The sequence below is a fragment of the Quercus robur genome, chromosome 3 (genome assembly GCF_932294415.1).
Source record: "Quercus robur chromosome 3, dhQueRobu3.1, whole genome shotgun sequence".
Classification (NCBI taxonomy): Eukaryota; Viridiplantae; Streptophyta; class Magnoliopsida; order Fagales; family Fagaceae; genus Quercus; species Quercus robur.
The window spans coordinates 3,541,498-3,613,586 of NC_065536.1; the positions used below are offsets into that span (position 1 = coordinate 3,541,498).

Consider the following 72,089-nt stretch of genomic DNA (forward strand, 5'->3'; position numbering starts at 1 on the left):
AAGAAAGAAGGATCAGCAGTTGCTAAAGAATCAATCCAAAACTGAAATAGTTGTTAAAGAGATGTCAAAAAAGGAGCCTGAACAAGCTGAAATTTACATCTGCAACATTTACACTAATCCAGATGACACAGTAACTCATTTGTGTTGGGGGATTTCCAGGACCTAAAGACAAGAATTCTGGGAAAAAAAAAAACAACAAATACCAACAAATTTGGTAAATGAATAGTACAGTTCTTGTGAAATCATTGTTAATCAACGAAATGTTCGCAGTGGATTAACTTGGAACAAAGAACCTCAATGTATTCCCCCCAACCCAAATAGGACTAGATAACTTGGGCTGGCTAAAGGGGTTGTATTCCCCCTAGTTCAACAATTAGAAGTACTTCAGATGTTTTATCATCAGTTAGTGTCTATGTTTTTCACTCATGCTATGTTCCCAAAGAAAATGGGAGTGTAAGTTTGATTCAACAAAAAAATCAATGTCAGTAACTTATTTCTTTTTCAGCTGCCACAGATGTCACTTCAATATTATACTTCTTTCAAATGGGTGATTCCAATGTACACGAATGAAAAGAAGTAAATAAAGGTGCATCATGTGACACCCAAGCAATGAACAAATCTCAGCTCCATTGCATCCCTAGATCATCTGGATGAAAAATTGATATATTACAAATCTGGGTAGGCTCCTAGCTTGGGTCACAAAAAGAACTTGCCCAGAATCCTGAAAAAATGGAGTCGTACGCCGGTGGGCATGGAAAGCTTATTTTCCTGTCTTCTGGTCATCACCAAAAGCTATATCGAATATCTGCCTGTAGTCATCTACAAAGTGAACATCGAGGCCTTCTTTCACATTTGTTGCAAGTTCATCGAAATCCCTCTTGTTGGCCAAAGGGAATATGATGGTCTTTACTTCACTCCTTCTGGCTGCTATAGTTTTCTCCTTAACCTGATTTTGTCCACAAGGAATGAAAGTTTCGTGAGTTGAGATGAACCAAAATGTGCACACCATTGAAGCATGTCAATCAGTAATGGATCACAAAATGATCAGAAATCCAGAGGACCCACAAGTCTCCAATTAATGATTTAAAGTAATAATTATTTTCTTTGAATTTGATTTCAGAAAAGTCAGGAAAGAAGCAAAAATAAAAATCCATGCTTGCCATGAATATCGGATTATGCCAAATATATACATGAAATAAAACAATCAGACTAAAACTTAAGTATAAACATCCCTCCCACTTGGATAAAATGTTCAAGAGACCATTAAGGAAATGCACCATTATGTAAAACAACAAAAGTTTTGAGTAAAGAATTTATTAAGGATGGCAGAATGTAAATGACAGATGAAATGATATGTATGCAGTGGTTTCTTTATCTTACCCCACCAATTGGAAGAATCTTCCCTGTTAGAGTAACTTCCCCAGTCATTGCTAGATCCTTCTTGACAGGCTTCTTCATGGAAAGAGACAGCAAGGATGTGATCATGGTGCAACCAGCACTAGGCCCATCCTTAGGGGTGGCCCCTGCAGGAACATGAAGATGAAGCTTGGAATTTGCAAAATAAGGGTTATCAGGCTCCTTCTCAACTAATATTGATCTTGCAACTATGTGAGCGATTTGAGCACTTTCTTTCATAACATCTCCAAGTTGGCCGGTGAGATTGAGGGCCCCTTTCCCCTCTCCTTGCTCAATTTGAGAAGTCTCTATGTACAGGGTGGACCCCCCCATGGCAGTCCAAGCCAGACCCATAACTACTCCAACTGGAGTCCGATCATAAATGCGCTCAGCATGGAAAACAGGTTTTCCAACAAAATCAGCTAGGTTTGATGTGTCAACCACAACTTTTTCAACAGTCTTAGTTGGTTCACTTTCCTGGATTGTCTTGGGATCTGTCACATCCTGAGAAGAGATTGCCAAAGGTTTGCAATGATTGAACAAAGTGAATCAAAAATGAATCTAGCTTCAAAGATATTTAACCACATTAGAAAAAGTCACAAAGTGCAATTTAACAGGTAAACATGAAAAAATACATGGGACTTGCAAACCTCCCATGGTTACTATCAAAATTTTTGGTCCTTTTTATTGAACCTTTTCACTTTATTCACTATAAAAGTAAAGGTATCCTTAAAACTTTCCAGGTGTTCTAGGTAGGGGGTTTGCAAAGCTTTCTTGTAATGAATTCCAGATATTAAGCCAAAATAATAAAAATAAAAATTATTCCATATAGGATAAAAACAGATTCAGGTCGGATAACAACTTTCTACAAACATTTTTTTTTTTTTTTAAGTTCAACCCTACTAAATTCAAAATGCGATATATCTTTTATTGTTACTTGGTTCCAAAAGATCCCTAATTTCTTTGATACCTTTGAATCCGAAGGTTGATCAGCTGGGAGGTCTGTTGGCATTGCATCAACTTCTACAAAGGTTTCAGCAGTTTGTTCATGACTGCTATCCTCTACTGGTTCAGCTCTAGTCTCACTTTCAACCAATTTTTGACTAGATTCATCAGCACATCCCACTAGAGTTTCCTCAGGTTCAACAACCTGAGCTTCAACAATTGCAGGTTCATTTGATGCTCCTTGTCTAACAAGTTGGAGAGCTATCTGGCAGTCCATAGCAGAATGTTGTTAGCTTCAGACAATCTTTATACATTTAAGCAAAACCAGCAAAATTTTAAGCTATGTGTCCTACATCCCATCAAATTGACCCCCACACAGAAGCAACGCAAAGGGAAAGGGGTATGAATTACACAACTATAAACTATTATAATTCATTATGGCTATATTGCTCATCCCAATTTGATATTTAAAAACAAGCTAATTGAAACATGGTTTTTAAATCATGTATTCATAACATCTTGTTATGGGCCATCATCTCTTAATTGTAATCTCACTATTATAAAGTTCCCCCACTTCATAATCAAAATAAAAAAGTGGATGGTTGAACAAACCTTGCGATAAATCTTTTCTATGTGCTTTTGGAGATTCCGAACTCCTGCTTCTCGACAGTAACTTTCTATTAGACCAAGAAGAGCTGCATCGGTTACTTCAACCTGGAAATAGATTTAGATATTTTCTTTCAGTGAGGAAAAAAATCTAGGTGTGCTCCATTATTATGGTTATTATTTGTAAGTTACACAAACATCCAGTGTCTGCTGCTCCATTATTTTCAATGACAATACATGCATGCAGGTTAGAGTGTGAGAGAGAGATAAAACACCTCTTCAGGTTTGATTCCACATGCTTCACGTGTGCTCTTCTCCAAATAGTCTCTTGCAATGTGCATTTTCTCATCAGTAATATATCCAGCAATAGCAATGACCTCCATTCTGTCCAAGAGAGGACTGGGTATATTTTCCACAACATTTGCAGTGCACACAAACAGAACCTACAATGTGACACAAGGTAAGAAGATGTTTAGTAGTCCCAGCATCATCCAAATGATATGTAAACTCAAAATATACAGCTAAGTATTAAGACTATCCTCACAATTTATGTTGGGTATGAATTACATGGACACTCAAAAATGTATGAGGTGCCCTTCTAGGCACAAATGTAGTACAAGATATTTTTCAACATATGCCTATTGTTGGACACTTTTTTGTAGCTTAGTAAGATTTGGTCCCATTGGAGGAGGGAAGGGGAATTCGAAGTAGTGGCCTCCCCTTCATGAGGGCCTATTGTCAAACACATGGCACAGGTACAACAAAGAGAGGAACATGCCCTAAAATGTCATAAATTTACAAGTTCGCTCATCTACTCCTCACTCAGCTTCTTTGTTGCATGCACATTAAATTGTGTAGCATTGCAATGTTGTGCATGTTGTTTAAGACACTCTTCATTTCACAATAAGGTAGAGAATGACAAATTTGGACACTTTAATAATACTGCCACCACAAACTCTTGCATCCAAGTCCATTTAAGGACAGTACCAATCTAATATTATAACATAGAACACCTAATTATAAGAAAATTCTTGCAGAAATACAACCTCAAATATTTATGCATTGTCACAATAACTAACCTTTGATAGGTCAATTGGAACATCAAGATAGTGGTCTAGAAAATTAGCATTTTGTTCAGGATCAAGAAGCTCCAACATTGCACTTGCCGGATCACCAGCATGCCCCCTTCCCAACTGCCATAAAAAACAGTATATTTGAAGATTAAAACTATTTCATCATTTAGAGAGAGGGGGGAGTATATTGTTGCAAACAGATTTTTTTAAAGAAAAAAACAAAAGGAATTTGATTGTTATCATAATACACCATCCATGTGCTAACAAACAAGTAAAAAACTAGTCATGCTGTCCTATAAAAAGAAGCTAGAAAACAAAATTACTTAGAACTAAGATTAATTAAGAAAGCCAGCCATATATTTACCTTGTCAACCTCATCAATCAGAACAAGAGGGTTAGCTGTTCCCACATTTTTTAGGCACTGCACCATTTTTCCTGGCATAGCACCAATATAGGTTCGTCGATGCCCCTGAAAATCAGTTTAGGAGTTAATGGTAAAAGAAGCATAATTTCACAATACAGCGCATAAACTTTTGTTTTAGTATTAATAAATGTTTAGTTACCTTGATTTCAGCAACATCTGATAATCCTCCAACAGAAAACCGGAAGAACTTACGATTCAAGGCACGGGCAATTGAACGACCTATGCTTGTTTTGCCCACCCCAGGTGGGCCTGAGAGACATATTATTTTTCCTATGATGCAGTAAAAAACATATCAACTATGATGTACTAACTTCGATTAACAGAAATATGAAAAAAACAATCACAACCTTAAAAGGAATAAGTTCAAAATTAATGCAGAGAACAATGTCTGAAAATGAAGGAAAGCTTTTTTCAGAAATGAAAATATTATGCCCAAGATTGACGTTACAAATCAAAACAAATTTATTTCTACATTTTTTCTACTCACACTCAATAAATCACCCTTGAACCACAAACAGAAGAAGAGCAAGTAATCCTGCCACGTACATTTTGTATTTGTTTTGAACATGACAATTACATAATGAGAAATATTTTATATTTGCTCAGTGTGAAAAGGACAAAAAAAAAAACCATTATACTTAGGAATATGGCAATAGGTAGACACTCAGTCATCTTAAACCCACAAGCTCACCCTCCATCCTATTACTATGGGAGGAGGAAGTGCCATTTGAGCTATCTAACACATTAGCAGCAATAGGGAGACACTTAAAACATTTAAATTATGTTCTAGAAACAATCATAAGAGAAGATAGTTACCAACCTTGTGAAGTTCCTCTGAGTTTTCCAACAGCAATGAATTCTAATATTCTTTCCTTTACATCAGCTAAACCATAATGGTCTTCATCAAGAATTTGTTGTGCATGAAGGACATCAAAGTTCTCGTCACTGCATTTGGTAGTGGCAAATAGAATAAATGTTTATTATCTAATTAGATAAAATCCGTTTTAGAAGGCAGGACAAGAAACTTTAGGAATATCTTTCAATGGGAGTTTGTACACAATTCTCCATTTCATATTGTAGTTGAAACTAAATGCCAACAAATTATTAAATCCTTCATCAGCCTTGGCATAGATATGAGCATGGAAATTTTGAAATCTGAAAAGCATTTTAAGGATTATTATTCATTAAAAAGTTAAGAACAATGAAATTGAACAAGTCAACAAACCTATAAGTTCCCCAGGGAAGAGCAGTCAACCAATCTAGATAGTTACGAGTTACATTAAATTCACTTGAACTGGCTTCTAACAGCTGCAACTTTGTTAGCTCTTCTTCTATAACTTGCAAAACATGAGGTGGGATCTTATCCTTGTTTGGTTCAAGCCTCTCCCTAAATTTGGCTGCAGCACAGTAGCAGAGTGATACCAAGTCAAAATGATAAAATAAACAATTAAAAATTGGACCAACATATCATTTCTCTTTTTCCACGATGCTTAATTGGATCTGTGTAACTCTTGATTCAAATAAGAAAAGTTAAAATCATCCAATTAGAACAAAGTATGACCTTCAGTTTCTACAAATACTTCCTTGGGAACTAAACATGCCAGACCTTGAATATAAAGTTTTCAATTCCCAGTCGACCTTCTGTCTAAGTTATCAACTGTATCTTTTGGATTGGAAAGCAACCTACTTACTATTTCAAAGAAAAGAAAAACAGAACTAACCAGAAAGTGCTGTTTTGTCATCTGTCTCCAACCCCAATTCCTGAATCAAGATGAGCCATGAAAATTAGAAGACTGGCCAAGGTTCAAACAGAGCAAATTGATACTCTCTAAAGATGCAGCAATGTGACCACAAATAAAAAAATAAGATACATAAATGTGTGTAGTAGATATATAATACTGGGGAAAGCACCTTCTTTATGGCCTTAAGCTGTTCGTTCAACAAGTAGCGGCGCTGCTCACCACTAATCTTTTCTTCAATTGCTTTTGCAATTGATTCCTTAAGTATAACCCCATAGAGGAAAAGATTGAGTTAGAATATAATTATGATTAAAAAATTTAACACATATGAGCAACACATAAACAATGGAATGAAGTACCTGAATCTTGCTAATTTCCATTTCTTTCTTCACTAGTTCAAGCGTAAGTTTTAAACGTTTATACACCTGAATGATAAATAACAGATAGTTACAATAGCAGTTTGGATGAAGCAATCTCAAATTTAAGGATTCAAAAGTGCATGTTTCATGGATGCTAGATAGCAAGAGGTTTTGGATGTTTACATCTTTTACAATATACAAACACCTGTTTGGTAATGTTTCCAAATTATACTATGTTTAAGACCAAACTCTTCAAGATCAGTAACTAAGAGGGAGTTTGGATTTGGATTATAAGTGCTGCGTCTGCGTCTAATGCGTTTTCTCTTTTTTTTTTTTTTTTTTTTTTTTGCCTTTCCAGCCACAACTGTTGACTGGTCTTATGTGAACAGTGCAAAAGTGCACTGTTTATGGACCCATAAATTACACTTTTTAGCAATTTTTCATTAAAAATGGGTCCCACAGTACTATTCACACATTTAAAAATTATTTTGCTTCAGTGTTTTCAGTTTTCAATTTCAGCAAAATAAGTTCTATCCAAACAGACCCTAAAACTAAGATGTGTCAATTTCTACATACATCTAGCTCTTCAAGCACTTGCTGGCATTGTAATTTGTTTGCACCAGAGATTGCAGCTCCAAAATCTGCTAACCTTGGAAAATTAAAATCTCCTATATGCTGCAGATTTGAAGAGAAAGGAGAAAAGTTAACACATTCAAATTATAAAAGCAATGTGATAGAATTGAATACAAAATGCATTGACAAAGTATATCAATAAGAGAAGACATTTACAGAAAATAGTATCAAACTACATCAGTCATTGTTGCAAAAATATTATTAAGACATAGCACAATCTTGGTCAAAACAAAGGAAAAGGGGAGAAGGTGGGGGCTCTTTCCCCATCATACAAGTATTAGCTTTTATGGATCATAACAGATGGCCCACAAATGGAGCCAATAAAAATAAGAGTTTTATTTTACTTCAGTTACAGAGGCACTTACCAATTCAATTTGGAAATGATTGATTCATACAGGCTATATCAGAATCAATGCCAAGATGATGAGAAATAAGAAGCAGATATAAAGGTTGCCATATTTATCATTGATATGTATGATTATGGTGATAAAGATGCTTTATACAAACTAGGTAGGCGATAGGCCCCCATATCTTCTTTTCGTAAACATAAGCAAAGGAGGAAAAGACATTTCAGACCCAAAAATCATCTGCTGAGTTAGTCTTTAATTACCATGTTCTTTGATATAACATAAATGGTAGATTCTGCTGCAAACAGGACATTATTGGCAGTTTCATGCAACTCTTTATATATATGAGCCCTTCACCAGAAGGGATTGAAATTGTAACCTTATCCTTCACCTCCTTTTATGTTTAGGGTAGAAGACCATGAGAACATAATCAGCAGGTCTTAAGAAGGGTAGAAATTTCAACCAAAATATTTAATCGAGGAAGTGATTACTCAAAGGACAACTAGCACTGTAGGCAGAACTACACACTATTTGATATCTAGCTTCAAACCAATATCTTTTCAGGTTGACAATGAATAAACACACCGTTATTGTTGAAGACATAGTTCGTTGGTTTGTGTTATTAGCAACATTATTCTGCAAGCTGATTAAAGTAGATTGAGTTCGGTGGTTTTCAGTATTGTATACTTGAAATACAACATTGTCAGCCTGCATTGAGGAGGGAGGGTGATCCGTATTGTCACTAGGTTTTTTTTTTTATAAGTAAGAAAAATTGTATTGAGCAAAGACTACTTCATTAAAGAGATGAAGTAGCCAGAAGAAATATGTATTGTTGCTAGGTTAAAGTCACTTACAAACTCCACAAGTGCTTTTTCTAGATGCTAAAATAAGGAACACTTGTTGAAATAGTTTAAGCATTAAAGATTATGTTAGAAAGAAAAAAAAAATTTAATTGTCATATTTCATGGAGGATAAGGTTTTCAACTATTTTATCAGAGAGGGCAAAAAAGCTGATTTTGTCCCTTTTTTTTTCTTTTTTTTTTTTAAATCAAATCCAGGATTGCCAACACATTTTTGTCATTTTTAGTCAATAAAATCATTAACCAACCACAAAACTTACCCATACTTTACCTACATTTTCCCCTTCCTCTTCCATTTTCTTCTTCCTCTATATGTAAACTGTTGATAGAATTATTACAAAGGTTGGATGTGATCAAAATTTTGGAATTTACGAAGCCACAGAGGGACTAAAGCAAAAGGCACTATAACCTAGGTACCAAACAAGGAGCATTTGGATGGAAAGGATGAGGAGAGGCCATAGGAGCAAATGTAACAATACTACAAAGCCTATGGAACTATAATAAATAGTACAATTTATATAGATACAAGATTTCTTAGAGTCATTAAAAGGAAAATATCAATGATGAAGCTTATTAGCATACAACAGAACAAAGAACTCTTGGGGGCCAAACCAGAAAATAAGAAAAGGAACAAACCTGAGTATAAGTTTGAACATGATCTCTCCAAAGGGAACTAGTCTTGAGAACATCTCTTAGGGTTGATATAACCTCAAATGATGTCGCCTTAATGACATCATCATCCTTGTTATATGGTTTATCCTGCAATATAAAATATAACCCACTGAAATGAAAGATAAAAATGTATATATAATGTATGTGGAACCTTTAACCCTACAAATAAATTTATCGATGAATTGGCAAATATTTACAATATAGACAGCTTGCCTTGAGATGATCAACTTTTACAGTAAGTGGTTCCTCGCTAACCTGCATAAAAGCCAATATATTATTCAGTTCAGGAAATTCTTCACATAAAAGGTCATACTCAGTGCACAAAACTCCCACTTTTGTGGGCTCTAATAGAGGTGATCGGAGGTTGCCTTACCCATAATTTTTTTCGAAGTTCAGAAAATATTCGCATATTATGTTTTTTTTTTTTAAATGCAAAAGGAAAAGCTTAAGGATATAATTAAATTTTTTTTTTAAAGTTTAATCTTATGAGTGACAGGGTGACTTCATAAAGTCTTGAAATGTTTTCATCAGTTCATTAAAATCTCTGTTAAGGCATCTGAGCAATAAAATTTTTAGTGAATATGGTTCCTTCGTACTTACCATCTCTGTGATTTGAAGTCGTCTATGACCAATAAGGACCACTTGGTCTCCTTGGATACTTGAAATCTGGTACATCAAGATAAAATTAAAACAGAATTATCACTGATATAGGTTTTTCTAACAGATACATCTCAGGTAAATCTAAACTTTTTTAGGGAATTATACCAAAAAATCCAACCAACAAATTACCTGGGCAAGTGTACCAACTTCATGAAGACGATTCAATAACTCTTTTCCTTTAAAATCATATATGTTTTTCTCTGACTCAGAACCAGATATTGAACTAGGATCAGTCCCTGGCTCATCTTTAACAAGGAAAGCACCAGCATATGGGGCTTGCCGTTTGCGGCTTTCTTGTAAAGCTGCTAATAATTTAGGATCCTGCATACAAGGTATTAAATGTGTTAGGGAACCAACAGTTCCAACTTCTAAGTTCCTTTTCTAGCAAAAGTTTATACCATCATATAGAGGTGAGAGCAAAATATCTATGATATGCTTCAGCTTCAGAAAACAAGGATTCAAAGAGCACTTTATTCTTAATTCAGAAGCCTGGCATACCTTAACATAAATTGGCATATAGAATCCTGGAAAAAGTGGTCTGTGTGGCAGTGGTAAGGCCAAAACCTGCAACCAAAAAGTTTGCTTAATTCTAAAGGAGGGATTTAATTAATTTTCATAAACCTAAATTGCATAGAAACCAAAGAAGAAAAAAAAGAATATTACAGAAAAAAAAATTTCTAAGCAAAAAAACATTCGAAAATATAGCAGAACCCATTATTGAATTGGTAATATTTAAATAATCAGCATGCAGGACAGCAATACACCATCATGCTATTAACAACCAGATGACCTTTTGAATTATACCTTCCTAAACTAGTACGGAACCAATTTTATGCACCCCTTTTGTCCAATCATGCAATCATCTGATACAAGCATGCTAGTGTAGGTAATTGTAAACATTTTATCTGTCTTGAGACTTTTACCTAGATTAGCCAGATAACTATCAAATATGTAATCAAGCCTCCTATAAATTTCTTTGGCTCAAGATTTAAATGTGAAGCTATAATTAAACTTTCTGTAATTCACATAATAGCCTGGGAGTTTTACTCCCGCACTGCTAAAAGAAACGAATCCATAATTATATTCAAGTCTCAACCCACCTATTTCCTTGAGCACACCTTAATGAAACCATTTCTAAAAATAATCATTTGACTATCAAACTAAAAAGTACCCGACTTGAAGTACTATTTGAGATACTTGATTTAAAGTAAAGCACACAAAGTCACCAGCTTCAACACCAATACCGACAATTACTACCAAAACTCAATCTTGCTACATTCATGTACAGTGAAATTTTTAGCACTCCTCTCCTCACTAATAAAATTTACAAAGCATAAACCAACCAATTTTTGTTACATATGATAAATTCCCCAAATTTGAATTTGTTTAATTCCCCAACAAAACCAACTCTAATAAACAAACAAAAGCACCAACAAATTTTCTATTACTTCTAACCCTCTGCCCAAACAATACACCACAAATTCGAGTTCTTGAATCAACCTCCCCAAAATTAAGGGTATTGCCAGCCAATCACCTCTAATAAAACCCATAGAAACGGGAGTTTTGTGCACTATATACAACCTTTCATGCCACTACAACTATTTGAATTAGTTCAATTCAAACTTCCTCATGTATTGTGTGTGTATAACTATTAATTACACATGCTATATTTTTATTGGTAAATTTACACATGCGGCCAACGGGCTTTGAACTCTCAACTTTACCCTCAAACCTTTCTTACTAAGGGTTGTGGGAGGAGGTGCCGTTTGAGCTAGAGCCCGTTGCACAAATAATTATACTTGTTGTATAATAAAAGTGGTGTCAGTCATGGTTATGTGAAAGTGATTCGTGATTTGCCACCTCAACAAGCTGCAAAATTTATTTGTGTCTCTATATTTCTGGCAGTACTCTAATAACAAGAATTCAACATTTGGGTTCCTCAGCTCCAATTCCTAACCATCTATTAGGCTAACCAGCTTGTCTTCCTAACTATACATGAATGGTTGATACTATAACAATTGAAATGAATGGTCAAGATCATCATTGCATTGCATAAAATCTCCTCAAAATTCAAACACCATTTTCAAAAAAATAAAAACCAAAACTTTTTTTTTCAAAAAACTAAAAAAACACTAACAGTGAGATAGTCCTCAGGCCTAGGATTAGTGGGCACAATAGCCGATGAAGACTTGGGCTCAGCCTCTTCACCCTCTGAGTCCACAGCTTTACTGTCAACATGGACAACCCGATCCGACCCATCACCGGAAGAGTCCGAATCGGAGCAGAAAAACGCTCTGTGACCCACCAAATCAGAGCTCCTACTCCTCCGAGTCAAGCTCCTGAGCGAACTCAGCGCCGCCCTGAGTATTGGGCTCGCCGAGTCGGAGGTGGGTCCGAGTCGGAGACTCGAGGAGAGTGATGGGGTTAGCGCGTGGAGCCTGGTGTGGAGCTTCAACATTGGTGGGTTGTGGAGGCAAATAAGGTGGGGAGTGAAGGGTAAAGTTGTAATTTTGATGGATTGTGTGTGACCTATTGGAGAAGATGAAGATGAAGAAGAAGAAGAAGCACCATTAGGAGATTTTCTGGGTTTCTTAAAGCCCTACCTAAACCCCTTTGTGAGAATGTATATGTTACTGAGAAATTCACGAAAATCTTCTCTTGTTTTAACATAATTACGGTTTTGTCCTCTCTTTTTTTTCTTTTCATTTTAGGTAAATTATCTAAGATTATATTTACAACAATTAACGTCAAAAGTCTTGTAATTCAATTACACTTCCAAGTGATTTTAACAAAGAGAAACAAAAAGAAGTTTATCAATTTGACACTTCATCGAATTGTTTGTATAAAAGAGACTTTTTATTAAGAGAAACAAAGAGAAATTTATCAATTTGACATTGCCTCATTGTTTGTATAAAAGAAACTTCTTATTAAGATTTTCTCTACTGGTGTGGTGTATAATTATGTGTTTATATAATGTGTGTTGTGTGCAATGTATATAATTATGTGCTTCCTTCGGGTCATTACAACATGCTCTTTTACACTAAATATTCCATGTTTACAAAAAGATTTAAATCGTAGTATTATTTATTGAATGTTTAGAGGGAGAATTATTTTGATAAATCTCAAATAAGATTGGTGTAATTTATTATTAAAAAAAAATTAGTGCTCCATATTAGATAAAATTAACTAATGTGAAATAATTAGTTAGTAGTGTCATCTACATAGAATAGAAGAATAACATGGAGTGGATGCAATGATAAAAGTATAAATATTTTTTTAGAATTTAGCATAAAAGAAGAATGTTTGATGGTTTGAGGATGAAAACTGAACTTCATGCAAATTAAGTATAAAGGGCACAAAACATTTATTTATTTATTTTTGCCTCAACTATTAAGAATCTTCAATATTTAGAATTGCCCACTTGACCATCAAAGGGGAAAAAATAGTTTTGATTAACCACATATAGACAGATTAATATATTGGTCTATGAATTTCTACTATCTTCTCAATTGGCACGAGAACCAAATTTCAAAGGGTAATGATGGCATAAGGAGTTGTGGACCCTCCTTGTAGCTGCGTATTAAACAAATGAAGGTAACTCTGGAACTTCTATAAGCTTCTTTGTCAACTTTATGCATTCTAGAACGAAAATTAAGCAGATCTTTCTACTAGAACCTTGTGTTTTCTTGGTTAACAAGGCAACATCAAGAAAGCAAAAATATTAGAATTAATCCCAAAGTATAAAGTTGGCACATGGAATGTTTGTGCAAAATATAAGCTTAATGTGAGAGATAAAACAACCGTAACGAAGTAGAGTAGTGGGAAGTCACTTAAAGAAAGAAACTATGTTTTAAATTTTCTGGTGTAAATATGCAAATAAAAAACTTGACTGTTCCCATCATCATCATAAAAAAAAAAATGACTTTAGTATAAGGACTTGGGTTAGGTCAATGCATCTAATGAATTGGATTTGTTGAGATAATAATAGGTGTCCACTTTCAACCACATGTCATTATTTTAATGAGTCCAATACAATTGAACACTAGACCTAATCCTTACCCTTAACACAAAAGTTTATTAGAGATGTAACTAGAGATATAGGTAGCCTCAATAATCAATATTACTCAATACCACCAAAGCAATGAAATTAAATTATCATTATTCATCGGGGAAAATAAAAATGGATTGCTACACATTGAATGAGCTTTAGGGCACTTTGGGTAATAAGCTCACCTCTTGAGGTCATTTTTGTCATTTCATCATTTATATTTCGTTTTGTTTTAATTAATTTTTTTTAAAAGGATGGGAGTTCCATTGTTTCTTAACTTCTCAATACTTATAAAAATAAATAATAATAAAAACTCTCTTTTTTTTTTTGGGGTGAAAAGATGATTAAATTAATAACTAAGAAAGAACAATAGGTTCAAGACAAATCCTATTAAAATACATCCCATTGAGATCATCCTCATAAACATCAATCATATCCATAAGTAGATTAACAAAAGAAGAAAAATAAACATCTTGAATGAAACTCATTTTAGTAAGACTATCAGCACATCTATTCGCTTCTCTAAAGCAAAGCTTGATCCGAATCTGTTGGAAGCGGGAAACCATCAGCATGCAATCATCCAGAATAAGGGAGATGACATTATCAACATATAGAGGATTACCTAATAATTCCACGATAACTTTAGCATCTAGTTCAATCACAAGGTAGAATATATTGAGGGTTAGCAAAAAAGGTAGGATATATCGAGGTTGCATCATAACAACAGCCCCCCTAAGCCCCCACAATTCTGCCTCAAAACTATTAGTAAGCCCAATCCGTTTGCTAAAACCATTAACCCACCGGCCCCTATCATCTCTAACAACGCCTCCACACCCAGCCAGCCCAATATCACCATTAAAAGCCCCATCCTTGTTGAGTTTCTTCCAGCCCTGCGGTGGCCTCTCCCAACGTATTCTCTTGACCACAGTTTCAATTATCGGCTTCTATTCGTTTTTCTCAGTCATCTCTCTCTGCCACCGTTTCAGAATATCTCTATGAATTCAAGATCAAAGCTTTTCCAAGTCAATTTTCTACATGGGAAAGTTTCCATTTTCACGAGAAATAAACAGAGTTCCAGGCCTTTTTGCTCTCCAGACTCCACTGCAACAACCCCAACCTCACAATCTCTCAACATCCCATCTCTCTCAGAGCTCATATCAAAGCAACACTGGTCAGAGCTGAAGACCCATCTCAAACTCAACCCCACAAGCTCCACCACACTTCTCCACCACTTGCTCAGCTCAGAGGCTGACCCAGAGCTCACTCTCAGGTACTTCAACTGGTCCCAGAAAGAGTTCAGACTCTCACACCCTCTCGAGCTCTCTTTTAGACTCTTGCACTCACTTGCCAATACCAAAAAGCACTCAAAGATGAGAGCTTTATTAGATGGTTTTGTTAAAGTTGAGAACTTTCATTCCAATTCTTTGATTTTACATATGGTTTCAATGAGTGGCAATAGTTTTTGTGCTAATTCAATGATAGTTGATATGTTAGTGTTAGCATATGTGAGAAATAGGAAGACCCATTTGGGGTTGGAGGTGTTTAAGAGAGCTGGGGATTATGGGTTTAGGTTGTCTGTGTTTTCATGTAATCCATTGTTAAGTGGTTTGGTGAAGGAGAGTGCAATTGGGGATGTGGAATATGTGTATAAGGAGATTAGGAGGAGGAAGATTGAGCCTGATGTGATTACATTTAATGTTGTGGTTAATGGGTTGTGTAAGGTTGGGAAGTTGAATAAGGCTGGGGATGTTATTGAGGACATGAAGGCGTGGGGGTTTTTGCCGAATGTGGTTACGTATAATACTCTCATTGATGGGTATTGCAAGATGGGTAGGGTAGGAAAAATGTATAAGGCTGAATCCATTTTGAAGGATATGGTGGCGAATCAAGTTTGCCCGAATGAGGTGACTTATAATATTTTGATTGACGGGTTTTGTAAGGATGAGAATGTGTCAGCTGCAAAAAAGGTGTTTGAGGAAATGCAAAGGCAGGGTTTAAGAGCCAATATGATCACGTATAATTCATTGATTAATGGCCTGTGTTGTGATGGGCAGCTTGATGAGGCTATTAGTTTGCGGAATGAAATGTTGGGCTCGGGTGTGAAGCCGAATGTTGTTACTTTTAATGTGCTTATAAATGGGTTTTGTAAGAAGAAAATGATTAAGGAAGCTAGAGAGTTGTTTGATGATATAAGGAAACAAGGGTTAGCTCCTAATGCTATAACGTATAATACATTGATTGATGCTTGTTGTAAGAATGGGATAATGGAGGAAGCCATTGTGCTGCAAAGTTCAATGTTAGAGAAGGGGATTTTCCCTGATGTTTCGACCTATAATTGCTTAATTGCAGGTTTGTGTAGAAAGGGGGATATAGAAGCGGCCAGGAAACTTATAACTGATATGGAGGGTAAGGGATTGAGAGCTGATCTTGTAACATATAATATAATTATAGATGCACTGTGCAAGGAAGGGGAATCAAGAAAGGCAGCAAGGCTCTTGAATGAGATATTTAAGATGGGTTTGAGCCCAAGTCACGTGACATACAATACTTTGATGGATGGCTATTGTATGGAAGGTAACCTCAAGGCAGCAGTGAATGTAAAAACACGGATGGAGAAGGAAGGGAGGCAGGCAAATGTGGTAACCTACAATGTGTTGATTAAAGGTTTTTGTAAGAAGGGCAAGCTGGAGGATGCAAACAGGCTTCTTAATGAGATGCTAGAAAGAGGTTTGAACCCAAATCGGACTACTTATGAAGTAGTAAGAGAGGAAATGATGGAGAAAGGTTTTGTTCCAGATATAGAAGGGCATCTATATAATGTCTCTGTTGGCACCTGAACATTGAAATGACAAATGAATTGTTATTACTGTGACTGATGTATCATGGGGCACACTGGTACAACAAAATGGTAGAATGCAACCTCACTGTCGCAAGTTATACATGTCTAAATTATATGTTAAGATTGTTGCAGTTTTAGAAGACTAGACCACAGTACATGTGCTTCATTTTCCTCACAAGGAATATTTTCCCACACCATTCAAGTTTTTGATGCTTGTCATGCCTGTCCAATTCAGGTGCATTTCTAAACCTCTAGCTGAAAATCCTGTGTAATGTAGATCATAGGAAGAATTCTGAATCAATTTCTTGATGTTAATGGTCGCTAATTAATTCCTTTCATTTTTATGCAACTCAATGATGGCTATCAATATCAATTACTTTCAACTTATAAAAAAAAAAAAAAAAAAAAAAAAAATCATGATTACATTGATTGTCCTTAATTTATTAGTTGGATTGTAGAATTATATGATCCTTGTCCTTGATGTTCTACCATACAGTTGATTGTATACCAGCCCCTCTGATCCAACTTCCATTTAATAATCTCTGGATAATAGGTTTGTTGGACTTTACTCTAGATGAGCTAATGCAATTTTACACATTTTTTGCATCCAACTGGTTTTGTTTTCCTTATCTTTCTGAATGAAGTAGCACCAGTTGTTACCAAAATCCTATATGTTTTCTTGTATAACTTATTTTCCATTTAACTGTTTTGGGACAAGCATAACCCTTCCCATATTATCAACCTATATATATATATAGTTGAAGAAATTTTTTAATAAGTTCTTACATTTACTTTATGGTGACATATCTTTTGGTTAAGTAGGGGATTGTGAGGAAGATTTAAGTTTTTTGAATCCTTATTGGTGATTTTTGTTTCTAGAAAGAGAGCCAAGTTGTCAACCAAAAGGCGTTTTAATAATAATTTTTTATAGAATATATAGAAATGGTGTTTGATTGTATCTTTAAATTGGTTTTGAGGTTTTCTGTTGTGTATGTTTACAAATCTTCATTTGGTTGTTTCGTTATGCATTTTCTTCTAATAGAAGTATACAAACTTTACCTTGCTATTACTGTTTATAGCTGAAAAATGTCGGCAGCTGGTTGGGGAAGAGGCTTCATCCCAAAGTGGGAAGTTTACATTCTTGAACTGTTTAGACATGGGCTCTGGAACTGTAGCATGTGGTGTGAAAGAGGGTGTGAAGCTGTACTTCTAGAGCATTTGAGCTGCTCATGTTGAAAAAGCAAGGCATATTGCAATTGAGAATGCCTTAGTTTATGCATTGTCACAGGGGATGGCAGCTAAAGATGCAGCCATAGAAGCACAGAAAGAAGGGGCAAAGTCTGCAAAGTTGGCAACCTGGAAAGCCAAGCGCATTATAGGCCCTATTATCTCCTCTGGATGGGACTTTTTTGAAGCAATATACTATGGTGGTACCATGACAGAAGGGTTCCTCAGAGGCACTGGGACATCATTTGGCCTGCATGCTGGTGGTTTCTTTGGAGAGCAAAGGTTTGGGAGGTTTGGCTATCTTGTGGGAAGTCAATTGGGCAGTTGGGTTGGAGGTACGATTGGACTTATGGTATATGATGTGTCTAATGGAGTGCATTACTTGGTTCAGTTTGTACAAACTGCAGAAAGTGTTCTTCGTGAAACACCAGCCTATGAAAAATTTGAAGCTTCTGAGGACATAACTATTTATGAGGCTCCTCCTTCTGTCCGTCATATGTGAGTTCTGAGGCATCTGAAGATTCCAATGCTTTTGAAACTCTTGCTTATGAGAGCTATGAATCATATGAAGATTCTGAATTGAGGTGAATGCATTGGGTTACTTTTATGATTTTTTTTTCCTTGAAATTCTGTTGATTATAGATGCATTATAAACTATGTTATACTAGCTTTTTTAAAATTTGTGTATAAATCTGCGAATAGTCTTGTTGTACAACTGTTTGTAGTCATACTTGATTAATGTCACCATAATAAAATTATGTGTGGGAGTTGGTGGAAGGAGCATGAAGATAACTTATTTTAATTTTGAATTCAATTGTATTTATATTATTGGTCCACTGGATTTCATTTTAGGTCTTATTAGTTGCTTAGGTTATTAGTATTTTATTTTATGCTATATTTAATTTTCTACGATGAATTATTTTTCATAATTCAATAATTGGGCTTTGATCCAAGTCAATTAGGATTAGGTTCTAGTTCTAGTAGTTTATATATCATTTTTTTAATAAATTAGTATTTTAAATATCATATATGCATGCTCTTATAATCTTACAAAGACAAGTTTATGATGAATAAAATTTTAATTGGAAAATTTTCAATTAATTCCTTTCATTTTTATGCAACTCAATGGGGAGAAAATTACTTTCAACTTATAAAGAGAAAATTAGAACTGGATCAGAAAGAGAGGATTGTATCACTTTTAATTAAGGGAACTATAGAGTATGTTTTTGTATAGGATAGAATTTTGGAAAGGATTACATGTGGTCCAACCCCAATTAGCCTCTTGAGGATCCATAACCAACCTCCAAAGTTTTGGGATTAAGACTTTGTTGTCATCGTTTTTGTTGTTAGTATCTTGTTTCTTGAACTCTAGGGATTGATTTCTTTATTTGGATGGTAGCATGGGGAGATCCTTACTTGTGATAATCTCATTAAGAGAGGAGACACATTGAATGTGTTAATTTTCTTCTTCTTTTCATTTTGTTCTCTCTCTCTCTTTGATTAGTGAATTTATGTTTGTGTCTATTGGAAAGCTTATCATTTAGTTCGATGTAAGCCATGTTCTTTTTGGTTTTCCTTCTTATGAAATCAAATCATGTAGCTGTTACATGGGGCATATTGTGTGATTTTGCCTACATTTTGCAATGTTGTTCCTGGAATGGGTTGCTCATTTCATGCCATAGTTTCTGCTAGAATGGCATTGGAACTGAGCATCAATATTTCCAAAATTAATTGGAGAAAATGACTGCAGACTATGAAACAACCTAATGAACTAGTATTTCTGTTTGAATTATGAGACTGCAATGACTAAAGTCACAATTTCTATTTGGTAAGGCTTGAAAAAGAAAATACCGTTTTCTTTTGGGTTGTTTGGTTTATGTTTCATATTTATATAGACTCCATCTGTGAGGAGCCAATCCACAGTTCTCAATACTGTATGAGTATCTGATACTCATCCCTAAATTATAACCCTGAATCAAATTCTTGATGATGTTAAAGGTCCCTAATTCATTATTTTCATAGTCTCATTTTTATGTAACTCAAAGGCAGGCCCACCTGTACAAGCTTTCAACTGTTAAGAAGAAAGTTAGAACCAGATCAGAAAGAGATGACTGCATTACTGTTAATTTTGTTTATCCTATGACATATTTTGAGTTCACTTTCGTTTGCATTAATATATTTTTCATCTCTTAGCAGGTGCTGCTTTCCATTGGTGAATTTGCAAGCGATCAAGAATGAACAAGCAGAAGTTCATAAAGAATCTGAGAAATGATGTCAGCTGGTTGCAAACTTGATCAGTGAGATGAGCAGGGACCAAATGCCAATATATAGTGCTATGTCAATCATATGTAGAGCATCATTTGCTTGTGGCTCAGAAAAAGTTCGAGTTAACAAACAAGGATGCCATCTATAAAAGTATAAATTGCCCAATCTGAAGGATGATATTGGTTAACCATTTATAGTACCAAAGATTATGATCCGCTTCTGAATATTGGTCTGCTTCCTCTTACAACCTATCATGCTTTATAAACTTTGGCAGATATAGTTAATAGCTTTGGACATTCCCTACCCCATTTGATCCTTTGTCGAATGCTGGAAGGCTTTTGTGCCAATCACAATCAAAGCAGCAAATAATCAGTTTGCCACGGACATTCCCATTGTCTCTGATCCTTCATTGAGTGTTGGTTGACTGTTACACCAATCACAACCTATCATGTCAGCTTTGAATGTTGGGCCATCATGAATATAGTCTTTTTTTTTGTTCTTTAATAATTTTCAAATTCTAATACCAAGTTGATGCCAAACTTTGTGTTGAGAATTTGTTTACCATGTGGGCTAAACCATAAAAATTTAGTACGACTTGTTATTATATATATATATATATATATGATAAGTATTATTATTTGTATTAATGATGAATATAGCAGACTTGTTTAGCAACCAACAATTATGCTTTGTGAATTCTTACCAACTTTCTCATTTAAAGAGAGAATTGGGTTTTGAATCTAGGTGCCGTATAAGAAGTACCATGAGGAATTTAATAAGTTCATGACTAAAGTTAAACATAAATGAGTGACTCAAAAAATGATACTACTGTGATAATACGAGTATGCATTACTCAATCCCTAAATGAATGTGTGTGTCTGTTTTTATTTATTTTTAATTTCTATTCTTCAAGATTAGGTCGAATAGATTCTATAACCTTTTTCTTTTGAATAAAAAAATAACACAAGTAGGGGAAAAAGGGGAGGGGAGGGGGGGGGTGTTTAAAAGAAGAAACAGGCTTGCAGAAGAAGTTTTTTTTTTTAAATAAATTTATGATTTGAATAAAATATCCATTACTTATTAAATAAATAAATAAAGGCTCACATATAAAGGTGATGAAGAACAATATTTTGGGGAGGACCCAAAATGAAAAAAAAAAATTGGTTTGCTTAAAGTTAAAATTACCTTTAACATTTAGGCTATCATTCTAGTCCTATGCATCAACATTTGCAATTATCACTATCCTACTTTAGAATTAGTGAATTACTGTTAATTTGGTCATTCTTTCACAGTTATAGGAAGTTAAATAATTGTCCCTTTTCTGTTTTCCTTTTTTATTTATTTTTTAAAAAAATTTTAAGGACGGAAAAACTTAATTTTCATTATAAAAAATTATCCAAATCGGCTTGTAATACAAACTCAACATCTTGTAGAACCTCTTCCATAAAAACTAACAAATTTGAAGATAACTTGACGCATCTAACTAAATAGGACTATTTCCTTAACCATGTTGGTTGACTTGGGTGGCTAACCCTTTTTATTTATTTATTGTTTTTATAAGATAAGTGGCTAACTTTAAAAGATACAAATCCATCTTCTTTATTTATACTTATTTTTTATATTTTGTGAGATTTATTAAATACCTTAAATTAGAAAATTTTGAACTTTTTAAAGTAAAAAATAATAACAATTAAAGGAATAAATATTATTTTCATTCTTAAAATATAGTATACGTCCTATTTTCCTCACTAAAATGTAACATAATACATATTTTCTAGATGGAAAAGTAGAACTTAAATTATAGTTTTGGATAAAATAAATGATATTATTTAGGTCATATTTTTGTGCCTTAAACTTAACAAGAGTGGACTAAAGAATAAAATGTATAATATTTTAAATTTGGGAAAAAAACAACAACAATAGGCTCTGCCCGTTGACTAGTAAGAGGAATAATCTCGTATTTATTTAGAAACAAATAAGTATAAGGCTCAATACAGGTGCTCCCGAGGAGGCTGGGTTTGTATAAAAATGGTATTGTTCATTTTCTTTTTCCAATGCTCTTTCTTGTGTTTTCTTTCTCTCTTTTCCGATGCCCCCTTTTCCAATGCTCTCTCCTTCCCTTATATACTTCTACCTTCATCATATCTTCACCATTTATTCCTACCTAACCTCCCTCATTTTTTAACACTTGTTACCTTTCACATTTGAAGCAGGTGGTGGAAGGAACCTGCTTAACTGTGACCTGCACTGTTCACGTCACTTTCTCATTAATGCAGCTGATAAAACTGTTATCAACCATTTAATGCGGATGCAACAGGCTAGATCAGGCCAAAAACTTCCCTACTACCTATTGACTTTCAATCTCTTCAGATCCTAGCTTCCACTCAGAATACCACAGAGTATCATGATTGGTTTCTTCTCCTCCTCTAGCAACTTCCTTCCTTGAACCCATGGCTTGCAATAGTTCCACGTCAATGTTGCGATCTTTCAACTTCCTCCTCGGTTCTCGAGTCAATGCTACAACCCTCCAACTTCCTCCTCGGTCCTCGGGTACCCATAATGGATATAGAAAATTTTATATTTTAAGGACAAAGAATTGAATTTTCTTTTAAGAAGATAAATTTAAAAAAAAAAAATAGTTTCAATCTTAGATATTTTATTTAGGACAGAAAAATACGTTATTCGTTATGTTTTTTTTTATTTTTGAGGGGAAAGAAAGCAAAGCTTCTTTTTTAGCTTCTATATCAGCCAGAAAGGCTGAAACCCACAGAAGATAAAATCTAATTAAGTACAATATTATCAAAATATAATATAACATTTTTTAGAATATTAGGGTGGGAAAAAAAAATTGAACCGTTACATAACATCCCAATTGGTTAATAAACGACGACGTTTGAGCTCAATTCAAAACGCAGCGTTTCGTCACTGGACTCGTGTGAATCCAATTCTCTCTTTTGAGTCAAGCTTTTGAGCGTTGAGATTCTTACTTCTCTCTTTGGTCAAGCTTTGGGTCTCTCTCTGTGTGAGAATTTCTATTTATATACACATTCACATACAAAATTAGCTAAAATTTTGATTTGGTGAAATTAGGGTTAGGGTTGGGGATTTTTGCTTTTGAGTGCTTTTCTGGAAGTAATGGATTTCGATTTCCAGAGTAACCGTGTTCAGGTTCTGCTAACCATCGTCGGTATCATCACTCTCAGCATCACAGGTATTTTATGTCTGTATTTGTGTGTGTGTGTGTGTTGTGTTATGCTTATGCACCTGTTTGGGTGCTGAGAAAATGGGAGAAAATTAAGGGGAATTGACTAAAGTTATGAACTTGGGATGTCATTTTGTTACATGGGTACTTCTCCAAAAGTTGTGTATATGCTTGTATGTATGGGTACTTCTGCAAAAGTTGCTTGCTTTCTTTGTTGTATTTTGTTAGGCGCCTATTTGGTTGCTGAGAAAATGGGAGAAAGTTAAGGGGAATTAACTAAAGTTAGGAACTTGGGATGTCATTGTGTTGCATGGGCACTTCTCCAAAAGTTGTGTATATGCATGTATGTAAGTATGTATGGGTGCTAAAGCAAAATTTATTTGCTTTCTTTGTTGTATTTTTTTATGCATCTATTTGGTTGCTGAGAAAATGGGAGAAAGTTAAGGGGAGTTGACTAAAGTAAGGAACTTGGGATATCATTGTGTTACATGGGTACTTCTCCAAAAGTTGTGTATATGCTTGTATGTATGCATGCATGTATGGGTACTTCTGCAAATTGCTTTCTTTGTTGTATTTTGTTATGAACCTATTTGGTTGCTGAGAAAATGGGAGAAAGTTAATGGGAGTTAACTAAAGTAAGGAACTTGGGATGACATTGTGTTACATGGGTACTTCTCCAAAATTGTGTATGTGCGTGCATGCATGTATGTATGTATGTATGTATGGGTGCTTCTGTAAAAAATTTCTGCTTTCTTTGTTGTATTTTGTTTTGCACCTATTTGGTTGCTGAGAAAATGGGAGAAAGTTAAGGGGCGTTAACTAAAGTAAGGAGCTTTTTTTGAGAGGTAATAAAAGTTTTATTGATAAGAAAAGTACAATGTGTTTACGATAGTAAACTCACTACACTTGAAGTGAATGCATGGGTACTTCTCCAAAAGCTGTGTATATGCATGTACGTATGGGTGCTTCTGCAAAAGTTGCTTGCTTCCTTTGTTGTATTTTGTCATGCACCTATATGGTTGCTGAGAAAATGGGAGAAAGTGAAGCAAAATGACTAAAGTAAGGAACTTGAGAAATCGTTATGTTACATGGGTACTTCTGCAAAAGTTGTTTGTTTTCTTTGTTGTATTTTTTTACGCGCCTGTTTGGTTGCTGAGAAAATGGGTACTTCTACAAAAGTTTTGGGATCATATATATAATGCTCTTATGATTCATTAATGGTAAGTTCTTAAAGTTGATAATTTTGGGTTTTGATTTCTTTGTTGTATTGTTGTCTTGAGTTGTGCACCTGTTTGGTTGCTGAGAAAATATGAGAAAGTGAAGGGCAATAACTAAAGTAAGGAACTTGGGAAGTCATTGTGTTACATAGTTACTTCTATAGAGGTGTGTGATCAGAAATATATATATATATATATATATATATATAAAGGCTCTTATGGTTCAGAAGTTTTGTAAGTTTTAAAATTTCATAAATTTAGGTAATTTTGGCTCGTAGACTTTTATTTATTTATTAAACCTTTTCCCACTATAGCTAGGCTGCTAGAGTTATTATTTATTAATGCTGTTTGTGGTCCATGTTGGAGCAGTTTTTCATAACTTTGGGGCTTGAACATTGAAACTCTATAACTAGGCATTTGGCAGAGGGTTTTTGGTTGGTAAGTTTTGTATGTACCCAATGGATTTTGAACCTACGACCTCCCCATCTACTCTATTCTTAGGGACCCCTTCATAGTTTGTAGAAATGCTTTTTGGACCACGTGTGTAACTAGAAAGTTTATACTCTATTCCACCTAGGCATTGAGCAAAAGTCAGTGTGGCCAAGGAAGATAATGGCAACAAATATGACATTGTGTAAGAGTTTGCAAAACTCATGGCTAATGGTTTTAAAGTTAGCCCCGCTGTTCTGAAATGGTCTCAGTGAGTGATGTAGGCAGGAATCACCAGCTAGGCACCTAGGCCTGCAAATGGATTGGATTTTAACCGGATTGAGGCTGAACCTAGTCTGGTTTGTTAAGTGGAAAGTTAATTACAATTTGAATTCCACTCAATGTCTTCATCTCCAAAAGCCTATTTGATTTGAATAAGATTGGCTTATATATGCATATTTTATGTGACTATATATTACTTGTCATATCAATTTCTGGGACAAATTTGAACTCTAATTAAATACATAGATCAAAACCTTCCTACCCTGACCACTAGGATTATGATTGGATTGGATTATAATCAAAATTTCATGCATTAACAGGCTTATAACCCACTGGAATGAAAGGCTTGATTATGAGCTTTGAAGGATATTAAACTTTATTATTGTTGGAGGTGTATATGTATAAACTAGAGAGAAATGGTGAAAGATGGATCACAAACCGTGCCAATAATTTGAGCTATGGTTGACGGTTATTACTTGATTTCAATTTTTAAGATGCTACTCTTTTTTGGCAAGCATGGAAGATGCTACATACTTTATACAGGCATGTATGTTGAGGAAAATGATTTAAAGAAAGTAAAGAATGAAGAAAAAAGTCTGAATCTTTATTTGTTATGTTGGTTTGGCTTTCTGGCCTCAATTGGAGTGCATTGAGTAGGTATTCTTGGAGCGATGTTTATGTTTACGAATAGAAAGAGTTGTAGAGAGCTCAAGTTTGTGGGATAGAAATTTTGATTTGTCCATGAGGTCTTAAGCATCACAAGTCTCTTTTATCTTTTGGAGTTTACTACTAATCTCCCATTCTTGGACATGTGCTTATTGTGTGTGAGATTTTTCCATAGAATGATAGAATCACTCATGGCATTTTCCCAACATTGTTGGATGGCTACATTGTGGCACTTTATGTGGAACCAATATATGTTTTCATCGTTTTGGGATAACGTGGTGAGTGGTTATAAATTGTCATTTACTAAAAAAAAAAAAAACATGATTACATTGATTGTCCTTAACTCTATTAGTTGGATTGTAGAATTATATGATCCTTTGTCCTTGATGTTCTACCATACAGTTGATTGTATACCAGCCCCTCTGATCCAACTTCCATTTCATAATCTCTGGACAATAGGTTTGTTGGACTTTACTCTAGATGAGCTATTGCAATTTTAATATTTTTTTGGATCCGACTGGTTTTGTTTTCCTTATCTTTCTGAATGAAGTAGCTCCAGTTGTTACCAAAATCCTATACATTTTCTTGTATAACTTATTTTCCATTTAACTGTTTTGGGACAACCATGACCTTTCCCATATTATCATCCCTTTAGGAATACTTCATGATGGCATTTAGTTTATATATATATATAATGGAAGAAATTTTTAGTATGTTCTTACATTTACTTTATGGTGACATATCTTTTGGCAAAGTAGGGGATTGTGAGGAAGATTTAAAGTTTTTTGAATCCTTACTGGCAATTTTTGTTTCTGGAAAGAGAGCCAAGCTGTCAACCAAAAGGTGTTTAACTAATAATTTTGAATAGAATATGTAGAAATGGTGTTTGATTGTATCTTTAAATTGGTTTTGTGATTTTATATTGTATATGTTTACGAATCTTCACTTGGTTGTTTTGTTATGCATTTCGTTCTAATAGAAGTATACAAACTTTACCTTGCTTTTACTTTTTATAGCTGAAAAATGTCGGCAGCTGGTTGGGGAAGAGGCTTCATCTCAAAGTGGGAAGTTTACTTTCTTGAACTGTTTCGACATGGGCTCTGGAACTGTAGCGTGTGGTGTGAAAGAGGGCGTGAAGCTGTACTTCTACAACATTAGAGCTGCTCATGTTGAAAAAGCAAGGAATATTGCAGTTGAGAATGCCTTAGTTGACGCATTGTCACAGGGGATGGCTCCTAAAGATGCAGCCAAACAAGCACAGAAAGAAGGGGCAAAGGCTGCAAAGTTGGCAACCCGGAAAGCCAAGCGCATTATAGGCCCCATTATCTCCTCTGGATGGGACTTTTTTGAAGCAATATACTATGGTGGTACCATGACAGAAGGGTTCCTCAGAGGCACTGGAACATTGTTTGGCACGTATGCTGGTGGTTTTTTTGGAGAGCAAAGGTTTGGGAGGTTTGGCTATCTTGTGGGAAGTCAATTGGGCAGTTGGGTTGGAGGTAGGTTTGGACTTATGGTATATGATGTGGCTAATGGAGTGCATTACTGGCTTCAGCTTGTTCAAACTGCAGAAAGTGTTCTTCGTGAAACACCGGCTTATGAAAAATTTGAATCTTCTGAGGATACAACTACTTATGAGGCTCCTCCTTCATATATGAGTTCTGAGGCATCTGAAGATTCCAATGCTTATGAAACTCCTGCTTATGAGAGCTCTGAATCATATGAAGATTCTGAATTTAGGTGAATGCATTAGATTACTTTTATGATTTTCTTTTTCTTGAAATTCTATTGATTATAGATACATAATAAGCTATGTTATACTAAGTTATTCAAAATTTGTGTATAAATCTACGAATAGTCACGTTCTACAACTGCAAGTAGTCATACTTGATAAATGTCACCATAAAATTATGTGTGGGAGTTGATGGAAGGAGCATGAAGACAATTTATTTTTATTTTGAATTTAATTGTATTTTTATCTTTGGTCCATTGGATTTCATTTTAGGTCTTGTTAGTTGCTTAGGTTATTAGTATTTTATTTTATGCTGGTATATTTAATTTTCTACGATCAATTCTTTTCATAATTCAATAATTGGGCTTATATATATATATATATATATATATATAAATGAGTAGTTTAGATATCATATGTGCATGCTGTTGTACTCTTACAAAGACAAGTTTATGATGAATAAAATTTTAATTGGAAAATTTTCAATGATCTGATGTTGAATTGATCTAAGCAACTACGCCTAGATGCTGAATTCCTAATATATTTTTTTCCCCTTTTTTTTGACGGTGATTTAAAGCAAGTCTAGTTGATGATTCATAGGTAAATTCTCAGCCTAGGTGCTGAGAATTTGTGCTACATCAGTTTTGGTATTAGAGCTTATTGTTCTACGCCGAGTAATCATTTAGTGGAAGATGCTTCATTAAGATCATACAGAGTAACAAAGGGAACTTCATTTAAATTAGCAATGGAGAGTTGTGACATAAAAAAAGAAAAAAGAAAAAAAAGAGTTGGGTTTCAAGCTTAATTGGATAAATCATTTTATATTTTGTAACAAAAATGGTGGCGAGGGATGTGTCGAACCCTACCTGTTTGTGGAGATGGTAGTTCTACTCATTGAAAAACCAATGCTTGAGAGGCTTATATGGTAAGGGAGTCCATACACTCCCTCAAGTAGGCTGAGTCATAACCTGATTTTAGTTCAGTCCTAATCAAAGCACTGGTGGTTAAGACAGTAAAATTTATTGTATAAATCTATTTGTTTATCATAGGTGAGTTTGGTGTTTAGTCTTTGTACGTCAAATTGCTTATTTGTTGGTCCTTCGATATATTGGGTTGGTTTTAGGGGGGAAGTATTCCCTCCCAAAACTTTCTCTCACCTCTGTTAAGGGTTGTACTCAAGGAGGAAGAAAGACACCATACAGCTTCACTGGTCTGAGCAATGATGGCTGAAGAGCTCGTCTTGGATCATATAGAGATGGAGTTGTCCTAATGCTCCTCAAGAGAATTTCATTATCAGATGGTAAAGTCTTTCTGAGCTGTTTCATGAAAAGAGCTGATGGCTTCTAATATCATTGGTGGGCCGAGGGGCTTCAACAATTGAGGAATTAAACATCAGTTTCAAATTTGAAGATGCTCACTGCTCAGGCTGTCATTGAATGTGAAATTCGGTTTCAAATTCATAATTTTTTTTTTTTTTTTTTGATTGACAGTGTTCAAGTAAAGACTGAAGACTGGTAATGAAATTTTTATTTTTATTTTTAACATACATTAAAGAGCAAAGTTTTGTGCACTAATGGAACACTAGAGTGATATGTGGTGTATTGAACTGGACATGTGAGTGGCACATAATCATTTTTAAACACGTATTATATCTATGTCACATACCCTAGCATATTAGATGAATTAAGATGGCTTGTGTGTTACATACCGGCAACGGGTTCTATTTTTAGTCAATAAAGAAGAATTACACATTACACTAGCATGCTAGTCCTTTAATTTTGTCTACAACTCCAAAAAATGACAAGAAAATAGAGTTTTTCTATTTGTCCATCAGGAAATTATGTTACCTGAAGACTTAATAGGGGGCCTGTAGGTTCTGGCCTGGGATTTTGAGACTGCAAAGTGTAAGTGACCAATGCCCATTTCTCTCAAAAAGATACCCAAATGACTTTGTTGAATCAACTAGAAAGAGATTTTAAGAAAACAGACAGTAATGTAATTGCCAAAGTGTTGGGCCAATATGTAATAGTAAAATTATAGAGATATACTGCCTAATGATGCCCATTGGAATGGTTTTTTATGTTAGGGTTCTGTTAACGAGTTAATGACTTATTTTAGGAAAATTTCTAAAAAGTTATTTTAAGAAAGTTTAGATACTAATTTCATGAAAAATATTAAAAAAATAGTAAAAAATATTTCTAAAAATATTTTCTAGGTCATTACTCTTAAGGTATTTATTAACTTTTTCCTTTATGTCATGGGTAATAACTTGTGAGCACTAATACCTATAGGGTTTAATTCATATATCGTGGTTTTGAATCTCCAACAAGAATGGGAAGGATATTATATCTAAAAAATCAAAAGAATTTCCAAATTATAATGATCCTTTAATATGAGGTGGATCGATCCGCTCATTTTTGAAATCATACATGTTCTTAAAATAATTAGTGATAGCTATATTCCAATAAATATACTTTTTTAAAAACTTGTTTTATTTTTGTTTAATAACAGTTCTTCACCCGCCCCAGTGAATTAGATGGCTAGATACAATTGATTCGAATTTGGGTTGAAAACTACATTTTTGAAATCCAACTTTTCAAGAAGTTTCATGTCAAATAATTTCAAGTTGATGGGTTGATGGGAAACTGACCTTAAATAAAATATTCTTTTGTATATAAGTTTGAAACATCTCTTGATCAAAAACAGAAACATTTCATGATCAAATAGTTTTCCAAATTGCATTATTGAGGAAAAAAAGGGGGTGTCAATGGACATTTTGTTTTTATTAGAATGGGACCGCAAATTGATCGCACGCACAAAATAGAAGATAAAGGAGGAGCAAGGGGCCCACCTCTCGGGTCCCAAGGTTGATGACTCCCGGAGGTGTTGTCAAAGACTCGTGTACAGAACGCCCATCACTCTCAGGGGTAAGTGTGTGGCACATGGTATCGTGTGGTTACCACACTCTCATTTTCCAAATGGCACAATGAATTTGACTTTAATTGATAGCCAACGAATGTGGTTAAATCAATATGGTCCCAATTTTGATTTTGATGTCTGTCCCAACGCTCCATCTATTTCTTGTAAAGGAAGAAAGCCTTTCATTTACTTCATTTTCTTTGGTACCATGGCATGAGCTTCAAACTTTAGAATAGAAATTGCATTGGTGAAAGACATTATGATAGGTTGAAAAAATAGATAAATGAAGAGTGCTAGACAAGTTGAAAGTAACTTAAGGTTGACAATGAACCTAAAAAAGTTAGGTGATACAATAGATCTCTATGACTTTTATTTTTTTTATTTTTTATTTTTATTATTTTTTTATATATAAAAACGATAGGATATAAATTTATAATGTCCGTTGCATGGTAATTATTCTTTATTATTAAATTAAGACATCAATAACTTTCATTTTTATGTAGTAGAAATTCATTCGTACGGCACTTATTCCCGATAAAAAATTTAACAAGTTAAGAGGAAGAACATTTCTTTAGGAAAGTGAAAAAGTGTCTTTTACAATGGCCTATAATGTAAACTTATGGTGGGAATGATGGTGAACAAATAATGATTTTCTTTACGCAATTTCAACCATATATGTCATTTTCCTTTGTTTCTAAACCCCACACTTTTGAAATTCGGCATCAATCTAAAAGATAACCCAACTTCAGCGGCGAGTAGTCGCATTTGTCTTCTTTGTTGGTAGTGGAGTGGCCAAATTGGCCAAAAAGGTCGCTTTTTAATTTATTCAAATTGGATGTATCATGCTTCTCTTTAACTACCATAAAAATATATTATCATGACTTACTAAAATGTACTCTTAATGTCAAAATCTATGGTTTACATTCATTTCCCTCATGGACTCTATTTGAATTATGGAAATTAGGTTATAAATTTTGATGAATTTGTTAAAAATATCAAGTCTATTGTCTAGATTCAGCGTATTTAATTTTATTTGGAATGCAGGCAGAATAATCATGTAAGCATAAAGCATAATAATCTTGGGGAATGTTAACAAGTTGCAAAAAAGACAAAAAGTTTTGCCAGAAAAAGTCAAAAAGACACTAAATAGTACCTACAAAATTGAAAAAATAACATAAATTGCAAAAAAAAGACAAAAATCTTGTTAGAAAAAAGTAAAAAAAAAAAAAAAATTGTGGTTAACGGGCATTGCAAGGTGCCCATTAACACAACCTAATAATCTTAATCTTACTTGAAATGTAAGTAAAGTAATCTTAATCATACGTATAGTGCAAGTATAGTAATCCTATATTAGTTACTTAGTTTAGGATTTGACCTATTATAAATACCTTTCAATGGGTTCATGGTAATAAAAGACTTGAATAATAAAGATTTAGCTATCAAACGCTTTCTAATGTAAAAGTAACTCTTTAAGGCTAAATCACGTTAATTTCTCCTACCTTCTTTTATTTTCTTCTTCATATTGTCTTATATACTTTTATTATGTTGTCATAGTTATATCTCGCCTTTTTAACATAGTATCATATTTTATCTTTTCTAACATGGTATCAAAATTCAACGGTAGTCTTCAATGGTCTCCTTTAATCCATACTACTTTAACCACTAGAGACAAATGTAATACTTTCTAACAAGATGAATTTGGTGATTTCATTTATATTTAATGGACACGTGTATTTTTCTTTTGCACCCGTCTAATATCTTTGGTCTAGTACATGTTTGATGTGTAGTTAAATTTTTTTTTTTCTTTAAGTACAACTATATTTTTATCAATTTTCTATTGATAAACTTTCAGTAAAAGCTTAATCCAAACGCACCTCAACCCCCCTTCTCAATTTTCCATTTTATGTCGTTCTCTCTCTCTTATAGTTGCATTTTATTTCTAGTTGATAATAATGATCAAAGGTTCATTAACTTAATCTATCTTTTTTTTTTTTTGGTAAGATTAACTTAATCTATTCAAAGGTTTAGAATAATCTCCGAAGGTAGAAAGTATGCAATTAATTGTTATTCGCACTATCGAAAGAGAATGATGATTTCTCATTTGAACCGTTGAAGTTGAAGGAAAAGGCTCAAAAAGGAATAAAACTAATATGATACATACTACTCTCTAAAAATCTTAGGAAGTTGAAGTTTGAATTAAAAAAGAATCCTTAAGATATTGCAGTGTCGTAGGTTCCAATTAGCTCAATTGGTAAAGTCTTTGATGGTTGTATAAGAGATCTGGGGTTCAATCCCTGCCTACACCAAAAACCGATTGGTGTCTTAGTCTAATGATAATGAGCTATCATTAGTAGCAGACACCATAGATTGAAACTCTCTTTAAAAAATAAAAAATAAAAAGATATTGCAGTGTCAACACTATGGAAGTCATGGACCATCCAGCTTTCGAAAAGACAACTTCTCAGTGGCACTGATTTATATGATCGACCTCTTACATTAATATGGTCCACAATGTATTCATATGTTTAAATTATCACAGATTGATCATCATTTTATATATTTTTGTTTCAAGACTGAATCATTGGTTTTAGAATAATATCTAAAGTTCTTATTTAAATATTCTATTTGGAAAAAGGTGAGCCTTTAATTATTCAATAAATAAAAAAAGGGAGCATTTTGTGGCTTTAAACCTACAAGAATTCATGGCTACTAATATTAAATGAACATATCAAGAATAATAAAAGATAGTATGAAAGGAATCAAGGGATGGCATGACATTAAGTGAGCAATTCATCCAAAAAAAAAAGACATTAAGTGAGCAGTACGTAGGGTACGTCAGCTGGTTAGATTTATGTGTTAGTTTGACTTTGAACAAGTGTTCTTGACGGTCATCATGTAGCTATATATATTTGGTCTTAGACTTGTTGTATCCCTAAAACTTTCAACCAAGGAACTAATTACCGTCGTAATGGGTGAGCAGACGTGAATCGCTGGTCAAGGAATTTTTCCAAAGTGCTAGAGCTCAAACTCAAGCTATATAGCTATATATTTCTCTTCTTAGAAGTAGAAGTTTTGGCATCAGTTGGATATACCCAAGTGAGCATAATTTTAATACAAATATATATATACACACACACATATTTGAGAATTTTTTTGAGAGAGTTTCAACCTATGATGTTTGCTCCTGAGATAGCTTTTTATCATTAAATTAAGACACCAATCAATTTTTGGTGTAGACAAAGATTGAATCTCAGATTCTTATTCAACCATCAGAAACTTTACCAGTTGAGTTAATTGGAATCCACACACATTTGAGAAATTGTTGGAGCATTTTAATATTAAATAATTAAAATGAATAAATATTACAACATAAATGTAAAGATGTAGGAGTGAATATGGAAGATGAGGAGTTAGTGAAATTGTTTAATCCCACATTGAAAAAAAGAGAGACTATTTTATTCTTTTTAATTGTGGTGATTAATGGACTAATATAAATTAACTCAGATATTTGGCTAGATATGTGCGTAAGGGGAGGTGAGGAAATACTACTCACCACCATTAGCTTTAATACTATATATTGAGGAAATAAAACATTAGGGAGAGGTCATTTGAGGCCATAATATAACATTTGAACCATTATACTATATTAAGCTCTCAATTGGCCCCTCTCTAAGGTGTTATCTCTCCAATAATATTTAGTTAGGATTTTTCTTATAAGGACACAAATTAAAGAATATCAAATGTTCAATGAATATATAGACAACAACAATAATTAAGTTTTAATCTCAACAAACTAATCAAGGTGTGGGTTCTAGCTAGTTAGCTCAACTGGTAAAGTTTCTAATGGTTGAATAAGAGATTTGGGGTTCAATTCCCGTCTACACCAAAAACCAATTGGTGTTTTGATCTAGTAATAAAAAACTATTATTAAGAGCGGACGTCATAAGTTGAAACTCTCTTAAAAAAACTAATTAAGGTTAGTTTATATATATTTCAGTCATTGTATTTCAACATATGAATAATTATTAAATATAATAGATTTCTTCTTCCAAAAAGAAAAAAAAAAAGAAAAAAGAAAAAAAAAAGACAATTTACTGAAATCAAGGAAATTAGTCTTTTTCATCCTTTTGCTAACCTTCACCAATATATATATATATATATATATATATATATTATCCAAAAGTATAATCCAATAACAAATCAGTCTAGTTGAAATTATTATTACTTGGGGTGGCAATGGACCCAACTTCATGTCTTGGATAATAGGATAAGACAAGCTGGGTTTATGTTTTTATTTGGCCAGCTAGTGTGAACTGAGTGATACCGATGATTAAAAATGCTCAAGATAGAAAATCAATAAATGGTTGATTTCCTTGTCAAAGGAGACTTAATTATTGTATGATTCTTGAATGTTACAAGCAATGATGTAACTTGCAGCATTAATCTATTGGTGGGTTTGTAAAACATCAGAGATGAAAATTATAAAAGCGTGTGAAAAGAATGAGGAGTGCGGGAATCTTTTCTTAACAAGCTTTTATGTAAGGCTCAAATCTTCCCCCCAAATATTTCTCCTTTATTTTTTATTTTTTGACTTTTATTTTTATTTTGAATTTTTAATTCTTTTACTACAGTAGGAGGAGGGAGCAATATAAATTATCTGTCGTATTTTTTTTATGTTCTATTAATTTTGATTTTTGAATGGATATGTATCTCTGAGACATTTTTTAATTTTTAATTTTTTGGATTCATCCAATATTAACCCAAAGACAAGGAGGCATGCAAGTCACATTACTAAGCTCGGCTAGACCTCTAAGAATTTAATTCATATTTTAAACTAAATTTTACAATCTAAAGATCTAATGACAATAATGTAGCTAGTGTAATATTATTTAAAATTTTAAATGACATGATACTTTATAAACAATTAGATTTGAAAAAAAATAAAATTTTAATTGTGAAATATATGGGTAAAAAGTAAAACAACAAAATTATAATATATTTTATATATAAAAAAACAAAATTATAATATATATTGAAACTACTAACCATATTAAATAGGTTTAAGTTAGTACTTATATTGAAAAAAATTATAGTTTAACAATATTTTTCATCTTTTCGAGGATGTAAATTTAGTTTTCAACCTTTTTATTATCCTTTTTGGAGAGGAATAATTTTCAGCGTGTTATTAGTATATAAAAAAATTATAAATATAAGCTTCTATTATATATATAGTTTGCATTAAAAAAAAAGTAAAATGATAAAATAATTAAATTATTAAAAAGTATAACTACATTAAGGTACCATTAATTATTGGATCATACTAACGAGTGCTCTTAGAGCAATGGTTAATAATTTATTTTAGAAAAGTTTTGACACAACTTTTATGAAAAATGAAAAAAATTGTTAAAACATTAATTTTTTTTTTTTCATTTTTCTATAAAAATTTTCTTTAAATGAATTGTTAACCATTACCCTAAGAGTTTTCATTAGTATTTCCTTAATTATTATATAAAAATATGAGCTTGATAAATGCCGTGGTTGGGATCAAAACCCTAGAGTCGTATAGACACGTATATACTTCCAAAGATTTTTATGGCATGAAACCATGCTGGGTCTGTTGCTGCTATTGCACGAGCAAAATTTATTAAAATTTAAATATCTTGTATTTTTTTTTTTTTGGGATGACAAACAGATGAATGAGTTGATTACTTTATCTAATATGTGAAAATTTCTATTTATCCTATCTTGTCTGATACAAGACGCTAAAACGATTATATAGGCTTCTAGGTTTATAAGGTTTTTCATATTTGTCATGAAAGTAACTCTATAACTCTATAACTCACAATTTTGTTAAACATACTTTACACATTATAGGTTCTTTTGTATGGATAGAAAATGTTCTAACCTTTTGACTTTTTTTTTTTTTTTTTTTGAGAAACACATCTTTTGACTGTTGTACTAGCCGCTTTGGCTTATTTTTCTTAATGAAATTTTCAGTTCTCTTCTAGAAAGAAAAAAAAAAAAGAAAAGAAAAAAAGATTATGTTATAAATGTTAATGTAACAGTCTCATATCATAGAGGACGGTTCAAGTGCTTTTTAAAAAAAAAAAAAAAAAAATAGTTACAATATGCTGTTAACTTTTGTAATTTAAACTATTTTTTTCTTTAAACTCTCATGTACTTTGCGTATTGGAGGGTGCCAATTCATTTACAAAGCTCTTGGCATGATAGTTCACGTTGAAAAGAAAGAGGCATTTAAATAATTGCATAATTTATTTTAATTTTGCTTTAGGTATTGTATGTCAATCACTTGCTACATGCATAGTAAACTTACTTTTTTTTTTTTGGAGGAACCTAATAAACTTACTTTTAGCATATCACATTTGACTTTTGTTGAAATTAATATTATAATTGCCGGATTTGAAACTTGGGCAAGATAAGAATGTAGATGAAAGGTTTTTTTTTTTTTGGGTTTTCTGGATAGAGTAGGTGAAGGTTTTATATGACTCAGACAGAGATATTTACATCATTATTATTGGTCTATGTATAACTAACGTACATATTTACTTTTTTTTTTTTTTATATATATTTTATACAAGATAGAATTTCTATTCTAGCTTAATCTAAGTGTAAATGTGTGTGAAACTCATTTCTGGAGATTTGAACCTCGGCCTTGAACCCCCACACCCCACACCCCACACCCCACAAGCACTTATACTTGTGGAGTGACCACCGCACTAAGGGTGTGCGGTGGTACGTACATATTTACTAACTTCGCAGGTCAAATGCACTCAGTTGTAGCTGTATTTATTTATTTTTGGTGAATCAGTTGTAGCTTTATTGATTCTCCCAAAAAAAAAAGGTTGTAGCTTTATTATTAGTCTATCACTACAAAAAAAAGGTTCTATGGCCACGTTTTTAAAACGTGGCTATAGGTCCAAAAAACGTGGCCAAAGCCTATAGCCGTGTTTTTTTGACTATAGGATTGATGGGCCTATGACCGCACTTTTTTAAACGCGGCCCAAGATAGGACCTATAGCCCCGTTTAAATGTGGCCTAAGGTGAAAGCTGTAGCCACGTTTAAAACGCGGCCTAAGGTCTTGCTCAAATGTAGCTGCTTTAACAATAATTGAAACAAAGTCCAAGATGAAAGAAAATTTAATAACATGCATTCAAGAATATAAAAAATAATTGGGCACTTAAGTTAATAAAAATATCTTATATAAAAAAAAGAATTAAAAGAATTAAATAGTTTTTTTTTTTGAATCAAGAATTAAATAGAATATAAAAAATAATTGGGCACTTAAGTTAATAAAAATATCTTATATAAAAAAAAAAAGAATAAAAAGAATTAAATAGTTTTTTTTTTGAATCAAGAATTAAATAGTTTTCAATTCACTCAATTAAGTAACAGATTACCAATTTGACATAGTGCATGCTAAAGGCTTGGGCCAACATGCCCCAAGGCATCGGTTCGAGTTAACTCACTAACTATGTATTTGGTTCCTTATATTCCACCTGCAATCACACTTAGCTCATTAGCCACTGTACGGGGTCTTAGAACCATTTTTCCTTCACTAAGAAATAAAAAAATTAAGTAACAATTTTTTATTCTTAATTATATTGAATTTGACAATTTGCATTTCCTCACTTTCTAATAAAATATAAATCTTTAAAAGAAAATATAATAAAATTTAGGGAAAAGTTAACTGATGTTATTGGTTTATGAAATATTTTTTAGAAACTTTTTATGGAAAAAAAAAAAACCCAGTTAAATTTTTTGACAGATTTTCATATTTTCTCTAAAATGGTTTACTAATAGAGCAATACTAGAGATATAAATTTTTTTACAAAAAAATTTACAAATTGCTAATGTGGTGAGTGGTTATGTTAATAGTAAGCCTATATGAAAACCAATAAGAAGTTGGACACATCAATGATTTGTAAAAATGTCGTAAAATAGTTTATGATTGTAATATTACTTTTACTAATAATTGCCTTAAAAGTACCCATTAACATGACTATAAAATGTAATATAAAGAAAGTTGATTCCTTACTATATCATCATAACACATAATAAGTAATATACATAGGTCATAAGATAATTTTGTAAAAACATTTCAAAATGCCATTGCGTATCGTGCGGGGACACCCGCTAGCAGATTAAAAGCAAGAATGTAAGTCACAGTGGTCTAAGGTATGTTGATCCAACTTCCAAGAGGCATCCTTTCAGTAGAGAAGAGAGTATAATATTTCATGTATTAATTGCCATGTATTTATTGGAAAATGAATTTATTTCTATGTATTAATTATCCGTAAATGATGCATTAATTACTCGTATAAAAGAATTTATATGTTTGTTTTTAGAATAATGTTACAACCACAAACTATTTTATAACTTTTTTTACATACTATTGATGTATCAAATTCGTACTGGTTTTTATCTGGGTTCACTACTAACATTACTTTTTGATTTACCAATAACTATTCACCACATCAACAGTTTGTAAAAAAGTTTATAAAATATTTTGTAGCTTTATAATTTTCCTTGTTTTTATAGAATTTGAATAAAAAACAATTTAGTTGGAATAATATGACATTTAACCTTATGTTTAGTTGCTTCAATAAGGAAAATTATAAAATACTCTAATAGTACAATAAAATGTGTACTTACCACTTACACATGAATAGTGGGTTTTATAATAAATTTAATTATTGAAACTCACAATTATGTGAGAGTGAGTACGTTTTTATTACACATTTAAAATATTCTATAATTTCACCTTTGATAACAATTGAAACAAAAACCATCAAAAGTCAAAAGCAAATTTAATAACATATGCAATAAAAGTGTAAAATAATTTTATGTTTAAATAAATTGAAATATTTTTTAATTTACTAATGTAATATATTCATATTTTAAATTTTACAAACATGGGCACCATAAAGAAAACCATTAGCACTAGGTTATCAAATGAACATTTTGTACAATGTCATTAAACAAATTTTTTTTTTTTTTAGGATTCAACAAAGTATTTTTTTAGAAGAATTAAACAGAGTATAAATAGAGTAAATTGATTTATTTTCATATATTTATTATTTCTAAGGTTTTTTCATGTGCCAATCCCTTGAGAAGGAATGAAAATTCTATGAAAAATGTTAAAGTATTACAAATATTACAAGTTTTACTGTATTAAATTTATAAAGTGATGTGATAATGAATGTGATTGGTGGACTTCAACTATTTCATAAATAAATGTTTGAATTCTCTTTTGTGAAACTTTTATTCATTTAACCTTCCACCTCATCAAATATTTTGCATTTATGTCAATGTATTAATTAATTTTCATGAATTAATTGAAGTAAATATATTTTTTTCTCATGTATTAATTATTCATAATTGGGCATTAATTGCTTATATAAAAATAATTTATATGGTTATTTTTATAAAATTTATATAGCAAATTTTTTTTTTTGGAATACTTAATTATAATTGAGAATAAAAATATAATTATAATTTTTTTTGAGAATGAAAATATAATTATAATTAAGCTTAAATTAGTGAAAATAATTAAATATTTGTCAATTTACTTAAGCAATTGGTTTATAGTTTTACTATCATTTTTTTCTAATAACATGTATATATAATTGAAGTTGATTCCCAAAATATTATAGCACATAATAAGTACTATCCATGAGATATGATATTATTTCTTACAAAATATTTTAAAATACTCGCACATCACGAGTACATCAACTAGTAGGTTAACTTGGCATGTCAAATGAAGGAAATGAGTTTCTATCTTTATACATGCACATAACTACTCCATAAAATTTTATTTAGAAAAAAAAAAAAAAAAAAAAAAAAAAGAAAAGAAGGAAAGAAAGAAAATATTCTAATAGAGATATGTAAGAACAAGGCAACCTTCTGTGCCATGTGGGGCCCAACAAGTGTCCATAAATAATGACCCCTTCGGAGGATTGGAAGTTGTAACTAGCTCTTGAATTTTCTATCATCCAATTCAAAATACCCTTCCTTGGAGAGTCTGCCAATTACCTCATAGTGTCGACATGGGTTGCCAGGATGAGCCTTTGGTACAAAAAGTCTGGGAGTTGTATGAGCAAATCTCAAGCCTTGAGAGCCTCAAACCTTCCAAAGATGTCAACATGATCTTCACAAAACTTGTGCTCACATGCACGCCACCAAATCCAATTGATGTAACCAAGCTGTGCAAAAAGGTGCAAGAAATGAGGTCAAAGCTCATTAGGCTTTGTGGTGAGGCTGAGGGACATTTGGAGAGTCATTACTCTACCATTTTAGGCTCATATGAAAACCCACTTGACCATCTCAATATTTTTCCTTACTATTCTAATTACCTCAAGCTTAGCCTCCTTGAATTCAATATCCTTAGCCAACACTACACCCATGTCCCTAGCAAAATTGCCTTTGTGGGCTCAGGTCCCCTTCCTCTTACCTCAATTGTCTTGGCCTCCAAACACCTTACCAATACCACCTTTCACAACTATGATATTGACCCTTTGGCCAATTCACAGGCTATTGGCTTATTTTCATCTGATTCTGACTTATCCAAAAGAATGTTCTTCCATACCAATGATATAATGAATGTAACTAATGACTTAAAAGATTATGAAGTTGTTTTCTTGGCAGCTCTAGTTGGCATGGACAAAGAGGACAAGGTTAAAGTCGTTGATCATTTGGCTAAGTACATGGCTCCAGGAGCTCTTTTGATGCTGAGAAGCGCACATGGGGCTCGCGCTTTTCTCTATCCAGTGATTGATCCTCGCGATCTTCGTGGATTCGAGTTTCTCTCAGTGTTTCATCCCACTGATGAGATTATTAACTCAGTTGTCATTGCACGTAAGTATGCAATGCCTACACACTCACTTGAGAAAGGTCTCGGCCTCATTATACTGCCTAACAAGTGTGCTGAGATCCAAGCCTTCAATCACTTCAACCAAGGCAATATGATTGAGGAATTGGCCATTGAGGACAAACTCTCATAAACTCATTATACATCTTTCTTTCTTCAAGATATCTATCTATATGTGTTGCTGCACATGGTAATTTAGTCATGAAATTGCTCTTTTTTTTGTTTTCTTTTTTTCTTTTTTCATTATGTTGGTGCATGTCTAACTTGTTTACCTCCTACAAAGATGTTTCTATTTTGTGTTCTGGCATCTTCTATTGTTGAAACGGAAGCTCTGATCGATACCAGTTTGTTGTGAGAAAGGGCTTCTAGAAGACTTCTCCAAATAAGAAGGGTTCAACTCCAATCTGTGTTTCCTTTATTAGTTTTCCATGTATAATCTAGAAAAAAGTTCACAAGCTGTGGCAGCTAAAAAATGCATATGTATGAAGAAAGAGTTTTATTTATTTGATTGTTGTATTTTCTTGTTTTCTCTAATTTCATAGTTCCTTGCTTTCGATTTGAAGACTTCTAAATAAGCTTACAAGTGCCTTGCACAATGCTTACTTTGACCTTAATTCTTTGGCCCCAATTAGTTAAGAAGAAAAGGTCTAATTCACCACTGTGGTCTATGCTGATAATTGGCCTGAAAAGACATATTTAGCTGATATTATGCCTTCTATCTACATCTTCTCATTCTAGGTAATTCAATTTTACGTTTCTTTTTTGATGTCCAAATGAGGATTACATTTTTTGTGGTGATATAAGTGAGTGGAGGTTATCAGCGAAAGGAAAGTAGACAAAAAGGCCAATTGAGAGAGACCCTTTTTTTGGTTGGGCTAGGCAAATCATATCTTTTGAGTTATTACTAGTGCAATAACATGTATTATTGTGCCTATCTTCTTCTGTCAATCCGATAGTAAGTTGTTTGTGAAAGCAACAGTGCTTTTTATTTATTTTTGAGTTTCAGTTTCAGTAGCTCCAAGAGGTGAATGGTTGATACTATTTGGTTAGTGTCCATACCCTTACACCCTAAAACTAAAACTACAGGGACACATTCTATTTAACAAACTTTTTTTATACCACCTTTCACAACTATGATATCAAGGTTCTGCCTGTTTTTGTTTACAATATGACCGAAGAATAAATTGTACCAATTATTTTGGACTTGGCATGTCAGATTGTAACAGTGAAATTGAAGTAATACATGATAAATGAAAACTATGGAAACTTTAGTTTACTCTCAAGAAAACACTTACGATAAAATTAGAAACATTTAGATTTGAACTCAAGTCCAACCACTCTTGATGTCTAGATAAGTTGTTGTGTTTCAAAAGCTTAAGCTTTATCACTCAACATTTTCTAACACACATAAAATGATAATGCCGGTTAAGTATCTTATGTATGGTAATTTTTTTTGAGAAGATTAAGTATGGTAATTTAAGTTCTCTAATTAAATGCAACTACATATGTGACTATAATGATCAACACAGTACAAAATATGTTATCTTAATTCATTCATTAATGTAGACACATAATTGAATTTAATTAAATAACCTATTGTATAACACTAAATAATCACACCTAAATTTTATTTTTTATTTTTTGGATTTTTGGTGATAAGTAGACAGGTAATAATTCGCAGAAGTACAATTGATGCACCATTGGGCTTTGAATTTCTGATCTTCATGTTTGCAAACTTTCGCCTAATGATTGACTACCAGTTTAATGGTCAAAAGACTCGTTTTTATAGACTCAAACTCATACCATGAGGTCCAAATTATAAGTAAAATTTGTAATAGCTGAAAGGATCCTAAATACTTTTCTACAAGGAGGGCAAAAGAATAGTAACCTCACGTAGAAATTTTTTAAACATTACACATCCTCAAGATTTATCTGTGCTGCCCAATGACCTAGTCAAAATGCTTTTTTTTTTTTTTTTTTTTGGGTGCGTCCATAGCTCACTACGCGACATGTGGTGAGTCTAAACTTAAAACTAGTACAGGGAATGGTTGTAATTGCATCAACTAATCTGTATCAAGCTCTAATTTATAAACCCAAAAAAAAAAAAAAAGGTTCTATTAACTTGGATTTGTATTCGAGAAAGGAGGCAAAAGTGTTAATATAGATACCTTAAAGAATCCCTACAAAAATAAACTTCCATTTTTGAAAAAAATATAATATATATTTATTTTTGTGGGAAAAGAAAAAAAAAAAGCAATTAATGTTTTAACAGCTTTTTTTCATTTCCCATTAAAGTAATGTTAAAACTTTATTTAACTAGATTCTTAATGAATGCCCTAAGCCCTAAGGGCACTCGTTAGCATTTTCCTTTATTTTTTATATCATGGTTAACTATTTGGCTATAAGCCACATCTAGTTTGCCAAGTCCCTCAACGAATTTAAGTGAATTAGAACTTTGAGAAATATTGGCTGTAGAAAGTTTAAAATTAATTTGACCAAGATATTAGAAAACTATAAGAAGAGTTTAGAGTGTCTATATTCATTATAGTGTTTATATTCTTTATAATTAGCATCTTAATGAATATTTTATATATTAAAAAGAGCTCTTCTTTTTTATTTTCCCTTTTTTTTTTAAATAGTCAGTCGACATTAATATAAACATTATATCACATGGATATATATTGGGTTTTTTTTTTAATGAATATATTTATGGTTCAAATTCTTCCTTACCCAACTATTATATTAAAAAAAAAAAATAAATAAAACTGTTCTGATTTTGGCAAGTTGAACAAGGTTACAAAACTTTAATTCCAAAACTTTGTGATGGACACCAAATTAAAAAAAAAAAAAAAATCATATTAAAAAAATTTGAGATCGTCTTCATAACCTAAAAAAAAGTGTAAATTCTGAAAACAAATGTATCTCTGTTTAGGACAAGAAATTGTCTTTAACTTTACTGTATCATTTAATGATTACCCTAAAGATTCACCTTGAAATTGTCTAAAATAAGAGAATTATTTGTGCTTGTATATTATAGTAAAGTGCTCTAAGAGATCAAGACATCGATCTTAATGACAGAATAATAATAATAATCATAATAATAAAGAATGGTAAGCCTCACTAGTGTGTATGTTTGCAATAACATTCCATAGAAGTTCTTGTTGCAAAGGGTGCAAAGATGTCGACATACTTCTTAGTCAGTCTCCCCCATAACCTCATAGTGTCGACATAGGGTGCAAAGATGTCGACATACTCTTTGTACAACCTGTGCAGATTGCTTTTAAATATATATGGAGAGGCATCTCTTAACTTGAAATGAAAACCCACTTGACCAATATCTCAATATTTTCCCTCGCTATTTCAGTTCTTTCAAGTTTAGCATCCTTGAACTTAAACTCACCATTCCCTTATCAAATTCATTATGTTCTTCCATAATAGTTATATAACGAATGTTATTCATTTGGCTAATTACATGGCTCCTGGATCTTTTTTTGATGCTCATGGGGGGTTTTGGTTTTATTGATTCTTTTGTGATCTTCTTTGGTTGAGGTTCTTTTGGTGTTTCATTTTCATCCCGCTGATGATGAGGTTATTACTTAACTCAGTTGTTACTTTGCCAAAATATTCAATGCCTTGGTCCCATGTTACTGCCTAGTGACAAGAGCTCTTAGATCAGAGGCTTCAGTGATCTCAACCATGGGAATATGTTTGAGGATCAACTGGCCATTGAGGTGCAACTCTCATCAATTATGTCTTTTTGTGATGCTCTCTACATGAGAATAGGGTCATGAAAATTACTTCTTTGATTTGTTCGTGCATGTCTAACTTGTTCACCGACTGCAAAACATTGCATTTTTTTTTTTTTTTTTGTCTTCTTGCAGCTATAATTTCATGACATAAAAAGGGTTCAATCTGTTTTTTCCACAAATTTTCTCCATCTAGTTAACTTAGTAACCTATGCATCTAGAAAAAAAGTTCACATGTACCATGACATTATGCACATATATGCGTGCAAGCTTGTTCTTTAGCTTGTTTCATCCTCTTGCTAAGGTCGTATTGTCAAATTTCATAGATTCCTTAAGAGTAAGGTTTTGTATAATTTTTCCAACGCTTACATAGACTTGACAGCTAAATTGGAATGCCTAGCAAGAAATTTATATTTTGACTTCCAATTTAAAAACTTTAATTAAGTTAAGAAGAAAGGGTCTATAATCCTCAATATGTCATCAGTGCTGACGCTTGGCTGGCCCAATTGTTTAGTTGATAGCATGCCCTCTATCTTTTATATTTTTCATTTGAATTCAATGTTTCTTTTATGTCATTTTGGATAACATGTCTTGTTGTCATGGTACTGCAAGAGAGAAGAGAGGGGTGGTGGTGGTGGTCCATTTTTGTTGGCTTTTGCAGTCATGATTTCCCAGTTATTACTAGGGCAATCATAATTTGTATCATTGGCTTTCTTTCTTCATTTGTTAATATCTAAGTTATATGGGAAAGCAACAATTCTTGGTTGTCATGTTGTCCATCTGTGACTATATCCAAGAGTTGGATGGCACTAAGTGTATAGTCCAAACTCTACTCCTATTGTTTTTTCCTATCACATCCAATCTGTAGCATTGCTGTCAAAAATCTTGAAGCTCCCATATTGAATGCATAAAAAAAAAATTTGGGTTATAAGAAAATGTCCATTAATAGCGGTTTAATTTTCTAGGATGAATTGGAGGTAAAAAAGGGTTACTGGTGGGGAAACATTAGAAAGTGCCATTTCATGAGCTACAAGGTTCTTGGCAGGTTTTATCTATTTCTAACATTTCACAAACTTGACTAACATCAACATCAAGGTCCTATCTATTTCTATATAATTTATGAACAAAGACTAAGTTGCATATTCAATTAAACACAGACTCTATTTATAATAGGCTAGCTAATTGTAATAGATTTAAGTTTCAAAACATGTCCAAGTGTAACATTAATCTTATGTGGAAAATTCTTACTAATACAGTAACTTTGCACCCTTAAGATCTGTATGTGCCTGTGCCTTTACAAAAAGCTTTAATTTGGTGTGTTATGGCAGAAATCCTAATTAGCCACTTTTATTCATTGATTAAAAACAATTTTCTTTCTCCTTTTTATTGGTATACACTAGAAACAACATTGCATAATATTTGCATTACATGATTAATTAAGTCAGCTGAATATTAGTTCAAACATAAATCAAAGCATGTAGAATTAGAGATTCCATCATCTGAGGTGCATAATATCATCTTTTTAGTAACACAAGGAAGCTCTTTTTTTTTTTTTTTCTTTTTTTTTTCTTTTTTTAAGCACAATCTTCACATACACTTATCCTATATATACACAATTAACATTCTTCTTTAAATCCATTATACACATTCTTGAATTTAGAGATCCATCATTTGAGACATGCTAAGATTTTAGCGTCCACAATACAAGTTGGAGAGACCCCAATTCTCAGTTAAGTAAGCCCTGCTGCCAGCTTCCTCCCAAACAAAAAGGGAAACAAAACGATGATAAGATAACAAAATAAAAACCTTGGGATGATTAATATTTAACCGACATTATTAAGTGCACGTATACACTTTCACTATTTCAAAGGCTTTAACAATATCATATTCAATTAAAAAACAACCACATCATCTAAAGTTTGATGATTCATTCAAAGTTAGATCCACAATTTCTATATATATAATTACGTATGGAAGAAGTTAATCTTCTATGCTTGTATTCAATTAAAAAACAACCACATCATCCAAAGTTTGTCAAGTCAGACAAAGTCAGATTCACAATTGATACATATATAATTACGTATGAAAGAAGTTAATCTTCTGTGCATATGATTAGGCCCACATATGCCTTTAAATAATGGACCTTTTTTTTTCATAAACGTCAATGTTATATAATCAAGAAGAAAGAACATGGCAATCTACCTTACAAGCATCCATGAGGACAACTGGTAGGCTGTGTTTATTGAACAAAAGGACTGAACAATATTAATGGAGAGCTTTGCAGTGACGTGAGCAACTGTATTGAGCGACTGTATTACAATCTCTCTTGACCCAATTAAAAAGACAAGACCCAAGAGTACTAAATAATGGACCTTTTGAGGGCAATAGATTGTCTCTAAGTTAAACTTGAATGTTATGTTTTCAATAATTATGAATGAATGAAGTTAATCTTCTCTTCGTATGATTGGGCCACAAATGCAGTTAAATAATGAACATGAACGAAGTTAATCTTTTGTGCGTATGATTGGGCCCACAAATGCTGTCAAATAATGAACCTTTCGAGGGCAATATATTGTCTCTAAGTTAGTCCTGAATGGAGTGTTTTAACAAGACCATTCCTTGGAAAGGCTTGGTGTTGTTGTCTTTGTTTGGAAGCCCTATTACCTCATAGTGTCAAAATGGGCTGGGCTTTTGGTGCAAAAAGTCTGTGAGTCGCATGACTAAATCTCGAGCCTTGAGAGTCTAAAGCCCTGCAAAGTTGTCAACTTGCTCTTAACCCAATTTGAGCTCGTATGTATGCCCCCAAGTCCCATTGATGTAACCAAGTTGTGTAAAAGGATTGCAAGAAAAGAGGTTTAATCCTTTTGGAGAACCATTAAGTACTCTACCATCTTGGGCTCATATGAAAGTCCACTTGACCATCTCAATATTTTACCTTAATATTTCAATTACCTCAAGCTTAGCCTCGAGTTCACCGTCCTTAGCCAACACTAATCCCATGTCCCCAAAAAAATTGCCTTTGTTGGCTCAGGTCCCCTTCCACTTCAAAGGCTATTCACTTAGTTTCATCTAATCCTGACTTATCAAAACGAATGCTTTTCCGTGCCAATGACATAATGGATGTTACAACTTACAAATGCTTTGGAAGATTACGAAAGTTGTTTTCTTGGCAGCTTTTGTGGGCATAGACAAGGAGAGGAGAAGGTTCAAAATGTTCATAATTTCGCTAAGTACGTGGCTCCAGGAGCTCTTTTAATGCTAAGGAGTGCACATGGTGCTCACGCTTTTCTCTATACTGTTATTGGTCCTTGTGATTTTCGAGGTTTTGAGCTTCTTGCTGTGTGTGAGGTTATTAACTCAGTAATCATTGCGCGCAAATATCCAGAACCTATGCAGTTCTAGGCCCTATGACAATGTGTTTGAGATTTAACCCTTCAATCCCTTCAGCCAAGGTTCAGTGGACTATTGGACTGGATCATCCTGTTGCTTTTCCTTCATGTATTATTAATTTCTTTACTACTTTCATGTATGCTGGCATCTTAAATTTCACTGCATAAAGTAGAAATTGGATCCCTCATTGCTTTTTATTTGTACTACTTGAAAGAACTTTGTGTTTGCATCCTCAACTTCAAGCAATAAGAAGTACCTCCTCAATAAGTTTCCGAAATTAAGAGGTAACGTTGTTCTAACGTTGTTTGTATTTTTTAGAAATACGTATGGATGAAAAAATGTGTAAAAATATGTGTAATATTTAAAAAATGAAAACATATGTTTAAACACATGTATCAAACGGGCCCTATTTTCCTTCCACTATTTTTTTTTTTTTTTTTCATCTAGTGATATTGTATGTAATGACAGCACTCTTCCATTATAGGTTCCTTCATGCATCCTCATATATATGGACATATTGCCTTTCACGGTTAACTCCATCGATAAAAACTATCACTTATTTCAAATGTTATAAAAATTTAATCATTTAACCATCATTTCAACACTCTCCCTCACTAAGCAGAGGTAGAGTGGAGAAAGTAATGCTCTTTATTTGAAAAAGAATTGTTGGCTGGGTCTTGATGTTGGGAAAAAATATTATAGAAGCTAAATTTCAGCAAGCAGATCAGAAATACAACCACACAAGAACACAAAGATTTACGTGGAAACTATTTCTCCTCAAAAGAAAAAACTACGGGATAAACTCAGAATGATTTCACTGTATTAAATAGAGATTACAACACTTAAAAATACAACGTGAGCAAAAAAAACTCTTTCTTTTCTCTCTTCCTCACGTGTATCTCTCAAAATTTTCTGTTACTCTTTATTAACTCGTTTGGTAAGAGATTTTTAGTAACGTTGTTGTTTTGTGAAAATATGTGTGCGTGAAAAAGTGTATAAAAATACGTGTAATATTATTTAAACACTAAAAACAGTGTTTAAACTACAATACCAATCACCCTCTATATTTTTATCTTCTCTTTTACTTGCTCTCACTCATGCCGTTCTTCAAAACTGCACTGTCCTCAAGTCTTACTGGAACTTCTCCTCTTCACTCTTCTTTTCTTCTTGTGCACCAAATGGCCGAATAGCCTCCTTTTATTTCTTCATCTTTTCCTTATTTTCTGCCTTCCACATGCTTCATATCAAGTCACACTAAATGCAAGCACACAAGCCATGACTTTTGTACATGATATTAGACAAAAAAGATGAATACAATTCTTCTCTTCAATTGGCCGAATGTCTTTGTGTTTTCTTTAGCCAATTTGTCTTCTTCCTTCGGCGTGTCCCACACGCTTAATGTCATGTCTCATTAAAAGATATGGTTGGCTTGAGAACTTTGGAGCCAAGCTCATTAAATGAGCTATTCCATCAAGAGTGGGATGGAACCCACGTGTACCACACACTCAACACTTGAAGCTCCAATAGTTTCTCCCCCCAAAAAAAAAAAATAAATAAATAAAAAATAGTCTCACCCTTAAACTTTTCTCCCCAAAATAAAATAAAATAAAAAATCTCACCCTTAAACTTGTTTGATAAAAGATTTTTAGTAATATTATTTAAATTTTGTAAAAATATGTGTAGATAAAAAAAATGTGTAAAAATACGTGTTGTAGTGACAGTTTTTGTTATATAAAGGGCTTTTTTTTTTTTTGCTGAATTATTTATTTATTTATTTATTATATTTTTAAGTTATATAAAGGGCTTTAAATTAAAATTCTTAGCACAATGACAAAAGCTTCTAATGCTTTGTTTTTAAAGGTATTCAATGTATTCCTAGTCGGTACTGAAATTAGCTTAGGAGATTGTAAGAGCCAGGGATAGAAGGCCAATTGGGTACTCATTAATTGGATTTGGTGCCCATATTCTCAATTCCTACTGCTGCCTACACGTGCATATATATGCTCCTTCTTTTCTTTTTTTTTGCTGAATATGTATATATATGCTCCTGAAGTTAACTTCTAGAAATGTTCTGCTAGATATCAGTATGGGACAAGGTGAATAAGAAGCATGGATCTATTAAAATCTATGCATAATATTTCATCCTATTACCATTGAAGCAACGCATGAATTAATATGAGATGAATGGCGAACCGTTGTAACTCAGCCTATTTTTAGGAAACCTACCAACCACATCTTATATATCTTATGATGCTAACATATAAGTTTACAATCCACTATATTTGTAGGGAAGATAACATTTTGAGGAAAATTAAATTGCTACCTTAATATAATATATTGTGATACTACTTTTTTTTTTTTTTTTTTTTTGAGAATCATTATGATACTACTTAAAACAAAATGTTTAAGTTTGTAGATTTGGGCTAAACCATGTTATATTAATTTTTAAGTATTGTTAAAAAAATTCTTTTTCCATGTGGAATTTTCAATCTCTCTTTCATTAAACGTTGTCCATAAGAACCAAGTATCTACCCCACATGCTTATCTCCACGGAACCCTGTATGTCTTCGTTGATCCGATGGAACTTTGCATCGCCATTGGTTTTTCTTTGATCTAACACAATTGACCAATATTGCTTTTTTTTTTTTTTTTTTTTTTGCTGAAGACCAAACCAATATTGCTTTGTTGGACCTTTTATTAGGTGAGTTTGTATTGCACACTTGTTTGTGTTCCAAGTACCTGCACCATATTGCTACTCCAACTATGAAAGTGATCATGATGACCTTCCTATCTTGTCACACACCATTATTGCTTTTAATACCACTTCGATAGGACGATTCTATATTAAGAAGATTCTAATTGAGGCTTGAATATAAATTATTGTAATACCACTTAACTCAAAATTTTAAATAATAGTATATTGTGAAAAATAAATAAAATAATTAAGTTTAGATTTTCAAAACTAATATATACATTCCCTCATCTCCTTAGCCTAGGCTAGAGGATATATAAACTCATAATTTCACTTGCTATTAAAATATTATAAAGAGTTATTGGAAAACGAAAAATTATTGTTGGAATTTTTTTTTAACAACCAAAACACCATAAACCAAGCCTTTTTAGAACAAAATAGGCAAAAACTACATTTTAGTTCTTATATTTTCACGCGATTCCCACTTTGGTTCCTATTTTTTATTTTCACCGCTTTTACTCCTTATTCTGAACAACGTGTCTCGTTTTTGTCCCTGTCGTTACATTAGAGACGGAAAATGCACACGTGGCAAATGGCAGAATTAAAAAATATTAAAAATATTTTATTTTATTTTAAAATAAAATAAAATTTTAGTTATCATTTAATTATTTAAATAATAATTGTTCTTCATGTTCTTCCCCCAAGAACATGGTTGCCCAGAAAATAAAAAATTCAAGATTTTCTTCTCTTTTCTTGCATTTTCTTAGCATCCAAAGAAACAAAAATATATACAAAATCATGATCAAACTCAGATACTCTAACACAATCAACTAACAAAACCCAAAACACTTAATCAAAAATAATAATAATAATAATAATAAAACAAACAAAACCCAAAACACGATCAGATCAAAAACAAGATACCAAAACTCAAAGCCAATCCTCATCAATAAAATACACTAAAACACAATCATGAGCTAGTCAGATCAAACCACGGTGACCATCAAACCACGATGATCATCTGGGTTTAGAGAGAGAGAAGATCAGATCTTGGTCAAGGTGGGTTTCGGCCATGGATCTTCAACCATGGGGTTTCGGCCATGGGTCTTCAGCCATGGATTTAGAGAAGATGAACAAAAAATTTAAAACCCAGAAATTTTGAATTCAAACTCAAATTGGCCGAAACACAAAACTCAAAACCATATTTCAAACCCCCCACACCACCAAAGCATCAAACACAAAAATAAAACCCATATTTTCGGCCCCCAAACACAAAACTCAAAACTCAAAACTCAAAACCCAAATTTTCTTATTTTCTGAGAAACCAAACAAAAACCTCAAATCCAAACCTTAGAGCCCAAACCAAACCACTTGCAACCTCAAATTCGAAGCTATCAAATCCAAACGGAATCAACCTCAGACCAGCCAAAACGGAATCAACCTCAGATTCACTGCTTTCTTCTTTCTCGTGTTTGCTTGGGGTGTGGATTTGAGAGGACATGGGAGAGAGGAAAAGAGAGACAAAGAGGATGGGATTGTGTGGGTTTTAATGAAAAAGAGAGGATGAAAGACTGAAAAGGAAAACATTTTTCTTGTATTTAAATCTAGGTTGTTGTTGTTGTTTTTTTTTTTTTTTTCTTTGGAGAAACATCTGGGCTGGTATTTTTGTTGTTCTTGTTCTAGATACACTTAGATCTTGATTCAAGTGGTTTTTGGATTTTAATTATGTTTTTAGTTTTTTTTTATTTAGTTAAAATTGATAAATTAGTTTTTTTAAATTTAGATGCTGATGTGGCATTTTTTAATGCCAAATAACATTTTTTAATTATTATTTCAATGGCCACGTCAGCTTTTAGTGTGTCAACAGTGCACTCCGTTTGTCACGTGTACATTTTCCGTTTCTAATGTAACGGCAGAGAAAAAAACGAGACGCGTTTTTCAGAATAGGGAGTAAAAGCGGTGAAAATAAAAGATAGGGACCGAAGTAGAAATCGCGTGAAAATATAGGGACAAAAATGTGGTTTTTGCCAAATATATATATATATATATGGTTTTTCTCCTTTGTGTCTTTCACTTGAGAATGACTAGCCTTATCTCTATTCTACTTTTGTTTTCATTTGGCTTTTCCTCGCGCTTTCCCTCTTGTAATTTTCTTTCCTAAATTGATTGATGACGATGCCGAAAAATCAACAGTAAGTCACACGGTCCTCACATGCTCGAAACAATACCTGCACAACACAAAAAGAGAAGACCCAATAGAGAGCACTGGTGTGATGCTGGCCAAATATCCTATGAAGATTAAGTTAGAACTTCTCACAACTCTAGAGTGCCAAAATTAGGGTGAATTATGTGTACCTTAGTTTATGAGGGTCTTGGGTTTTTATAGTAGTAAAGGGTTGACATCTCTTCCTTGGTTTAGAAGTCTTTTCCTTATAAAAGTCTCTATGAACGTATTTTGCGGAACCTTTTTCTTGTAGGATCCTTTTGATTAGCACTGAGCGTGGGGCACAAGATATTTCCATATACTGCATGCATGGAGACCAAGTAGAGCCACGTCAGAACCGTCAGTCTTGCATACCTCCTTCAGCCTATTGGCGTTAGCTTTCCATCTTTGCCTCAAGTTAACTCCGTCAGCTTGGAGCCGTAGACTCCTTACTGTTGCCATGTGTCAATGGATACAAGACCGACGGGTTTGCTTGGAACATCGCTCTACGCCTTTACATCAGTGAGTGTTCATATTTACAATTTTATCCTTATCAATTGACATGGACTGAAGAGTCTTCACTTTTTCCCCTTCATGATTTTTGCTTCACTTTATGATTTTTGCTTCAACTGGTTGTCTGCCTTTTGAATTAGACAATTATTCTTCAATAGTCATCGTATTATAATGTTGAGAAAGATGTCACCATGTTCACACCTAAACGTAGACAATTGTATCCTATATTCCTTTTCGTACGTATGAGACTATTAAAATAATTGTGATTGGACCTTGGCTTTTTCGACGTAGGTTTGGTTTTGATCACTTGGACTGAACAATTGATTTTGAATCTGCATTTTCAGATCAGCGAGTATGAGGCAATGTTTGGTATCTCTAACAAAAATAACTTTTACAGCTTCCAACTTTTATCCCAATAAGTTCAGAAGTTCTAATATCCGTTTCAAAATCTTATATCCCGACTTCTACAGCCAGGCATTATTATTTTGCGACATGCAAATGGCAAAGAGCCAAAGAGATATTAATAACTATTAAAATATATGTATAAATACAAAAATTCTTTCATAATAGAGACATCAATTCTCTCATTCCCGGAATATTGAGGTTATTACATCTATGTTTGTAAGTGCGCCAATGATTCGTATAAACTAAGAATAGGGGTTGTGAACTTAAGCATTGTAGTTGTAGGATTTGTTATCAATGAAATAACTATTGTGTTTCGTTGTTCTCATTGTCAACTTGTGCATTATCTCAAAAAATCCTGTTGAGTTAGGTTGTTAATGCCTTGCATAGTGTTTAAATCACTGTGAGCACAGTCAGGAGACAGAAAATTTCGTTTATGCTCAAACTTCCATAACAATTTATGTGTTTAAGATTTAACCCCTTTGATACTTTTAGCCATGATTCAGTGGAATTTAAAACAAATAATTTTTAGTAGTTTTGTTAGGAAGGTACCAGCCTACCAGGAAGAAGGGGAGGTAAAGTTGCACCTACTCAGGTTAAAAGATTTGTTGACCTGAAACCCTACGAAAGACTTGGAACAAAATATAATCTCTCTTTCACTTCATTTTCCTTTGTAACCACCAATAAGCTTCAATAATTTAAAGTTGTTTTGCTAGGAAGTTGCTTTTTTTGGGGGGGGGGGGGGGGGGGGGGGGGGGTGGGGTATGGGCATTTTATTTTCTCTCTTCATGTAACATCCAGATTTCTTTGCCCCTACGCTAACTTATCTCAATGAGTAATGTTATATTTCACAACATTTTCAAAATAAATTTTATATAGTAAATTATATTTGGTTTCAATATGAGTTTGTCGTTAAAATTACTTTTTTGCCTACCAAAAACAACTTATAACTTAGGATTTGTAGCATTTCTTGCTATCTCAAAACCTCCAATTAGAAAATATCAATATGTAACGGAATGCTATTGAATCAAATGACAAACATTGTTGAAAAAAAGATGATTTTTCCTTGGATGAAACAAAATTTGGATTTATCAGTCCTTAGCCAGAAAGATATGTGGCCATGAAATTGGGATTAAGCAGAACAATATTGACTGGGTGATAGAGTCGGGGAAACACCTCTATTTACCATATTTTGGAACTTAGTTTCGTGGAATATATATATATACACACTTAATAAACTATTATTCTATTAATGGGTGCTCTTAGGGTATTTGTTAATAAATTATTTTAGGAAAGTTTTGATACCATCTTTATAAAAAATATAAAAAGATGTCAAACTACTACTCAATATCCAATTTCTCAACAAAAACAAAAAAAAAAGACTCAACATTCTTTATCTCAATATATTAAAAGGATTCAAAAAATTAGTTATTGTCATTTTAACTTCTAAAAATAGCCTTAATTTAATTAGTTTATCCTTATTCTAAAAACATTAGAAATGAGGGTAAAACCGTAAATTAACCAAAATTAAAAACAAAAGATCTACAAAATAAAAACAAAATTATTATATAATTTTATATTATACTAGTATTATGCCCGTGCGATGCACAACTTAATAAAAAATATTTTGATAATATAATTAAATTTAATAACAAATAAAATGAAAAAAGAATTAATTCAAAATTTAAGATTTAAAGATAAATTGTACTTGTAAACTTAAAAGAAATTTAATTTTTATTTCTTAGTTTGATATTTAAATCATTTGTTTCAGTGTTAATTTCATTCATGTAACGTCTTAATTTGTAACGATCTCAAATTGGTGTTGGGTTCGAACGTTAAAGGCCCAAACAATAAATTTGTAGAGCGTGAATATTAAATAACTAGGTTAACTCCAAAAGAAAAACGATTCTTCTTCACGTTTATAAATGGATTAGCCTTAGTATAACGATCAATTTCTCTTTGAAACAAGTTTAGTTCTTTCTTTCCTATGGTTTTCTTCTCAGTCCTCTTTGTTTTTTAAGTTCCGATCCCCTTTCCTCAATGCCTTCTTTCATGTTATATACTACCCTCTTGATATCATCTTCACCACACACGTGTAGATTGGGTTTGGGGGATCTCTTTCTGTCTCATCTAACACCTTCTGGAACCTCCAACCAGCAGCTGTAAAACTGTTTCATCACTGTTCAGGCATCACCTCCACATTAATGCGGCCAGAGAGTTGGTTGAGAGGCAATTAATGCGGAAGCAGCTGTTGTTATAGATATTTGTTTACCTTTTCTTTCTTACCCTTGGTCCCATATCCCATCTTTAGTGGTAATGTAGCTCTGAAGTGTGCTTGCAACAACCCGGCATTCAGGTCATTCTTGGACACATATTGCCGAGAAGGATTTTGTCCTCGGACGAGCACTGAACTTATCTCCCGAGGTATCTACTCTTCTTTTCATTTGGTTACCTTTATAATCTGATATGGGCCTCCTCGGACAATTTTACGTCCTCGGATGGGCCACAGGCCCAATTGACACGGTTTCAATAATTACTGATTAACCGGCCCCCACAATTCAAATAGTTATAAGTTATATCAATCCTAAACTAAATTAATAATAAATAAAAATATAATACTCTAACTTAATGTAACATTCTAACTTACTAATAAATAAATATAACACCCTAACTTAAAGTAATGTTTGTAATTGTATTGTGTTTTAGCCTTTAAGAACACATATATTATTTTTTTTATCATTAAAAAAACATAGATGTCAATATTACACATGAAAAAATAATGAATTCAATAATTGAAACGGTTGAAAACAAAATTAAGCCAAAACCTCAATTCATTAATGAAAAAATATCCAAATTTTTTAACCTTAAAAAAAAAAAAAATAGAGTTAAGTAAAGATAGACTTATATAGAAATTTGGACAGATGGATTCTCTCGTATCCAATTTCATGTTTGACAGCAAATTTTCCATAATAAAATATTGATGTCAACAACAAATAATCATGTAATAAGAAATTAAAAAATACAAAAATATTGCTTGCTATATTGACTTCTAAAAAAAACACTAAAATGTGTTATCAAACATAGAATTTCAGCCTATCTATAAAACTTGTTGATAAAAATCATATTATATATAATAAAAAGGCAACAAATACACAAAATCTATTCAATTTGATGAAAGAAAAAAAAATACCTGCAAGGTTATAGGTAGGGTAGAGAGGAGAAAGGAAGAATATAGCAAATAATTGTAAAGTACGTAGTAGAAATAATGAAACACCAAAAAAACTATGTGTATATATAGTGAGAATTTTAGGTTGTGAAGAAGATATGAACAAAAAAAAGTAGTTTAGGTGAAACTCAAATACTTTTTTTTTTCTTTTTTTCTTTTTACTTTATTATTAGGAAAAAGTTGACATAAGATGCAAATTTATCCACAAAAACAAAAACAAAAACAAAAACATAGGAAGAAAAAAAGCAAGTTCTATCTTCTTTTTTTTTCCTTTTACGTTTTTTAAAGAAACATAGGAAATTTTTTTTTTCATCAAGATCAAGATGGTGTCAACTAAAACCATAGATGGCAACGGTAACCTCTTTCTCTCTTTTATATATATATATATATATATATATATATATTATAAACAATCTCTTTCATATATATACATATACATATTATAAACAATCTCTTTCTCATTATGATGGGATTTGGATTTTACATGTGGGAGCTGCGATCATTTATTAAAAAAAAAATATACATTTTATTTACTCATTATTTGCTGTGACGTACTGGCATATGGAGTTTTCATCATCTTGGCTGGTGGAGTGTCGATGTCAACACGAATATGTTTCGTACTCATTAAAATTTCAACAAATTAAGAAGTTATATCCTTATCAAAAACAAAGATTTAAAATTGATCTCTCTCTAGATTTTAGAGTCCTTATTTAATTATTCTTTCACTTAAACTACTTTAATTTACCTACTCTACGTATACTCTAAATTTTTTTTATAGAAATTATAGATAAATTAATAATAAAAGGATTATATGAAGAATTTAGATTGTAATCAAATAAAAATTTTATCAACTTAGAAATTATAGGACAAAAAGATAAGGACAAAAAATATATATCTTTTTTTTTAATTTAGTGTTTGTTAATAATATTTTAGATAGACACAACTGTTATATTTGTAAATCAAATACTAATTTCTTTCATTACTTGATTTGTCATATTTATCAAAAAAAAAAAATATATATATATATATATATATCTATTCTTAAAATTTAAAAATTTATTAAAATTTCTGCAATTTGGTGTGGCCACTTGGCACAACCACGGCGTCTAAGTTCATCAAGATCAAGATGGTGTTAACTAAAATCATAAATGGCAACGGTAATCTCTTTCTCTTATATATATATGTGTTATAAACAATCTCTTTCTCATTATGATGGGATTTGGATTTTACATGTGGTAGCTACGCTTATTTATAAATAATAAAAAATACATTTTATTTACTCATTATTTGCTGTGGCGTACTGGCATATGGGGTTTTCATCATCTTGGCTGGTGGAGTGTCGGTGTCTATAGACACAACTGTTATATTTGTAAATCAAATACTAATTTCTTTCATTACTTGATTTGTCATATTTATCCAAAAAATATATAAATCTATTCTTAAAATCTAAAAATTTATTAAAATTTTTGCAATTTGGTGTGGCCACTTTGCACAACCACGGCGTCTAAGTTCATCAAGATCAAGATGGTGTCAACTAAAATCATAAATGGCAACGGTAATCTCTTTCTCTTATATATATATATATATATATATATATGTATATATATTATAAACAATCTCTTTCTCATTATGATGGGATTTGGATTTTACATGCGGTAGCTACGCTTATTTATAAATAATAATAATAAAAAATACATTTTATTTACTCATTATTTGCTGTGGCGTACTGGCATATGGGGTTTTCATCATCTTGGCTGGTGGAGTGTCGGTGTCTACATGTAGCTGTTTCATACTCATTAAAATTTCAACAAATTAAGAAGTTATATCCTTATCAAAAACAAAGATTTAAAATTGATCTCTCTCTATACTTTAAAGTCTTTATTTAACTATTCTTTCAGTTTAACTACTTTAGTTTACCTACTCTATGTATACTCTAATTTTTTTTTTTTTTTTTTTTATAGAAATTATAGATAAATTAATAATAAAAGGATTATATGAAGAAAAAGATAAGGAAAAAAGATAAGGACAAGAAATATAGGAGAAAAGATAAATTAAAATTTTTATCAACTTAGAAATTATAGGAGAAAAAGACAAGGACAAAAAATATATATCTATTTTTTGATTTTAGGATTTATTGATAACATTTTAGATAGACACAACGGTTATAGTTATAAATCAAATACTACTTTATTTCATTACATGATTTGTCATATTTATCCAAAAAATATGTATATATTTATTCTTAAAATCTAAAAATTTATTAAAATTTCTACAATTTGGTGTCGTCAATTAACGTAATCACGGCGTCTAAGACCAACTTTTATTATATATAATATGATTTGAAATGATGTACAGCTGTACAACACTTCACCATTACATTGCCAGCCAGTTTCTCAGAAAAAGAAAAACATTCAGCCATCCATAGACGCAGATACAAAAGAAACTGATCTGGTTTCAAGCAGATGCCGTGTGAATGCCTTTTCCTCTCTCACTTACAAACAACAGTATCCATTCATTCCTTTTAGCAGGACACAATATAGAAACTGAATTCCGTTTTTTGAAGAGACTCCTTGAGCTATTCAGTTAACTTCTGCAGTTACCTAAACATGTAATAGTCAATTTTCGAGCAGATCTTATCTCTTCTCCTTTTTGAAATTAACCAAAAAAAAAAAAGATTCACATCAAATCTTTTCTTTCTTAATTTATTTTCTTTGTGTTTTTTGTTTTTTCATCATCATTTGTTTGAATATATATTTCTGATACATATCATTATTGTGTTTCCAGATTTACCAATATATATTTCCGATGGAGTTTGGCACGGGAAGCACCTCTTCATCTTTTCCATCTTCTACCTTTGGATACACATACGATGTCTTTCTCAGTTTTAGAGGCAAGGATACCCGCAATAATTTTGTAGGCCATCTATATACTGCTTTAGATAATAAAGGCATACATACCTTTAAAGACGACGAAAAACTTCAACGAGGAACAATCATTAAGCCTGAACTCTTTAAAGCAATAGAAGAATCCAGATTTGCTGTCGTAATTCTATCAAAAGATTATGCTTCATCAAGCTGGTGCTTGATTGAACTTGCAAAAATTATTGAGTGCACGAAGAAGACAGGGCTGACAGTTTTGCCTGTTTTTCACGAAGTGGATCCAAGTGATGTGCGACATTTGAATGGGGTTTTTGAAGAAGCATTTGCTGAACATAGTGTTCGTTTTGAGGATAAGATAGACAGGGCCGGCTCTATGGTGGAGCAAAAAATGCAACCGCCTAAGGCCTCAAGTAAAAAAAAGGCCCCTAAATTTTAACCAAAAGGATTATTTATAATCAATAAATAAAATAATTTTTTTTATTAGATGAAAAACAAATAAAAAAATAGAGAAAAATGCAACGTCGTCCACAATATTTTTCACAACACTTTTACAACTAATGCTAAGTAGCAAGTTATTACAGCCTATTGTTGATGGCAAAAAAATAATTAAAGTGATATTTTCAAATAAAAAACAAAAAGCAGTTTAAAATCTAGGATTTGTTGTAAAAAATATTGTGAATGTTGCACTTCTAAAAAAAAAAAAGAATAATAATAAGAGTTTAATTAGCAAACTTTTACTAGTTTTCATCTAAATCTACCACTAACACCACTGTTTTACTTACCACTATCAATCTACCACATCAACAAGTATGAAAAATTTTGTCAAATTTTTTTTGTCTTAAAAATTCAAAAAAAAAAAAAAAATTTCTATGTAGTTCATGTTAATTAGTAGTAATTTTGCATCTAAATAAGATGATCAATTTCCACTTTAGGCCCCCAAATGCATCAAGCCGCCCCTGAAGATAGATGAAGTGAACAACTGGAGAGATGCTTTGGCAAAAGTTGCATATTTTTCCGGATGGCATTTACATGATAGGTAAGAATTTCTTCTGAAAACTTTGGGAGAATGATGTTAATGATCGTTATATATAATTACTTGCTTGCACATTTCTTTTTATAATTTTCTAGTCGAATTGGAGAAATCTTCAATTAATTTCCCCTGTATCTTAGATAGAATTATAATAAGCTCAAATAGGCAACTTTTGTCAAGTGGGTAACTTGATATCTCCATTCATTTAGATAGAAAAGTGTTACAATTAAAAAGATACCAAGATCTAGTTCTAATTCTAGCAAATAATTCTTATTTTGCTTAAAGTATAAGTTAAAATTTAGTATTAGAACTCTGGATTACTTCAAGATTTAGTATGCAGACATGGATTAGATCAAGATTTAATATACATACAATATAATTCAATGTCTTCAACTGAGTAGTAACTTATAAAGCATGTATAACCATTAAGGACTTTCCACCTTGAAAAATTATGGCTGACCCACGTTAATTCCTTTGTTTTTTCTATGTTCTCCTTCTTTCTTTTTCTTTTTTGTTGTCTTTTTTATTCATTCCTTCATATTTTTACTATAAAATTTTAATAAGGTATCATAGTTATATTTTAAGTTTTCTAATAAAAAGAAGTCTTATTAATTCATTATGGTATTGCACGTTATATTTGCTGGAAAACCGTTCGTATATCTCATACAAAACAAGATCTACATCCATGATGCTAGAAGTCATGCTATCTTTCAATTTCAGAGTAGAGTTTGTAGTGGGTTAGCTTAACCGTTTTTCTTCCTCTTTGAAACCAAACGTACAATGTTAGTTTTAGACCCCTCATACAAACAGTGTTTAATCAGTTTTTATGGCTAAGTTATTAATTAGATTAATTATGCAAGCCTTAGGTTAAATACACAATCAAAAATATCATGCGCAGCGGAAAAGTAAATAATATAATGTTGATACCGATTTTGGATAAAAGAAGCCTAACCGCTGGAAAAGCCTAGTAATAGGCAAAAGGGGAAAGAAAGAAAAGATTAGAAAGTGATGACCGGAACAAGGGGGCTATGAAAGCCCAAAGAAGAGGGATACCCATGAAGAATAGGGAGTGGAACACATTGGCCCATGGGCCATATGGAAGAGCCTACCATGGAAGGATGGCCCTCTTCAAGAAAGAAGGGAATAGGCCTCGAATGGGCCCAAAGAAAGAAAGGGAAGGAAAAAAAGGCTCAACGGGCCATCCTAGAAGAAATCAGTAGTAGACATTAGAAAGTTGAAAAGCCCACGGGCCCAAGCAAAGATGAAGTGGGGCAAGCCCAATGAATCCACACCATTCCTCATAAGGGACAATACAGGTGAAGGGATTCAATCTTAATAAAGAAGCAAAATTAGGCAAAACTAAGTAGCAACGGCAAAAACAGCATGGGAAATGTAGAAGACAAAAAGCATCAAGTAACAAAACAACCACGCTATGGCCGAAACACCACCAACCTATACCCAGCCAATGCAAGGGAGGTGGGCCCACGGTCAAAGAACTCACATAGGGTGTGGTTTGGTGGAGAGAGGAAAATGACCTATTTATGGTATCTAGCCAAGGCCACTTTTGGGAGGTGCATTTTTGTGAAAGCATCTTTACCCAAAATAGGTAGCAAATGGCTAGGACCGCATGATGCATGCTAGAGGGATAAGTAGAGAGAGACTCAAAGCTTTACTCGTTGGAAAGAGAGAGAAAGACTCACGGCATAATCAAACGGATAAGAATTTGTCGTGGGATGGTAGTGGAAGAGAGAGAACATTGGGCATGCCCAAGTGTAGTGGAGCCCGAACGGCCAACAGGGTAGTGGGCAGCTCTGAGGAGGTGTTCACAGTAGACAAAAATGGTTGGTAAGCAACAAAGACAAAAGGGAGAAATCACATAAGATTAACTCAGTATAAATAGGAACAATAGTAATAAATGGAAGGGGGATAACGACTAAAGCAAAAAATAGAGAGAATTGAAAAGGAAATAAGAGAGAAAAGAGAAAGAGCGAAGTAAAGGCAAAAAGAGTGAATACAGCAAAAAAGGAATGCATCAATATGCAATCTTTTCCCTCCCTCTCGTAGCAAACTCACTCTTTGTAATCCCAACAAAACAAAAGTAGCTATCTAGACCTATTCTCTAAAATGCACAACTTTGATGGCTTAGCCCAATAATAAGGTTGTCCAAGTTGGAGTTTGGGCTCTCTTTAATTCATTCCTGCGGAAGACCCATCATCTACATTCTGCTGTTTTGAATATGTTGATTGTTTTCTCTCTGACTAACCTTTCTGCCATAATACATATACCTATATAATTACATACATGTGTACAAATATGTGCGTATTTATACATATACCTTTATTGATATTTGTTGTCTTTCTTTTAGGATGTTTGTCTTGTGCATAGACTGGCCCTTTTGCAAGGTCCTACTAGAATAGTGAGCTAGGCCCAACTCTCCAATCCACCCATAGCAGAAATGGCCCTAGCCTAGGAGCATAAAGAGCCCTTACACACAATGATATAATGATTCAGGAAACCTTATGAACAAACTTGTTCCAAAGGAAAAACCTAGGTAGACCAATTCCAAGAAGAACAAACCACTATCAGATAGAGATTTATAGTTAGAATATTAATTCATAGTAAACCCAACTGAAGTTAACAAACCTAGCTCTGAATCCCACGGACTTCTCTAATATGAATATGTTCCAACATGAACCTTCAGTTCATGTTTTAGATCTCCAGTACGCTTGATAGCTGAAGCTTGGATTGCAACTTGATTCCACCAATACTATATTGTGAGTGTGATCTCTATTAGAAGCTTGAAAGACTAGAAGGCACAAAGCCTTTTAGATCTCAAAAGAGTATCTCTTTAAGTCTTAGAAAACATGCATTAGGGTTTTCTTTTTATACTTGGTGAATAGGTCTGAAACCCTAAACGTTTGATGGGCTGATGAGCTGCAAAACAATTCTGCCGATGCAAACTTCGATCGATCGAACAACAAATTCGATCAATTGAAACTACTAAAAACAAATTCCTTAAAACAGCAGCTTCCTTGTTCTTGTACTCTTACTTGCAGCATCTTAAGCATTGTCTAATCAAACTTATAGATACTGTGATTTGTATCTGGATAAATTTGTGTTCATGAGTTTGCCAATTTTTTCTATACATATATAGAACCTCACATACAATTACCATTACCAGTGAATTAGAGAGAATGGTCATTCACTTAAATTGATCCTTTATAATTGGATTAGCTATTGGGCCAGCCTATTTGGGCTTTAGCATAGGGTTTGATATGGGACCAAAGGGAAATTAAAACACTACACCCAATGACCTTTAGGCCTCTTGTCAACTCTTGACAAGCCCAAGGTTCCCATTTATATTTTATTCAACTATAAAAATATAATTGCACTCTATATTTTTATTAATAAAATATTTATCCCAAGACTCTACTATTTAACATTTGACTCCTTCATGAAATCACCCATAGTGAAACAAAATCATAAAAGTTATTGTCACTTTGTAAATCACTGCATCTTATTTCCTTGAGTCCCAAGTTAAATCTTTCAATTATTCTTATATTTATGAAATCTAATTTCATTAAATATAAACTTTAGTGACTATTTACTAAATTGGTCAAGCCAAACACTTTAAATAACTAATTCCCATCAAACCTATCTCTAGAGGATGTTTTGTATCTCTAAAAAGAGCTTTTGGATTTTTTTTTTTTTTTTTTGGTTGAAAAACAAGAGCTTATGGATTTAATCTTGAGAATATGTGTTCCCACAATACTATATACAATTACCTAACGTACTAAGATTTTGACAATGCAATATCTCACTTTGATATACATCAAAGAAACCAACATTTTATGCTTGAGTTCACCATCCTCTTGGAATTAAAAGTCTGTAAATCGGAGTCAGGAAATTTATTGCTTAGATGACAATAGTTAATAGAACAATAAATCTCACAGCAGTTAAATTCAGTGTACCTTACACACTTAAGACACACCAACATATCAATCAATAGTATACACTTTCTTGATCAAGACAGATCATCATAATTGATATGTATAGTCTTCACAAATGAAATGTCAATTTCACCATTGACTATGAACTAGGATTTATGAATTTACATGGACTTATGATTTAGATCTTCAACATGCAGATCTTATTCCAATACAAGGTCTCTTCCCATGTGAGAGGACCCTTGGACCAAAGTCACAAAACTTTTTGTTTTATTATCTATTTATAAGACTACAATACCTATTGATTGATAAATATGGATACCTAGACAAGGAATTCTTTTGTTGGAGGACAAGGAAAGAAATAGACTTTCTTTTCATGCTAAGAAAAACCAAACCAAATCAAATTAGGAATTTGAGACAATTTCTAACATACCCATCCTTGGATCTTGTATGCAACAACCTTTAAGGTTCAGATTCTAATTGAGTTGAATTTACTTTCTACCAAAACCAGAACAATGGAGTCAACGGAGAGAGAGAGAGAGAGAGAGAAGCATGTCATATTTTGGTTGGTTGGGAAGATAACCGTAGTTTTGAAATCCAATCCAAACCGGCCGATCTGACGGGGAACCTGCAGCTCAAGGTCTGGAAATCTCACCCATAAGGCTCCTTTAATTGTCCAATAGGACACACTGGCTACATGCTTGGTTTTGGTTAGGAAAGAAAAACTATTGGATTAAATACATTTCAAAGAATTAGTTCTATAAAATCGTTTATGATACCCACCAATAAAATAATAAACTTTTTATATTAATTTTTACTATAAATAATATATTTAGCATTTATCATTATGTCTAATATACAGCTCAAGTCTCCTCAAAACTAATATACTTGAAAGATTAATTGTAACTTTTTTTATACTTTATTATTTCTATTTTTTCTAATATAAAAGATGTGAAAATATATTTGAAAATGATTTAATTTCTGTGTATCTTTAGATCAATATTGCTCATATTTACAATTTTTTTTTTCATTTTCTGTATTCATTTATTAAATTATTTATGATGTCATCATCATTTGACCTTAAAAACCTTAAACTTGAATCTCTTTCTTTTTCAGTTCTTTAAACAATTCTACTTATAAAACATGGAAACTAACAACAATAGCCACAATAAATATTCAAAATTGCGAGTGAATGAACTCTACTTATAAAATCTTCTAAAAAAAAAAAAAATCTACTTATAAAAGGCACCAGCTCTTAATCCTTTAACACTAATTACAAAAATATTTTCAACTAATTTGCAAACGAACACTTGTTAAAAAATTCAATATACAACACCAATTGTAAAATTGGGAGCACAGACAGCCACAAGATGATTCTTATTCAACTGTAACAGATGCAGGCAGTGTAGTCTTCAGAATAAATTACAGATTAATAAAAATTTGTAACATGCCTCTCTCTCTCTCACGTTTATTTGAACGGAGTAACACAAATTTTAACTCCAAGATTTAGTTTGTAACCTCTTACTCAAAAATAAATGAATAAATAAATAAATTTGTTATCTTTTAAAAGTTCAAAGTTTAATTTGAAACTTTTGATCCCTCTCAAAAAAAAAAAATTGAAACTTTTGATAATATATGCTTTAATTTGGACTATCCCTAATTTTCGCCCCCTTTTTTCCCTTAATTTTTTTTTCTTCATTTAAATAAATGATTGGCATAATCTCAATTAAAAACTCAATAATCTTTAAAGTGAAATTTGCCCCTAATTTTTCCTCTATTTTTACTTTTCTATTTAAATAAATTATTGGCATCATCTTCGTTATCACATACAGATTCAATTTTTTTTTTAGAGAAAAATATCCTCAAGCAACGAAAGCTTAAAGAATTCCTAAAGCTGAATTAGAAAAATAGTGAAGCTACAAGCCTACACTTAATATAATATGACATGCTACGTACAAAGAAAAGAACTAGAAATAGTAACAAAAAAAATTATGAATCATATTAAAACTGAAATAATGCTAGCTATCTGAAGCTTTATTGAAGGCTGTTAATTTCAGATTCAAAAAGGCAGTTGTTTCTTTTCAATCATTCCAAACAAAGACCACTATGCAGATCTTTTTTCCTTTTCTTTCTCTATTTTTGGGCAAGTAACCACTTCGCATATCACTTTCACCTAATTACGACTTTTTTTTTCCTGCCTTCCACAACGGCACTAACTTATGTTTTCTCTAGTACAGCTTTAGTAAGCAAAGATAAAGTATTCAGGCAAATGATAAGTCCAGATGCCCAACTATGTAGTGCAAATTTTGTTTGGTCTATTTGTTTTATCTTTATTTTTTGAGAACAGAATTCCCTTTTCTATGATAAATTGAAATTTATGAAGTATTTTTTCTGAGCCTTTTACCTCTTTTTCTGACTCAATAAATTTTTTGTTCAATATTCCTCTTTGTAGGAGCGAGTCACTACTTATTGCGGAAATTGTCAGGATGATATATGGTAAATTGAATTCTATATACTCATATGTTCACAAGGATTGTATTGGACTGGACTCTCGTGTGACAGAAATAATAAATTCATATTTATGTATTGAAATGAAAGATGTACGTTTTATAGGAATTTGGGGAATGCCTGGAATGGGCAAAACAACCCTAGCACGAGTCCTTCATCAAAAGATTCATTGTCATTTTGATGCCAGTAGCTTTATTGACAATGTTAGAGAAGAAAGTTGTAAAAATGGTCTAATTTCTCTACAAAAACAACTTCTTGATGATATCTTGATTGGAATCAACATCCGAATACGGGACATTCAGTGGGTAAGCAATATGATAAGGGATAGATTATGTAAGAAAAAGTTTCTTATCACTCTTGATGATGTGGATCAACTTGACCAATTAGAAGCATTAGCAGGCAAGAGAGATTGGTTTGGTCCAGGGAGTAGAATCATTATAACAACTAGAGATCAACATCCATTGTTCAGACATGGTATGACTACAGCTGAAATATACACGGTTAGTGAACTGAATGATGATGAATCTCTAAAACTCTTTAGTAGGGAAGTCTTCAAGAAGGACTACCCTCCAGAAGATTTCAAGGAGCTATCTGAAAATGTTGTTCATTATGCTGGTGGACTTCCTTTAGCTCTCAAAGTTTTGGGTGCTAGCTTGATTAAAAGAGAACCAGTTTATTGGAAACAAATCCTAGCTAAGCTAAAAGAAGATCCTCCAGAAAAATTGAAGAATGCTTTTGCAATCAGTTATAAAGGCTTAGATTCCAAAGAGAAAAACTTGTTTTTAGATATTGCTTGTTTCTTCAAAGGGGAGAACAAAGGTTGGGTAGCAAGTATACTACAAACAAGCGTAGAAATAGATATTCTTATGGAAAAATCTCTCATAAACATCTCACGTTTTGGAATGTTGTGGATGCATGATACACTACAAGATTTTGGTAGGGAAATTGTTCGTAGTGAATCCCTTAATCAACTCGGTCAACAAAGTAGGTTGTGGCTTAGTAATGATATCTTTCATGTACTGAAACATAATATAGTAAGTTCACTATACCAATTTTTAAGTTTTCTTATCTTATATATTTGGGCAATATAGCTAAGTGTTTCTTATCTAACAATATGCTTATTCTCTCTATCTCTCTTTTTTGTTACTAGGGAACAGAAAAAGTTAAAGGCATATTCCTTAGCTCATCTTTTCTAGAAGAAAAGGAACAACTGAAGGCTGAAGTCTTCTCAAAGATGATAAACTTAAGATTGCTTCAAATCAATCATGTCCACCTTCCCCGAGGTCTGGATTATCTTTCTAATGAATTATGTTTTATGAACAGGGAAAATTATCCTTTGGAATCCTTGCCAGAAAGTTTCCATCCAAATAAACTCATTGAACTCAATATGCGTGCCAGTAGTTTAAGGCAACTATGGAAGGGAATTAAGGTAAGATTTTCACTAATGTAACAATGTGCTTTTTTTTTTCTTAAAATAAATATTATGTTCAAAATGATCTAATATTCTTTATTTACTTCATATATATATATAACAGAATTCAAAGATGTTAAAACACATCGATCTCAGTTACTCCAAGGACTTGATCATGATCCCTGACACCACTGAAATCCCAAATCTTGAGAAGCTAATTCTTAAAGATTGTACAAGTTTGTCTAAGATTCACCCATCACTTGGAAATCTTAAAAAACTTATTTCATTGGATCTGAATGGTTGTGTATGTCTTGAAAGTCTTCCATGCAAGATCAGCTTGGAATCTCTTGAAAGTTTTGGTCTTAACGGTTGTTGGAGGTTGAAGAAGCTTCCAGAGATTGTGGGAAATATGTCACGCTTACCAGACCTTGATTTGAATGGGACTGCTATAGAAGGACTGCCATCATCAATAGAGCATTTAACTGGTCTTACTCTATTGAATCTGAGAGACTGCAAATCCCTTTTAAGTCTTCCTGATTCCATTTGTCGTTTGACATCTCTAAAATCGCTTACTCTATCTGGTTGCTCAAGACTTGACAGATTGCCAAAGAACTTGGGGAATCTAACAGGCCTCAAGGAGCTAGATGTGAATAAATCTGCCATAAGAGAACTGCCATCGTCATTGGAGCATTTATCTAATCTTACTACATTGAATCTAAGCGATTGTAAGGACCTTCTGAGTATTCCAAATGCCATTTGCAATTTAACAAATATTAAAACTCTTACTCTATCTGGCTGTTCTAAACTTGAAGATTTGCCGGAGAACATTGGGAATCTCATAGGCCTAAAGAAACTAGAAATTATTGGAACTGCTATGAGAGAGCCACATTCCTCCATCTTTCTCATAAAAAATCTCAAAAGTACTACGTTTTCAAGGATGTGAAGGGACATTGTCTACACGGAGTCCAAATCCTGTGCGTTTGGAATTGCTCTCCCTATCTTGTTTGCGTTCTTTAGTCGAACTGGAATTAAGGGATTGCAATCTTCGAGCAGTACCTAATGATATTGATAGCTTGCACCTCTTAGAAGGACTAAATCTAAGCGAAGATAATTTTGTTTGTTTACCTGAAAGCATCGTTCGGCTATCCAAGTTGAAAGAAATATATATTGAGAATTGCACTAGTCTTCGATCTTTGCCACAAATTCCATTATCCACTCTAAGTATTTGGGCAAATGGTTGTACCTCGCTAGAAACATTACCTAATCAATTAAAACATGAAAGCTTTTTTGAGCTGAATATCTATCTTCTCAATTGCTTCAAATTGGCTGATAATCAAGGCTTCAGTGACAAGTTTTTAACATTGCTATCATGTTACTTTCAGGTACTCTCTCTCTCTCTCTCTCTCTCTCTCTCTCTCTCTCTCTCTCTCTCTCTCTCTCTAACATCATGTTTTTTATGTTTCAGGAACTCTGTTATTATGACTTCTCAGGAACAAATAGTTATGATCTCGTTGTTCCTGGAAGAAAATTACCAAAATGGTTTAGCCATCAAAGTGCCGGGGCTTCAGTGACTCTGCAAGCGCCTCCCAATTTTGATGAGAAATGTTTGGCAATTGGAATGTGCGCTGCTTTTGAGCATCTTCCTTCTGGTTTGTTTGATAGTGGATCTCATGATAGAACGAGACATAGGCTTGTTTGCTCCATTGCGTTGCATCCAAAAAGTGGATCTGACGGATTCATGGTCTACGCCGACAGTAAATGCATATCATTTCCCTTTCCCGAAAATTTTGGTCCGGTTGAATCAAGACACCTTAGGCTGATTTATGTGCGCAGAGAATTCTTCGATAAGATCAAAGACCAAGTATTTTCAAATGGGTTGCCCAAATTTGGGGAAAATGGATTTGTTCTTCAGATTAAATTTAAAACAAAAGGTATGGGCTTGACAGTTACGAATTGCGGGGCCCATTTTGTATTTAAGCAAGACATTGAAGATCTCAGCAAAACCAACGAGATGGATTTCATTTTCTATGATAATCATCTAAACTCAGAGGTACCGGCAGATGGAACCTCTAGAGTTGAACCAAGCCATGATGGTAACTATATTGGAGCTGGACCTAGTGGAGAAGGTGGCTCCAGTGATGATTGGGCTGGACCCAGGGCTGGCCCTTCCACTAGGCGAGTTAGGCAAGTGCCTAAGGGCCCCGAGTGGAAGGCTGGCCCTTCCACTTGCTAGTGGAAGTGAGGCCCCAAAATTTTAGAAAAGAAGGGGTAGTAGGGGGAAAAAAAAAAAAAAAAAAATCTCAAGGCATATTGACACCTGAGAAGGTAAGCTCATATTGACAACCTTAATTTGAGTAGTGGAAATAGAATCCGCTCTAATGAACTTCGTGGAGAAAGCTCAAATGATGGGGCTTGACCTATTGGAGAGGGTAGCTCTAATGGCATGACAGGCACAAAGAGGATATGGCACCCTTATAGAATGCCGCGTTTGGGAAATTGGTTTGGGAATTTACGGCGTTGATGATCACTCTGATTGTTAAGAATCCGTGATTGCAAAATATATAAATAATTTTTTTTTAAAAATAGTGAGGAATCCTAGTGAAAGTGGGAGCTTTGATGAATTTGGACGCTTAATAAACTTTTGTAAGCCGCCATCTATCTCCATCTCATTCTTTTCTTTTCTTTTCTTTTTTTGTTGCTAATTGCTAAAC

The 72,089-nt window shown here is 32.9% G+C and overlaps 6 protein-coding genes and 1 pseudogene across 8 annotated transcripts; 6 read left to right on the top strand and 1 right to left on the bottom strand.

The window, feature by feature from the left end:
- Positions 1 to 391: 391 nt before the first annotated feature.
- LOC126716731 (lon protease homolog 1, mitochondrial-like) lies at positions 392 to 12,332 on the bottom strand. Its single transcript, XM_050417680.1, has 20 exons — positions 11,851 to 12,332; positions 10,212 to 10,277; positions 9,843 to 10,034; positions 9,654 to 9,719; positions 9,267 to 9,308; positions 9,018 to 9,140; positions 7,118 to 7,216; positions 6,542 to 6,607; positions 6,355 to 6,441; positions 6,165 to 6,204; positions 5,669 to 5,840; positions 5,264 to 5,388; positions 4,583 to 4,713; positions 4,384 to 4,488; positions 4,026 to 4,139; positions 3,222 to 3,389; positions 2,953 to 3,054; positions 2,366 to 2,605; positions 1,381 to 1,899; positions 392 to 946 (listed from the first exon to the last, which is right to left on the bottom strand). The coding sequence occupies exons 1-20, from the start codon at positions 12,169 to 12,171 to the stop codon at positions 761 to 763; spliced, it is 2,964 nt and encodes a 987-aa protein (XP_050273637.1). The 5' UTR covers positions 12,172 to 12,332; the 3' UTR covers positions 392 to 760.
- Positions 12,333 to 14,500: 2,168 nt separating this feature from the next.
- On the top strand, positions 14,501 to 26,944 carry LOC126716734 (pentatricopeptide repeat-containing protein At1g09820). Of its 3 annotated transcripts, none has more exons than XM_050417696.1 (3): positions 14,501 to 16,835; positions 17,680 to 18,411; positions 20,021 to 20,478. In XM_050417696.1, the coding sequence occupies exon 1, from the start codon at positions 14,757 to 14,759 to the stop codon at positions 16,596 to 16,598; it is 1,842 nt and encodes a 613-aa protein (XP_050273653.1). In that variant the 5' UTR covers positions 14,501 to 14,756; the 3' UTR covers positions 16,599 to 16,835; positions 17,680 to 18,411; positions 20,021 to 20,478. The 3 variants fall into 3 exon arrangements, with proteins under 3 accessions (XP_050273653.1, XP_050273652.1, XP_050273654.1); XM_050417695.1 differs by having other exon boundaries at positions 20,024 to 20,478; XM_050417697.1 differs by lacking the exons at positions 17,680 to 18,411; positions 20,021 to 20,478 and adding an exon at positions 26,905 to 26,944.
- LOC126716550 (uncharacterized) lies at positions 17,543 to 20,478 on the top strand. The gene is given in 3 exon segments (XM_050417358.1): positions 17,543 to 17,555; positions 17,680 to 18,411; positions 20,024 to 20,478. Coding segments are annotated over 2 exon segments (663 nt in total). The 3' UTR covers positions 18,330 to 18,411; positions 20,024 to 20,478.
- Positions 23,024 to 27,877, top strand: LOC126716735 (uncharacterized). The gene is made up of 2 exons (XM_050417698.1): positions 23,024 to 23,303; positions 26,905 to 27,877. Exons 1-2 carry the CDS (start codon positions 23,228 to 23,230, stop codon positions 27,630 to 27,632), a joined length of 804 nt encoding a protein of 267 aa, XP_050273655.1. The 5' UTR covers positions 23,024 to 23,227; the 3' UTR covers positions 27,633 to 27,877.
- A 12,643-nt stretch (positions 27,878 to 40,520) lies between these two features.
- LOC126716736 (nicotianamine synthase-like) lies at positions 40,521 to 41,934 on the top strand. Its single transcript, XM_050417699.1, has one exon. The coding sequence runs from the start codon at positions 40,611 to 40,613 to the stop codon at positions 41,562 to 41,564; it is 954 nt and encodes a 317-aa protein (XP_050273656.1). The 5' UTR covers positions 40,521 to 40,610; the 3' UTR covers positions 41,565 to 41,934.
- A 5,609-nt stretch (positions 41,935 to 47,543) lies between these two features.
- On the top strand, positions 47,544 to 48,834 carry LOC126716551 (nicotianamine synthase-like; annotated as a pseudogene).
- An 11,171-nt stretch (positions 48,835 to 60,005) lies between these two features.
- On the top strand, positions 60,006 to 71,022 carry LOC126716552 (disease resistance protein RPV1-like). The gene is made up of 6 exons (XM_050417361.1): positions 60,006 to 60,211; positions 60,388 to 60,858; positions 61,433 to 61,518; positions 67,912 to 69,001; positions 69,118 to 69,396; positions 69,503 to 71,022. Exons 2-6 carry the CDS (start codon positions 60,409 to 60,411, stop codon positions 70,319 to 70,321), a joined length of 2,724 nt encoding a protein of 907 aa, XP_050273318.1. The 5' UTR covers positions 60,006 to 60,211; positions 60,388 to 60,408; the 3' UTR covers positions 70,322 to 71,022.
- Positions 71,023 to 72,089: the final 1,067 nt, after the last annotated feature.

Coding starts and splice junctions, on each gene's coding strand:
- LOC126716736 (XM_050417699.1), top strand. CDS start 40,611: ATGGGTTGCCAGGATGAGCCTTTGGTACAAAAAGTCTGGGAGTTGTAT.
- LOC126716552 (XM_050417361.1), top strand. CDS start 60,409: ATGGAGTTTGGCACGGGAAGCACCTCTTCATCTTTTCCATCTTCTACC. Junction 61,519..67,911: donor GGATGGCATTTACATGATAG/GTAAGAATTTCT, acceptor TCCTCTTTGTAG/GAGCGAGTCACTACTTATTG. Junction 69,397..69,502: donor AACTATGGAAGGGAATTAAG/GTAAGATTTTCA, acceptor TATATATAACAG/AATTCAAAGATGTTAAAACA.
- LOC126716734 (XM_050417697.1), top strand. CDS start 14,757: ATGAATTCAAGATCAAAGCTTTTCCAAGTCAATTTTCTACATGGGAAA.
- LOC126716731 (XM_050417680.1), bottom strand. CDS start 12,171: ATGTTGAAGCTCCACACCAGGCTCCACGCGCTAACCCCATCACTCTCC. Junction 9,309..9,653: donor GACTTCAAATCACAGAGATG/GTAAGTACGAAG, acceptor GCTTTTATGCAG/GTTAGCGAGGAACCACTTAC. Junction 6,442..6,541: donor TGGAAATTAGCAAGATTCAG/GTACTTCATTCC, acceptor GTTATACTTAAG/GAATCAATTGCAAAAGCAAT.
- LOC126716735 (XM_050417698.1), top strand. CDS start 23,228: ATGGATTTCGATTTCCAGAGTAACCGTGTTCAGGTTCTGCTAACCATC. Junction 23,304..26,904: donor CATCACTCTCAGCATCACAG/GTATTTTATGTC, acceptor TACTTTTTATAG/CTGAAAAATGTCGGCAGCTG.